Here is a 72,089-nt window from a genome sequence, read left to right as displayed (position 1 = left end):
TTTACAACTGAATACTGGAAAGAATGAAGGAGAAGATAATGGTAAACACTGTTTGTATGTATTGCAAGTACAGGCAATGTTATAGCTTGAATCACATAACCAAAAGTGGTATGCTCTGTGTGTATGCATTCATTAGAGTGAAAACTGATATATTATTTAATAGTTAAAACACACTTGATACACACACACATAGCTACACACTACACACACACGCATGCCACACACACATAATTAAGTGACCCATGCATGTGTGTGATGTTATAAAGTTCCTTTTGATTCCTTTTGTAAGTTGGTGTTGTACATAAACTTTTATTAAATTTTATATGTATAATACACCACCAGGTGGCTCAGTTTACTACACTGAATTTTTGAATAAATAAGATAATGAAAGTAAAAAGAACTGACACTGAGCCTATGATGGATGCTCTAGGGATAGACATCAAGAAATTGGTACACACGGTAGACATACCTCGTAAAGCTGAAGTGTCCTCTATTAATGACCAGAATAAAGGAGTTCACCTCACCACAACTATAGTGAAAGAGTGACTGTGCTAATTATTGTAGCTCAGTTCAGTACTTATACAATAACAGATACTTCGACTTTCATGGGTGATCCAATGGTGGCAATTGCACCCGGTAAAAGTCAGTGCGCTAGTAAATTATACAGTGCTACTCCCAAATCTGTGTATCCTTTCAAAGGATATTATCACAACATCAACTTGCTAAGTATTATCAACCTGACATCATGATAATAGTATTATGATTCATTTAACACAAGGAGCCAGACACTTGACAATGGTAAATGGAGACTAATTGTAGCTGAACATGTAATTGAAGCATTTGCTCTACAAATGTCCATCAAATCTAGTCCATACTTCATCACACGTGATACCCCAGCACTATAGGTTAGCAGATGAGATGACTGTATTGTCATTTGGCGCTGGGGAGGAGTTTGGTGGATATGGACACAATGAACAAATAACTGTACATATCTTTCCAGTGATTACAATAAGAAAAAATGTATTCCCTAACACACAGTAAACTCTATTATTGTAAGATTAATAGTGTAAAAATAAGCAACATCTAAAATACATACAGCAAAACAATTCATCATGTAAATCTCATAGAAATATAAAACATAATCTTTGACATGGCATCTGTTTGTTTTGATAGATACATGAGTCTGTGAGCTTCTCAATATCACTCTAGCAAGGTTCTTATAACCAGCAACTCTTTAAGCTGAGGCTGTAGAAAAATAAATGAATGCATATACCTACAGAATATTATGTATTATAGCATCTTACTTTTCTATGGTATTATAGGTTGCTCTGTCTGCTACCAATAAACATATTGATGCTATAATAAAATTATACACCTACATACGTACATGCTGCCTTGTGTGTCAGAATTCTGTATATAGCTAGTTGAGGATAGACATTTTGTAATCACTCTACATCAGAATTAATATCACCAAATCACTTAGTGGCACTTCTCATCACTTTTCACCATTGACTTCTCAATATTGTACATTATAGCAAGGGCACGTTACTGATGTGTGGTGATTGTTTAGTTACAGTATAGACACCTTGTGGTTGCTTCACATCATCACTGATGATGCATGTGGTACATCAACATCACATTCTGAACTGTACATGTGCTGGAAACAACACTATTATGGACATCCAGTGCTAACTCAGTTTGTGGCAAGTAGGTGGCTTGCAGGTGCTTCAAACCTTGTGTTAATTGTGTAGCTACCTGGACTGTGCCATCCATATTATACAGGGAACCGCTTGTATGTAGATATACAAGGTGATATTGTGAATACTCCATATCAGGCTATTTTCATCTGGGATTTCCCATCCTTTACTACCACATAATTGATTTCTGCTGAAGATAGAGTTGGGAGACATCCTTGCTATTGTTTTACAGTAGGCTACATGTCCCTTAACATTAGGATACAACTTCTCAAACTTCTATACTTAATCAGTGTTGTAATAAAAGTAATAATGGTTCAATTATGTGACATCATCAGACATCCATTAGCTTACAGGAAATCAGCTCAATCGTAATGGATGGTTGGATGTTTATTTAATGGATCCAGCTTGCTGAGATAATCCATTGTTCACATATGAAATCTACAGTAGTAGCATTATAACTCTATACATGCAAGCATATGCAATAATTACACATTTCAATCCAAGCAATCCATTAATATCCATTATTTTATTTTATTTTAATAAGGCTTTACAGCACAAGTGATGAAGGTCTGTAGGATGCCTGGTCCTACAGCCTGTTTAAAGTTGTTACATAAAGTACGTTTGAAAAGGTAGAGAAAGGAGAAAAAAATCCATGACTGGACCTGGGCAGCCTCAAACCTGCAGCCATCCGATTAACACTTGAACACTTACAGGAGGTTTATCCTTATCAGTTTCAAGTATATGTATCCATAGGAACTCTAGAGAGTGATTAACACTCCATTATGATGCACAAGTGGTTTCCATTTATATCAGGATACAACTTCACAAACTTCTACTGAATCTGTGTTGTAATAAAAGTAATAATGGATCAATTATGTGACATCATCAGACATTCATTAGCTTTCAGGAAATCAACCAATCATAATAGATGGATGTTTATTCAACAGATCTACATTATTTGACTTGCTGAGATAATCCACTGTTGATTGTTCACATATGAAATCTACAGTAGTATACGCAAGCAGCATAATTATGCAATAATTACATCATTACCCATGATTTCAATCCAAACAATCCATTAACACTCATTATGATGCACAAGTGGTTTCCTGCATGTCTACTATAATAATGTAACAGCTACGTTATATAAAAATTAATTGAACAATGTTTTTTAAATAACAAGTTTGATCAATACTGTTTAATACATTGTCTAGTAGTATGCTCAGCTGCATCAGATCTTACTAGAGCTTGTATACTGAAACATTACCAAAAAAAATTATATTCATTTAAATGACAGAAGAAATAGGAAGAGAGTTACCTACAGTGTACCATTTTCTTCTGGACACTGAATGCTGTAACACATCTTAATAATAAACATGCATAATGTTTGCATAATGAGAAAAGTAAAAAAAAACGATCTAACTGCCCACATGTACACATTAAATGCACTATGCGAGGTTCTCCTTTGATCAAGTTTGCATTTCTGCTATCATAATATAGAGTAATAACAATAAAACTGTTGATTATTGCTGTTATAGTGAAGCTGTGTTCTTAGTAGAGGTATGGTGTTACTTTACACAGTATGTTTCAGATAATACACATCTATGAATCAAGCAAACTGATGCATGCTTGACATGCATAGTGACAGCGGTTTCAGTACTTATTGCAAATGTGTAAGGATTGCATTATCGTGCTAATGAATGTAAGTAAAGGTAAATAAAATTTCTGCTTCTTGCTTAAAGTGCACACATCATTTCCAGTTAGAAAATTTTGTGACAAATTGTAATTTCATCCAAAATTAAATCAATGCCATTCATTATGGTTATTATTTGGCTTCCTGCATTAATGATTGCATATAACGTCACATAATTAACTCAGCAATATTATTTTAACAACATTGCATATACGCACCTATAACATGCATGTAACCAATACGGATGAGGAATGTCTACCGTGTTCTATAATTTCAGGTTAAAATGGTTCCTTACCAATCAAAGATCACAGGCAGCTAAAACTTTTCAGCGGGCAGAGGCACTGCAGGATGGGATGTCAAAAATGTGAAAGCTAACATTGTCAATTTATCTACTTTAATTTCCCAACGGTGTTTTAAAACCTATTTTTAACAGGGGGAAGTACCCCACCCACTTAAAATTCCCTATTATGGTGGTGGGTGCAGATGCATGATATATACTAGAATTGCACTGCTTATACATTTAGAGTATTTGTGGCTTAGTTAGTTGTATTATAAATTATAATCATAAGCACTTTAGGCTTTATACCATTATGAATCACACACAGCATTGGTAACAAACAGAACAGTTCGCAAATCCTCAATACAGCAAGCAGTACGTATAGTGTATATGTACACTTTCAACAACTTGTATTATGGTACGGTATTATGCTACAGTACATTGTACTACCACATGTTCCATTTGGCCTTAGCTCCATTAGCATCAACAGGTGGTTCCTGTCTACTGTAATGATGTTGCCTGGTTAAAAGTACTTAATTATTAGATCATAATAATATTATATCACTTTGTCGTCATAGCAAATATTTAAGATGAAATCTGCACTTAAAAGATTTAAGATTGTCTTATGTAACAAAATAAATACACAAAGTGTACACACAGCATCTGTACCATTTCCAATAGGGCCTGCTATGGTATACCCAGCAGAAACATTGTACTAATATAAACTAAATTTCAGGGGATCTGGGGGTGCAACCCCCAGAATTCGCAGGATTTTTTCAATTTGAAGGCTTGAAAACAGTCTGCAAATTCATGCTAAAATCATGACAATAATAATGTCAATCTATGTGCTGCAACATTTTCCCCAAGGTATTCAAAACTTATTTCAGCAGGTAGGCCATGCCCCCTGGTTGAATCACCTATGGTTCCATCAACATTAGAGGATAAGTTGCCAGTCTCTGCCCTTTAGGTCACATTAAATGAGTTGTTAGTTCTCATCCCCACCCACATCACCATTTTACTTACCTCATCAAGGATATTTTGCACTCCTGGAGGCTTAGTGTAGTCATCCAGCACCTTTTAAAGTTGGTATCTTGCTAGAGCAGAAAACTGCATTCTGGGTCATTTAAGCTAGCTAATTCAGCTATCTAGTTAGTAAAAATCCGCCCTCCCGCACTGATATTTTGAGTGCAGGATAAGAAACTAATAATTAAGTTTTTGTGGACTTAATTGCCATAATTATTATGTGAAGAAATAACCCTCATGTAATCTCGATAATAAGTTGTAGCCAACTTAATGTATTTGTTTCATAATGAGTTCAAATTGCACTCTTTGTGGAAGAAATAATGCAGGGTGCAGAATGTGAAGTACACATTATATCAGTGGCAATTCAAGAGTTGACATAAATTTAGGGGTGCAAGCGTGAACGTTTTGCATGGCCTTATAGTATAAAGCAGAATTTAAGGTGCAATGACCAGAAGTTATAGGATTTTTGAAATTTATAAATGGGTTAAAAATTGATGTTTATACATAAAAAAAAGTTAAAACTAGCATTGCCAGTCTGTATACTGCAACTTTTCCCATGATTTTTCAAAATCTAATTATCAATGGGGGTGATGCTGCACCCCACCCCTTAACTCACCTATTTGTTATATAAATGTGGTTACTATGCTTGTGGTTGTATGTACATGACATATAGAAAAGGATTGCTCTGCTAAGTCTGCTTTTACAGTTAGAGTATTTGGGGCTTGGCTGTTGTACATATGTATCATAAAATAATTCAAGCCAAACGCCAAGAAGTACTTTTGTCAACCATTAGGCTTTATAACATAATTATTATTACAGATCTAGACAGCATTGTAACACACTGAACAGTTGGCAATCCTTAATATACCATGTACATACATGCTTGCTGATAATTTATCTATATACAGTTTCAATAACTGGCAACAAAATCGGATATAGTAGCTACACTGGACTAGCCGAACAAGCCAAATGATTCATTTATCCTTTGATCTATTAGAATGAACAGATGGTTTCCTGCATGCTGTAATGATGTTGCCTGGTTAAAAGTATATTATCACTTTGTCATACCAAAAATGATGAAATCACAATTAACAGATTTTAGAATGTCTAAAATACATAAAGTATACACATGACAATGGATTGTTCAAGGGTGTACGATGGTGATCATTGGTTTATTATATACAAAGCTGTTTGTAGTTTACAATGTTTCTGCTGGCTAAACCAATTGAAAATCCATGCGGTGGAATAGCCATTATAACAAAAATTTTGTGGCACTTCTATAAAGGCATGAGGGCGGAATCGGGAAACCAGCGATCAACTTCGCCTGGCCTTATACTGTAAGTACTAGAATGACTATAAAATTGTAATTAATTTTTACTCTCATCTCTAATTATTAAGTTTATAATTACTGGTTTGACTGAATGGTATTAACAGAAAAATTAATAAAATCACACTTTTCATGCATCATCACTACAACCACATTCCATTAAAATGTGATGTAATATGACACCACAGGAAGTTTCAAACAGGATATTGATGATGGTTAATGGGTGTGTCTATTTCCTATAAAAGAGTAGTCACTTGCAGTGAACTCAACAGTAGCCAATAGTATCTAGTATATATCTATGATGATCAGAGCAGTTGGCGTAGTCTTGTTGCTGTGTCTCCTGAGGAGCAGTTTACAACAGAGTACTGGACAGAGTGATAGTAAAGACAAAGGACAAGATAATGGTAACTAAACTATTTGTGTGCATTGCAGATGTAGACAGTACACAAAACTTTGTGAATTATGAAATAATAATAAAAGAGCTCCTGCAGTAGAATTTGATAATATGTAATAGAATTTAATAGGAAAATAAAACGGAACATACATGTTTGTAATCATAAGCAATATGGCCATACATGTAACCCTAAATGAAACACAATAATACATGTTGTGCAAGTAGTGGTTTAGTGCAGAGGAAATCTCAGATCATGTGGCTTCTGAGGTACTTGTTAAATAGACTGCAAGTTATCTGTGGACTAAACTACCCCACCATGGGTAGGATAATTTCTGTAATCTCAGCACTAAATCTTAGGGTTAATAAGTCTCTGACTATTGCTTAACAGGATTTCAGCAGCCTTTTGCAGCTATGCACCCAATTAGATAAATTAAATACTTATTGCTTTATAACCATCAGCACCGTATTTTCAGAAAGCTCAGTTCACTACTTTGGATTCTTCAGTAATACTGATGATGGTGATTCTGATCTGAAGCTGATTCTATTAAACACTGACACTGAATCAGTATCATTTACGATGGTTGCTCCAGGGATAGACTATGCCCAGACTGGTACTATATCAGCCAATGAACAGAAGATAGTGGATATACCCAGTGAAGCTGAAGTGACATCGATTGATGACCAGGCTAAAGGAATTCACCTTACTGTCACCAGTGATGCGGTGACTGTGATTGGCCAAAGTATTAATGGAAACAATACTGACACTTTCACCCTTTTACCAGTTGCTAACTTGAATACTGACAAATACACTTATTACAGCATCTCCACCTCACAAGTGTCCAGTTATGACTACTACAACACTATTTTAGTGGTGGGCACAGAAGACAACACCATGTTGGAGTTGACAGCTACACAGGGTGTTCAGGTCAAGATTGGTGACAATGTTGACAACCTTGTTCCTGGCAAAATGTATTCCTTTGCAATCATCAGATTACAAACTGTGTACATTGCAGCAAAAGAAGATTTGAGTGGAACTAAAATTGTAACTGACAAACTAGTATCTGTGTTTAGTGGTCATCAGAATGGTGACATTGAAGGTTGGCCAGTACGAGGCTATTTAGCTGAACAGATTCCACCAACTGCATATTGGGACAAATTGTACTATTTTGCATCTACTGGATTCAATGTGATTATTAAAATACTGGCAGCAGAAGATGGCACTAATGTTGACATACACTGTAATGGAATCAAAGAGTCACACAATATCAATGAGGGTAAAAGTGTTGAAAAATTTTTGGAATCATTAGAGACTGCATATTGTGCAGTCCATTCAGACAAGCCAGTTCTTGTTGCTGAGATGGGAGCTATTGTGTATAATCAACCAAATTTTATCGGAATGCCAATGATGGCAACAGTACTTGGGACAAATCAATTTAGTAATAATTTAGACAGTTCTACTCTCAATCCCAAGGATTCTTCTAAAGAATATTATCACTACATCAACCTTATAGTACTAGATGAGTATTATCAACCTGACATGATCCATTTAACACAAGGAGGAGAGACCCATACACTAAATACTGGCAACTGGAGACCAATTGCAGCTGATAATGTTGTTGAAGCATATGGTCTACAAATTTCCATCAAATCTGGTCCATACACCATCACACATGATAACCCGGTTGCTAAGATGACTGTAATGTCATTTGGTACTGGGGAACAGTATGGTGGATATGGACACAGTGGACAATTCAGAGTGGTACAAGGTATGGTATATGTTGTAATTCTTTGTTTGCACTGAGAGTAGACAAATACATAATGTACACAAAGTGTGTCAGCAATAGTGTAATAGTCATGTTTGAAAAGCATAATAAGGTCTCTAACATCACAAAGAAACCTCCTGATAATTTATTCAGATTTCAAGCACATTCACTGTATAGTATTTAGCGAAAATGTACTAAAATATGTGACCCAGTCTGAGAAAAACAGTCTTATCGTCCATGTCAGCAGATTTGATTTTTCATCCAGGACACGAAGCTACATGAATAAACTGTCTAATTCCACAATAAAAATTAATTCCCCCGTAAAAATCAGCTAGACTTGGGTGGTCTGGTTTTGCTGGCTGCTTTTCTCAAGCCCAGTGGCAATCTGTACATGCAGCTTGGGGCTTTAATGGAGCTCTGGTCAGCCTGGGGATGACCGTATGTGACTGAGTGTACAGCTCTGTGGTGTTGAATGAGTACCTCTGCTTTCCTTTCATTTTAGCCAATTTTGAAACCTCAATGGCCCAAAACTTGGCCTATTTCATCCCTACACCTTCCTTTTCAATAATAGTTTTGATACTATCTTGCCCACCTTCCAGGGCCCTCGCCTCCCACCCATTTTGCAGCTCGCCTGATACAGTCAACCTCGGTTTAAAACTATCTAAAATGGCGGGAAACTTAGCTGTTGGCTACTTGCACAGTGGATGCTCTCAGTCTGGAAGGTAAGGAATTGGTGTAAAACGTGTGAAAATTTGGTACACATAGCTTCAACCATTGGCGAGCTACAACACACTAAATACTTAAAACCGGCGTTTCCCGATACTTTTAAATAGGCGATAAGCCCGGTTTTCCCAGACTGGGTCACATATAGCCCAGTTAATACCAAACCATGCTATAAGCTGGTTAGGAGCTACACCCTTGGATTATTTTAGAAACCTTATCCTTGCCACGGTTTCTAAAACCACATAAAGAGCCTTGTAGTTGGGATGGGTTCCTAATCTATGCTAAAAACTGTAGGAGATGTAATTAGCCTTGAATCAAAATGATGCAACAACATCTGCTGATTTCAGTTAAAGTTAGGTCATTAGTGATCACTTAAGAATAAACACAACAATGACCACTAAATGTTAAAAATCCAGATAAGCAATAGTAAATTGTGCTATGATAGTAATCAATTACCTGTACAATTATAGTTTTGTATTTAATTGTAAAACTACAGCATGATTATTAACACTTTTCAGTGACCAGCACTGAAGGTATGACAGCAACATGTGCTGCAGCCTTAGAAGTAACCTAATTTCAAGGCCTTATAGACTTAATGACTTATAGCTAGGGTGTAACAGAAATATACACATGCAGGAATGACATGTGCATATAATTCAATACTCATATAGTTTTACCACTGTGCCAACCACTGGATGACATTAATGATGGAAGGGTTGAGTGTTCACTAGGTGATGATGGGGTTCCTACTGAAGGAGATACTTGTATCTATGTGTGTAATGAAGGGTTTGTTGTGACTGGTAGCAGTATTACTAGAGAATGCCAGAGTGATGGCAGCTGGAGTGGAAGTGAACCAACTTGTGAGAGAGGTGAGTATTAAACCATCACAGCTACTGTAGTGCTGACATCAGCTTATAGCCAAATTTGAGCAATATCAGTATGGTAATATCATTATTAGCTGATTATCTAGCTGATTCACCTTGATGCCAGTGTTTTCATAAAAATACTGTAAGACAAAAATAAAGTATAAATATGGTAATTTTACAAAATGCATGAGACATGTTGGTAATAACAAACATCAAATCAGTTATCGGTATCAGCCATTATAAATTTCAATAATAATGTCTGATAATTTGATAGTTGGCACAATCTCTTATATATCATTGCGTCACTAGTCATTAGTCACAAGATTGACACAGGAAGGACTAAACAATTTTCCTAATTGGATCCAGCTGATGATTCAGGGTGTATTCGAATGTGCATACTGTACCATAACAGAGACACAGAATCTTTTAGCATGAAGGCTTTCTTGGACATGCACTGAAGCACATAAAAATTTTCCTTGTAATAAGTTCTGTGTTACTTGTAGTACTGTGCTATCAACTGAAAGTTCCTGATAATGGAAAGATGGAGTGTACTGGTCATCAGTATGAAGATATGTGTAACTTCTCATGTGATGATGGTTATGAGTTGACTGGCAGTGATACTAGGACCTGTCAGAGTGATGCTAACTGGAGTGGTAGTGAGGTTGAGTGTATACCAGGTACGTATGTCTGAGTGTCCTGATATAATATTGCTGTTGTGGAATTATGTGCTTTGTGCTTGTGTGCTAGCTATCATATTGAAAAGATCCTAACAATTTACAATACTTCTTTGAAGCATTTCATTGATGGAAAAAAACAATAACTCCCCTTTTTGCAGACTGGTCACAAATTAAGGGTTTCACACATTCAGTTTACATAATGTATTCGATAATTTAATTCTTCTGTACAAACTGTACACTGCACAATTTTAACACAACACATAATTTACTATACAGGCATATTAAATTACAATAACATGTAGAGCACATAATACCTTGCTTGTTGGTACTTGACTAGGTTCACGTCAAGATAGAAAACGCAAACAGAAGAATTCTGGAAAACACAAAGATCGTGATCAGAAACAAGAACTATGATGGATTGGACACATTGATAAACATTACATTACATACTATTAACATTTAAACATTTTTTTGCTTTATTTGCTTTATTAGGTGTCTCTTTTTCCCTTGCTCATACATTACATATTAACTACAACTTGTAGTAGCACATAATTTAGTAGCCATTGTTGTATAGTAGAGTAGTTTTCTTAAAACTTAATATCGCTGAAGAGTTAGAGATGATAACATACAGTACTATACAATACAGGAAGGGAATTGATTAATATCAACACAGTTATGCTATGTTTCTGAAAATATTGACTTTGTGAATGGTATCTAAGCTTGTATAATTATCCTCACCTTATAATATTATTATGGTTGTTAAATAACTTACCCCATACTTAATTGTGACTGAAACCAGTCTTACAGCCTGAAAATACATACAGTGGAACCTCAGATATCCGAACCCCTTGTGACTAGGGGTGGTCCATAAGTCTGAACAGTCTGTACCTCTGAAGCTATGTATAAAATAACATGAATATTTTATGTTGCTTTCTAAACCACATATACATACTAGTGTTGTTCCAGTTCTTAGTACTGGAACTAAAACAATTCCAGTTAACATGCTGATTGGTGTGAAAACACCCCGGGGCAGTGTGCACTCGGCATATTCAAGCAGTGCACACACCCACCAGGGTACAATCACCACTTACCATGTATTTAGTATGTGATTTTACTTTCCTCAGAACTAGAACTAGAAAGAAATTTTATCAAGTACTGGAACCAGTATTGGAACTGGAATTGGTTGTTACTATACAGCTTTTGCCAATGAGATTTTATGTTTTTACAAGACCAGAATTTATCTGCTGACAAAACCACAATGTTGTATATAACTTCCTAAAAGCTGTATGTATTACAACTATGTATGCATCAGTAAGCTGTATGTATTACAACCATGTATGCATCAGTGTGCTAAAACACTGCTTGAAACAACTGATTAGTTATAGTATTAGAAGAGAGAGATAAGGCTTGAAATAAGACCAAAATTTCATGATAGTGGTACAGTACACTGGTGTACAGGTGTACACATAAAGGGTTGTGGTATGCATTTGACACGGTAAAGAGGAGTCTGTTTTACAGTTCACTGTTGTACATGGGTGTACCTAGGTATAGAAATGTGTACATCAGTGTGGGTGTACAGCAGTGTACTTCAGTGTACATCGGTATACAGCAGTGTACATGGGTGTACAGCAGTGTACAGTGGTGTACAACAGTGTACAGTGGTGTACATGGGTGTACCGCAGTGTACAGCGGTGTACTTCAGTGTACATGGGTGTACTTCAGTGTACATTGGTGTACAGCAGTGTACATCAGTGTACATCGGTGTACTTCAGTGTACTTCAGTGTACATGGGTGTACATGGGTGTACTTCAGTGTACATGGGTGTACAGCAGTGTACATGTGCGTACTTCAGTGTACATGGGTGTACAGCGGTGTACTTCAGTGTACGTGGGTGTACAGCAGTGTACATGGGTGTACAGCAGTGTACATGGGTGTACAGTGGTGTACATGGGGGTACTTCAGTGTACATGGGTGTACTTCAGTGTACATGGGTGTACAGCGGTGTACTTCAGTGTACGTGGGTGTACAGCAGTGTACATGGGTGTACAGTGGTGTACAATGGTATACAGTGGTGTACATGGGGGTACTTCAGTGTACAAGGGTGTACAGCAGTGTACATTGGTGTACTTCAGTGTACATGGGTGTACAGCGGTGTACATGGGTGTACAGTGGTGTACATGGGTGTACAGTGATGTACATGGGTGTACATGGGTGTACTTCAGTGTACATGGGTGTACAGCAGTGTACTTCAGTGTACAGTAGTGTACATGGGTGTACAGCAGTGTACATGGGTGTACTTCAGTGTACATTGGTGTACTTCAGTGTACATGGGTGTACAGCGGTGTACATGGGTGTACAGTGGTGTACATGGGTGTACAGTGATGTACATGGGTGTACAGTGGTGTACATGGGTGTACTTCAGTGTACATGGGTGTACAGCAGTGTACTTCAGTGTACAGTAGTGTACATGGGTGTACAGCAGTGTACATTGGTGTACTTCAGTGTACATGGGTGTACTTCAGTGTACATGGGTGTACAGCGGTGTACTTGGGTGTACAGCAGTGTACATGGGTGTACAGTGGTGTACAACGGTATACAGTGGTGTGCATGGGAGTACTTCAGTGTACATGGGTGTACAGCAGTGTACATTGGTGTACTTCAGTGTACGTGGGTGTACAGCGGTGTACAGTGATGTACATGGGTGTACTTCAGTGTACAGTGGTGTACATGGGTGTACAGCAGTGTACATTGGTGTACTTCAGTGTACATGGGTGTACAGTGGTGTACATCGGTGTACTTCAGTGTACATGGGTGTACAGCAGTGTACTTCAGTGTACAGTAGTGTACATGGGTGTACTTCAGTGTACATGGGTGTACAGTGGTGTACATCGGTGTACTTCAGTGTACATGGGTGTACAGCAGTGTACTTCAGTGTACAGTAGTGTACATGGGTGTACAGCAGTGTACATGGGTGTACAGTGGTGTACATGGGTGTACTTCAGTGTACATGGGTGTACAGCGGTGTACATGAGTGTACAGCGGTGTACATGAGTGTACAGCGGTGTACTTCAGTGTACGTGGGTGTACAGCAGTGTACTTCAGTGTACATGGGTGTACAGCAGTGTACATGGGTGTACAGCGGTGTACAGCAGTGTACATGGGTGTACTTCAGTGTACATGGGTGTACAGAGGTGTACTTCAGTGTACATGGGTGTACAGCAGTGTACTTCAGTGTACATGGGTGTACAGCAGTGTACATGGGTGTACAGCAGTGTACATGGGTGTACAGCAGTGTACATGGGTGTACAGCAGTGTACAGTGGTGTACTTCAGTGTACATGGGTGTACTTCAGTGTACATGGGTGTACAGCAGTGTACAGTGGTGTACTTCAGTGTACATGGGTGTACTTCAGTGTACATGGGTGTACTTCAGTGTACATGGGTGTACTTCAGTGTACATGGGTGTACTTCAGTGTACATGGGTGTACTTCAGTGTACATGGGTGTACTTCAGTGTACATGGGTGTACAGCAGTGTACTTCAGTGTACATGGGTGTACAGCAGTGTAGATGGGTGTACAGCAGTGTACATGGGTGTACATGACTGTAAACCGGTGTACATGAGTGTAAATCAGTGTTTAATGTTGCTTGTCAGTTTAACCCGGTCAGCAGGTCTTACCCTGTTGTGAGCGGGTTGCCACCATCAACAGATGGTGGTTGTTTTGGTAGGTGTGCAGGGTTCCATGGATTCTCCTATTAATTCTCAAATAGGCCCCTTTTCAACAATTTTACATGATGTATACAGCATGTTTTACTACAAAGGCTTGGAGGTAGGAATGCTTGGGGATTCTAACATTCTCTGAAGCCACAAGAATTTCCACATGCCACAATGTTCCTAATAGAAACCCTGCACTGTCACACCCTGAGCAAGCCTCAAGATGGAAAAGACAATGGGAAAAAAGGGGGGGGGGGGGGGGGGGGGATTTTTTAAGCTCCCTGCTGGGACTGTCTGTGGTGCATGTTTCACCTCTCCACACCCCGTTATTAATTTTATTCTATTTATTTATTTTTGGGCAATACATTACATTAAATCCCACCGAACAATCCCCTTGTGATTATCATCTTCTAAAAATACTAATATGAGATAGTTGGTAGAGGGGAGTGGTATGAGTGGGACAAGATTCACTATGCCATGTAGTACCATGTGTTCTAACACCTCTATACGCGCCTTTTTTCTTGTAACGCATGCGCAATGTTATTCTCCAATTATTGCCAACCCTTCTCACGTGTGTGCCTGCCCAATCTTCCCCCTAGTCAAGGTAGAGCTTTGGGTTAGTCACTATCATAATACACTCACGCATGCTTGACTGCAACATTAACCTAGTTTAACTAGTTAAACTCCATACATTGATGTACATGGGTGTACAACTTGTTCAAAATAATATTAGCTATGCACTAATTGTTGTGGTTATTTTGTAATTATAAATTGACAATAAATAAAATAATTGGCCGGACTGCTCTTCATCATAATTAGAATGACATGAAACATGTTAACTCGCTATCCACAGGGTTGTTTTTAAACTGTTCATACAGTGATGGTGATGGTTGATTGAGTTGGGATTATAAAATTACCTGTCTGCTGTAAGACATATCTAATCTAAAACAGCCAAGCTGTAAAAAAGGAGTGCAACCCTCAAAAAGGCTGTGGTGAAAAAAGATGTGAAATCCAAGGTGACAGCCAAGTAATGGCTGTGATGGTAGGTTAATGGTAAAAAATTTAATAACGAAAATTCATGTGAATTTGTGTTTCGGCACCAAATTCACTTGAATTGTCATTGTTAAATTTTTTACCATTAACCTACCATCACAGCCATTTCTTGGCTGCCACTTGGATTTCACATCTTTTTTCACCATAGCCTTTTTGAGGGCCGCACTCCCTTTTTACAGCTTGACTGTTTTGGATTAGATTTCACTTCTTTTTGTATTTGTATACCCCAAAGCCGGCCTATGGCTGGATTTGGGGCTTTTTAACCTATCTTTCTTTCTTTACCACAGGAAGAAGAAAAAGATGAAGCAGATTTTATAAATACTTTGATTAATTCAGATTTTATCAGTAAATGTTCAAATTATATAATACATATATTTTTTATTACATGTCAATTAATCCCTACAGGATAACTTTTTTTTGCAGCTGATCTCTCTACTGGGTGACTTGAAATGTAGCTGAACTAATAATCAGTGCTCAGCCGGGTATGCGACTATTGGATTGAGATGGTGATTTTTATAAAATTATTTGTATAATGTAAAACGTTCGTCATGAACGGTATAACTAGCTGAAGAATTCAAGCAAGGAGCAATCTAGCCTTGTATAACCGAGAATCGTTAAAAAAGTTCGCATCTGGATTGCTGGTGTGAGCCAATATTTCATTGTCAATGGTTTTATGTGTAATGTTAAACCCCTTACTTTGTACCATGAAAAAGGCGGTATTAAGCTGTTACATTTTACGTGAAAGTAGATGTCATGCTGGCCACTCCTGCTAGAACCGGGGAAAGGTTTAAAAGTTGTCTGACACTCCATGACAGAGCCTTGAAAACCTGCTTCCAGTGTAGACGCGTGTATCTTGTGAACAAAAAAAAACATTTTTTAGAAGTCGCTTAATTATTGGATATGGCAATGCAACAATTTCCTAATTAGTTGCTGCTTTTATCTTTAAAGTCTGTCACAGCTTGGCTGATCTGTCACAGCTTGGCTATTTTGTACTGATCTCATCACATAGTACTTTACATGTGCTCTATTCAAGGTTCAACAGGACAGCAAGTCAAGCTGATATCAAAATAGAACTTATACAGTTTACTTATGCCTAATAAGCCATTTAGTTAGTGAGATTGCATCAATTTAAATACTGTATACGGTTTTACTTAATCATTAAGCATAAAAGTAATAGTAAACCTGTTCATTCCAGTAACCTTTGGGCCTGCCTATTAAGGAAGTAGCTGCATTAAACATGTTAACATCATTGTGTACAAAAATGACATTTAAATAGGGAGACTATTACAATGGCCAGTTTAAATGAGGTGACCTGTGATCCTATTAACAGATTTTATTGTATAGTTGAATATTACAAGTATTGTGAAATCACAAATACAATATAATTCCTACAGTAAATCAAACAGCCATAACACGGAACGTGATAAAAGGAATCAAATGAAACTTAGTGTATGACATTGTCACATGATAGCTACATGCACTTCTATTATTTTAATTTCTCTGAAAAATTAACATGGAATAACCAAAATACTATAGAATTTCCTGAATTAATATCCCATGCTCCAGCAGGTAGTTTTGAGTCAGTAGTCCATAGTATGACAAAATATTTTGTGACATATTAACTGTAGACCATATTGCAAGGTTCAACGGATTTCGGGAGGTCAAGGGGGCTCTTGACCCCCTCAATATTTTTCTAGCTTATCAAGATTGAGATTCCCTAATATAGCAGTACAACAGCCAAAAGACAGTGATGAACTCATGCTGAAATCACTAAATCCCATCTCAGAGGGTTTAATTTTCAAACTTTTTCTGGGGAGGGGGAGCATGACCCCAGAGCCCCTATAGGTTGGCATACTCTGCAAAGCTATATCTCAATCTGGAGTCCCATTACATTTTGACCCCCCTTGGATCTGCTCTGAATCCTTATAAGTTACAAGATTCAGTAAGGCACAGCTACTCCCTGCAGTTCCATGCAATAAATACATTTTGAGATGTTGTGATGCAAATCTTTGAGGCACCGTCTAAAATTTCTCTCTTGGTATTGGGTAAAAATTTTGCAATAAAATGAAAGTGTTCTTGACACAGAAAATTGTTGGTAATGTCCTAATTTCGAGGGTTTCATATATGTTAGAAACGTTCAGCCGATATAATTCTGCCAGAATTTGATGGTACTCTACTTCATTTTGCTTACAAGATCAAGCCTGTGAGAGGTGATGATTAGAATCTAATGGACATGTCAGTTCAAATGATGTTAAGCTAGAAGTGATGGCGTTGTGAATTACAATATCTATAGTCTACATGGTGTTACCACTGCATTAGCAGGGATTGTAGCTCACTGGCTCGCAAGTTGGGTAGGTCTAGCATAGATTGACAAAATGTCTTTAAAGCTGGTGACTAAACAATGGAATACCAACTTTTCCGCATACAAAAGTTGACCAAATTTTAAACATTGAAGAAACTAAAAGTTGCTGTTATGGAGAGAGCTTTTAATGCAGAAAGTACAAATTTAATAAGTTTAGCTAAATAATTGAATTTTTGAGCACTGCAGTGTATGATAGCTATGATAGGAAAATGAAAACGATAAAAGGCTGATGTCTGATTGTGTGCAAAGCTTACGTAAAGTGTAACCCATAGCTACTGGAGCATTCAAAGTATTATAGCTAGGTGTATACCCATGTACACTGCTGTACACTCATGTACATCCATGTAAACCACTGTACATCCATGTACACTCTATACACTCAAGTTAACATGCTGTAGCCTTTTATGTGTACACCAGTACACTGCACTAACACCATGAAGTTTTAGCTCACATGCACAAATGTGTACTCGTGTTAATGATTAGTGTTCGTTGCGCTATAAACTGCAATCCATGTACACCATGTACATTGGTGTACTGTAACGGTTACAAAGAATTATGGTCTTATAATAAGCCTCATATGAGAAGAGAATGCCAAATGTAATGCTGGCTTCACATTGTTATGTCTGGTTCAGTGTTTGATAATTACATAGCTACAGGTCTTTTAGTACCACTTTATACAGTGTTATGGTTGTTTGTGTATAATGTTGATAACTACAGTATTAGCTACATACATGAAACAATCAAACCTGGAAAGACTAGCATATATAACTTAATAGTGAGTGTCCATAATTCATTATGGGCTTTTGGTAATACTTAAGTTAAAATACTAGAAATTGAAGAATAATTCTAAATCTCATGGTTCCAGAAATGGAACTAGAACTGCAATTCTAAAGGTTATGGTTCCAGAACTGGAACTAGAACTGCAATTCTAAAGGTTATGGTTCTAGAGCTGGAATTAGAACTGCAATTCTAAAGGTTATGGTTCCAGAAATGGAACTAGAACTGCAATTCTAAAGGTTATGGTTCTAGAGCTGGAACTAGAACTGTAATTCTAAAGTTTATGGTTCCAGAACTAGAACTGGAACTGTAATTGTAAAGATTATAGTTCCAAAACTGGAACTAGAACTGTAATAACTAGCTGATACTAAAACAACACTAGTTTGTAGTACACATCCATTCAGTTCTATGTGGTTTAACTTCTGACAGGTGATGGCATCATTCACTCCCTCCGCATACCCGAGATACTCACACAAACACATACTGGTGTGCAGCTGCAGGCGCGGCTACTAGTTCATTTAATTTAACAAACACTACATACACTAATTACAAAACTTAAAATAATGTTATAAACACTAACTATACATATTAACTTAAAAAACTCCCTACTTGTGCCTAACCAGGGTGGGGGCCTACGCAGTGCAATTAATTTGAGACCCACTGTGCCCAAGTGAGCCTAAGGGAAAAAACCGATAGGGGCTTTTTTTTATTTTATTTTGGCTGCCCCTAACCAGAAAAAACCAAGCGTATCCACCCTATTAAATACAATGCGTGCTGTGTGCGAAAAGTCCAGAGTTAGCAGTAAAATCTTCACCATTATCTAAATCTGTTAAGGATATACACCAGACACAACTGGGAGGGGGGGTGGGCCAGCCAACACTGTCGTACCTGTCAGCCTAGAATGAACATGCGTTCACACTTTAGCTATATAAATACTCACACATGAATCACGTGCACTAACACACATGCGCAATGTATTATGGCGGGAAATTATTTTCTGTCTAATTCGCAAGCTCAACCGACATAAAATACATCTCCCTCCTCATACCCGAGATACTCACACAAACACATACTGGTGTGCAGCTGCAGGCGCGGCTACTAGTTCATTTAATTTAACAAACAATTAGAGTAACAAAGAAGGCCTAGTGTTGGTTCACACTCTGCAGCTAAGCACCATATGTTACCCCTCCATAAACACCACCACAGGTATCCCATTAATAAAGATACTGTTATATCCCTATACTCTTGGACACTGTCAGGCGGTTCTCCACAGAGTCCTCAATGTAGCCATCTTTAGCTGTCTCTGATCTCCACCTTCCATGCTGGCGGAACAATCTGTCTGGGACCCCTGCCTGGGCTGCAGCGGAAGCACCACCTGCCCTGAGACTGTGCAGACCATATCCTGAAACAGGGTAGCCCAGTTCCAACATCTTGCCCCTAAACTGCTCTCTCACGGTTGTATAACTGAGCAGACCTGTACCTCTTAGTCTCTCACCACCACTGGTTCTGGTAATCCCTCTAAACAGGAAGAGCTCACTTGTGGTGTCCAACCCGACCTTAGCCATGTACCGCTCCAACATTCCTACCGGGCAGGTCGGCATCCCTGTCCTGGCAATTAATACTTCACTTCCTTGCCTGAGTTGGTCAGTCTTGCTACGTGGGATCTGAAGTTTGGCCATTCCCTCAGCAATAGTGACATCACTAGCCCTAATGTGAATGACCTCATCAAACCTGAGGAAACCTGCGAAAGCCAGCAGGCTCAGGGTAGTGATCCTCATGTTTGCCAGAGTTGGATGAGAGCTCATGTTCTCAACCATGTCAGCCAGCATGTCTACAGTCACAGGCTTCTTCTTCCGCACAGGCTTGCAACACGATCTCCTTATTCCTTGCAGTGTAGCTTGTACAAATGTTGCATTCGCTGGAGATTCTAGCCCTGCTAGTGTGTGAGCCCAGTTGATCGCATTGACAGCTTCTTCTGCAGCTGATTTGGATTCAAGGCGGTTGGCAATACTCTGCAGATACAAGGCAATGTGCTGCTCCTTAGCTGGAAATACTGGCAGGTTATGAGTTGAAGCCCAATAGCGCCACCGTTGAAAGGCTCCTAAGTATTTCTTGGCGGATGAGTCTGCTCTGCTCTTGAGCACTGTGGATGGTAGCTGCGAAGCAAGCCTAGCCAGCTCAGGGTCCTCAAGGTCCTTCAGCGTGAGCCAGGTCCCTGTCGTCTGGACATCTGTGGTAATAACACAACATGTGATACAATATCTCCATGCATAGGTGACCTTGAATCCCATTGCACTTATCATTCATGCTTACTAAGAGTCTGATAACTGTGTTTCCGTAAATATAAAGTATAACATTCTATGTACAACTAGCAGCTAAGCTAGCACATTAAACATTAAAACACTTGACTACCCCAGCACCTGGGCTGGTCCATTAAACATTAAAACACCTGACTACCCCAGTATACATTAAACCTTAAATTACTTGACTACCCCAGCACCTAGACTGGTACATTAAACATTAAAAACACTTGACTACCCCAGCACCTGGGCTGGTACACTAAAACACTTGACTACCCCAGCACCTAGACTGGTACATTAACACACTTGACTACCCCAGCACCTGGGCTGGTACATTAAAACACTTGACTACCCCAGCACCTGGGCTGGTACACTAAAACACTTGACTACCCCAGCACCTAGGTTGGTACATTAAAAACACTTGACTACCCCAGCACCTGGGCTGGTACATTAAAACACTTGACTACCCCAGCACCTAGACTGGTACATTAAACAGTAGGAACACTTGACTACCCCAGCACCTGGGCTGGTACACTAAAACACTTGACTACCCCAGCACCTAGGTTGGTACATTAAAAACACTTGACTACCCCAGCACCTAGGCTGGTACATTAAAAACACTTGACTACCCCAGCACCTGGGCTGGTACATTAAAACACTTGACTACCCCAGCACCTAGACTGGTACATTAAACATTAGGAACACTTGACTACCCCAGCACCTGGGCTGGTACACTAAAACACTTGACTACCCCAGCACCTAGGTTGGTACATTAAAAACACTTGACTACCCCAGCACCTGGGCTGGTACATTAAAACACTTGACTACCCCAGCCCTAGACTGGTACATTAAACATTAGAAACACTTGACTACCCCAGCACCTGGGCTGGTACACTAAAACACTTGACTACCCCAGCACCTAGGCTGGTACATTAACACACTTGACTACCCCAGCACCTGGGTGGGTACATTAAACATTAAAAACACTTGACTACCCCAGTACCTAGGCTGGTACACCACATTAAGCATTAAAACACTTGACCTCCCCTACATCTGGGCTGAAATCTTTTTATTTATTTAAATTAAATTTTTTTTCTACCTCCAAAACTGATAATAGCACATGCATAGTTTACATAAATATGTCCCTATTACATTTATCATACCTTAACAGTCTACAATGGCTGGCTAGCAAATCCTAGCTGTACAGTTACTGACCCACCACTATGGTATGCGCAGTGCCAACAAGTTAGTGTTGGGGTAACCTACAAACAAGCTGGAGCCTCTTCTTCCAGGAATTATAGTGAAGGTAGCTGGTGTCAGGGTACGGGTTTCTGCAATGAAGCTGGCTGGTTTGCCTCCTTCTGGGAATAACATAGGCCAGAACGGCGCTGATGGCCATTCTGGCAATATCAGAGTTGCTGCTGCCTTGCACTTCAACAGGTGCCTGATAACACGTGGCACCAAGTTTACAGGCAGACAAAGCCAGTTGTTGTCCATTTGCCAGTCGCAAGTGAAAGCATCCACATCCTCTGTGCCTGGGTTCCAAAACCTAGAATTAAAACGTGGCAGCTGTGTATTGTAATAGCTTGCAAAGCGATCAACTGTGTGAGGGCCCCACACTCTGTCCAATTCCATGAAGGAAACATGATCCAGGCTCCAATCATCATAGTCAACAAGCCGACTGAGGTAATCAGCGACCTCGTTATCCCGCCTTGGTATCCACTCTGGCTCAACGTGGACGCAGTGTGCTAGCGAAGTCGAAAATATAGCAAGAGCTTCATTCAGCAGGTCAGGTTTCTTACTCCCTACTGACAGTATACGTACTACATTCTGATTATCAGTGAACCACCTAACCCGCTCATTAGCCAACTTAGCTGCAAGGGCTTCCAGCACTAGTCTAACTGCTCTTAGCTCACGCCATGTGGAGCTCCTTTTGGATTCATCTGGCAGCCATGTACCCTGTGCTATGTGACACCCGTGTTGCACTGTGTAACCTGCATAACCAGAGTCACTAGCATCAGTGAACACAACCCTTACTGCTGAGGGCCCCATCCATATATTATGCCCATTGAACTTTCAATTTCGTTATACCAGAACCCGAGTTCCCCTCTTACATGGTCGGATAGTGGCAGGTACTGTAGCCATGACATGCATGTGTTCAATAAGGTGTACAGTCCCCTGGTCATTAACCTGGTCACTGGACCCAACCCTGGGGACATAGAAATTATCTTACCTGTAATACTAGCTAGGGCCTTAGCAGGGAGGGAGCACTTGCCTATTGCATCTTTAAGTAAGGCTCGCAGTGCATTAATTTTTGCCTGTGGGACTGTTATCTTGCCTTGCTCCAGGTCCAGCTCAAAGCCAAGCCAGGCGCACTGTTGGGATGGTGTCCAATTACACTTTGTATGGTTTGTGACAAAACCTGCTCTACTAAGGTCCTCCTGGACTAGTACACTAGCAATCTGTGCCTCCTTTTTTCCACTTACTGCCACTATCCCATCATCTAAATAGACAACTGCCCGCAAGCCTTGGGCCCTCCAGTGCCGAACCAGAGGTCTCAACAATTTGGTGAATAGGTAGCATGCAGTGGCTAATCCAAAAGGTAACACACAAAAGACATAAAATTGCTGTTTCCTGCCCTGACCCCAGGAAAACCCCAGAAATTTCCAGTGTTGCCTATGGATATCTACGTGGTGGTACCCCGATTTGAAGTCAAAAGAAAACATATAGTCCCCTTGTTGAAACATTGACATAGCCACCCTTAGATCTTCGTACTTAAATTTAGCCTTCAGCAGAAATTGGTTAAGATAACGCAGGTTCAGGACTAGTCTCAACTTACCAGAGCTGTTGGACACTACTGAAAGTGGGCTACATATGTGAGGTTTCTGTGTGACTGTTTGGATGCAGCGGTTCCGTAGCAATTCTGCAACTGCCTCAGTGACAAAGCTTGGGTTATTGGTAGCCGACTTCTGGTTCTTAGCTATGAATGGCGGTGGCAGAGAAAGGAGAGGGAGCTTATACCCCTCCTCAATGCACTCAATCACTGGATTGGAGGCATTCAACACTGTTCTCCAGAATTCTATCGAGCCTTTAAGCCTACCTTGCACATCGACTATTTGTTCCGAGTTCTGTTCTAGCTCCCAAAAACGTGTGGGGCCCACCATGTCACCTTCTGTGACCTCCACCATGGTATTGCTCTTTCGTAAACCCTCGTCACCATCATGAGTGTCATTACTTAGGGAACCCACCTGCATCCTGGGCCCACCTGGCTGGACTATGGGCTGTGATACTACACTCACTCTGAACTCATCATCCACAGTTTCCAAAGTGTGGGCACAATCAGTAGCAGATTGGTTACAGCTAACCTTGTATACATCCCCCTTACCCTTAAAAACAGTATTGAGGCCATTGGTATTACCTACTACACTAACAGCATAAGCACTATTAGCATTGCATACATTATCAACACCATTAGCATTATCCACTGTAGTTACTGCATAAGCACTATTAGCATTGCATACATCATCAACACCCTTAGTATGACCCACCTTACTCACAACAAAATTACTATTAGCATTGCATACATTATCAACACCATTAGCATTATCTACTGTACTTACTACATAAGCACTATTAGCATTGCATACATCCTCAACACCCTTAGTGTGACCCACCTTACTCACAACAAAAGCACTCTTAGCATTGCATACATTATTGACACCCTCACAATGACCCACTGTCTGACTTGTATGTAGTACAATGCTCACACCATAAGGTGTACCCCACTGACATTCAGCATAACAATCATTACTATTCACCAAAGGATACGGTCTACCACCCCTGAACCTGGCTGGACATTGAGCCCTCAGGTGTCCCATCTGTAGGCAGTGGAAACATGGACCTGGCGCTCTTGTTGGTGGTCCTGGTGGCCCAGTTGGCTTCATGAACATGGGAAGCTGGGGGTGCGGTGGCGGCCCAAATACAGGGGGTGGTGGCATACCACAGGCAGGGCCTGTGCCTACTACTGGAAAGGGGCCAGCAAAACCCTGACTCACAGGCTGAGGCGGCGACTCCCTCTCACTAACTGTCCTCTTTAGTCGCCGTCTCTGCTCCATTGTACGCTTCTCTGCGTCAGACCATTTCTTGGCATCCTTCTCGTCGGTGGCAATCTCTTCCTTTAAGTACTCTTCCACCGCACCCCAGCCGCAGTCTGAGCTATCCGCAAGGCGAATAAGCTTTTGCTGTGCCGCAATGGCGTGCACACCTTCTTGTAGCTGCTCCCTTGCGTTCTTAAGAACGGACGCTGCCTGGGGTTGCTCTGGCTTCAGCTTGTCCAACATCGAGGCAGCTGACTTGATGGCGTTGTTCACCGACTGATTGAAGGCGAACTGACGCTCATTCCCTTTTCGACGAAAGGTCGGTTCGGGCTCCTTCTGCTGGATCTTCCGGACGGTAAGGTGGGCTGTCTCCTCTTGGCCGTCCGCTACCTCCTTCTCAAGGCGCTCAAACTTGGCATTCATATCCTGCTGGATCTGCGCGTGGGCCGCCTTCATATCGTCCTGGATCTGGGTGTGGGCCGCCTTCATCGAGTCCACGGACTTAAGAAGTAAATCCAGCTTCTGGGAGTCATCCATCCTTCGGAGGTAACTATTGTGGCTCGTGAATAGCCGCCTAGTAAATTAACAACTTATATACTTATTACTAGAACAGGTACTAGCAGCCAACACTGTCGCACCTGTCAGCCTAGAATGAACATGCGTTCACACTTTAGCTATATAAAAACTCACACATGAATCACGTGCACTAACACACATGCGCAATGTATTACGGCGGGAGATTATTTTCTGTCTAATTCGCAAGCTCAACCGACATAAAATACATTACTCCACTATATAGAAAAGCTTCTAAATATGTTTGGACAATTATTTCATAATTTGTTGTTGTACTTGAAATGCTTCACGTGTCTGTAATTCTGGTTGGCTACTCAAAATATTAACATTTGTTTATAAACTCTGAAAACTTTCTAGTGTTAGTTTGTTTGATTGGCTATTTATTATAATTATCACTTCTTGTAAAAGCTTCTGTCATTCTATTATTATATTAACTACTTTACAGTGTAATTACAGAGACAAACAGGGATTAATTACACTCCTACAGGACTAAAGTATGGCAAACTAATTCACTATCTGATGGATGAAGAAGTAGTTTCTTTGTTGGAACAGTTTTCTTATTTGTCCACATGGACAAGTACAGTGAAACAATGGAATTGCACTACCATTTTGGTTGTCTTCATCAAACAAAAATAAAAATTATCATTCATTTCTGTAACTACTTTATTATGGTTAGTGTCCTGAATATAAAGGTGTCCTGATTATCAAGGTGTTCTGATTTTCCAGGTTAGTTAATGTACTAATGTAACACTTTCACACCTCAGATCAAAGGAGCCGCCCTAGCTACATTTCGTATATAGCCATACTAGCTGGACTACAACTGGGCAGTGTTTATTATAGATGTTGAAGCCAAAATCGATTGTGGGGATTGATTAATACTCACGTGATTAGGATGCAAGATTGGATTTCGCCATGAAAACCACTCAGACTAAGAGCATTTTGTTATCCTACAAGCTGAAAAACTAAGGTGAGAACTAGTGTTATAGCTTATTCACCGATTGTTTCTGCACATTTTTGAATACGGACACCCCCCATCACAAAGCTACCACTTACCACTCTGCACGGAGTAACCACTCTAGCTACAAGCAAGCTTTGTACCTAGGCCTTTAGTGAACTCCGTACTTTTCCATAAACGATTCAATAGCACTGATTAAAACATTAAACTTGCGTAACTGAAATTCTCCGTGATATCTCTAGGATATGTCAGTAAAAATACTCTCCATTGATGAAGGCACACCAATATACCCATTTTATGTATATCAATGCAGTTTTGATAACTGGTGCAAATATTGTCAAAAGTCCATAATAGAGATTGTAAACCATAATTATATTGGGAAGGTTTGGTGGTAAATTATTTTATGGTACTGTAAGTTTGCTAAGGAAAAGTTAGACAAATTGTGAAACTTCTCCATTTAATTTGTTGGAAGGTTTTAGTTTTTATTTATTTACTTCGTCAAACAACTCCCTTGCCTGTCCAGTGGAAAATTCGGGATGTGTCTTCTTCACTTGACCAAAAATTGCTTCAAAAGCACTTTTGCATGCCATTGCATCTAGTTTGTTCATTCTTACTCTGGCTACAATAGCCCCTGCATCATAATATGCATACGTTATTCCGTATAGCGTCTTTGACATGTATAATTTGTTTTGTAAGATCTGTATGCAAAGTTTTTTGACATAACAGCTACATTAAATATTTTCACAAAATCATAAGAAAATGACAGTGCTAAGAAAACTCCAGAGGGGAATAGTGCACTGTTCCAAAATTTGGTTTTTTTTTGTTTTTTTTTGTAAAACTCAGTAATAGAATGTGCTATGACCATGAAATTTGAAGTAGTTACACACAATTGGACACTGATAATGTAAACCAATTTTTTCTTGAATTTTTGTAAGTTGAGTATGAGGTGTAAACTACTGACCTACAACTCCTAATTTTTCATGAAAATGCATCAAGTCTAGGGGCGGATCCAGGATTTTTCAAGAGGGGGGGTCTCTGAGTTGGGTAGAGGCTAACCCCCTAAAGTTCAAATAATTATTCAACTCAGCACATCAGGCCTATGGCTGTAAATAGCATTCATACATCAATGTGTCCTTAGGCAAACTGTAACAAGCACTATGTGTGTATCTAGCTATAACTAGCTGGAAACCTACACTGCAGTTTGTGCAGCTTATTGCTATACTATGCTATTGTAGACTTATACAGCTTACTACATACACAACTTTCTGGCACACAGTAGTCATGATGAATGATGGAGCACTTGTGCATCACACTATAGATTTTAAATCACACTTCTTGCTTGCCGTCACACTCGCAAAAGTGGCACCAAAAGTGAACCTTGTGCAAGTGAAGTTGGTCTTCCTGACCAAGTTGAAGAACTACTGAAGTAGCTAACTCATGTGTCACTTTGTAATTCATACCGTCAAGTACGGGGACCAGCATTCTGTGTCTTCTGGGTGAGGTCTTAAGAACAGCCAAGTGATATCATGTGTCCATATTGACCACAGGTGTATTACAACAAAAGAAAAGTAACGGCAGTAAAACACTCTTTATATACAAATCAGGCGTACCTTTACAACAATATCAGTGATTACAAAAGCCATTTCTCCCTTGCAGCTTCCAGCTCTTCTACACACAGTAAGCATGTGCCTTCTGCCATTTGCTGAACTTTAAACAATCCATATCACCTGAGCCATCATTCATGTGATGCTATATCAAATAGTCCGGGCTGCTCTATTAGAGTATATCGATCTATCGCCTTCTGTTGCTTTCCTCCGTGCACTTCCTGTCTTATATTTCCTGTTCAAGGTCCAACCTGAAGGGGGGTTTAGAGACCCCAAAGACCCCTCCCACCTGGATCCACCCCTGAAGTCAGTGCCAGTTTAAGATATCCTAAAGCACACTTATATCGTTTGCCTATGGTATAGCAAAAAACATTTACAGGGCGTTTTTGATTATTGCTTTAGAATTAGTTATGCAAGCACTTATTTGAAAAGCTAAATACGTATCAACTACTACATACTTGCATATGGATCCAACTTCTTTTCACTGTATAATTTTATCAATTTTAAAAACATATATGCATATGTTAATCTAAGCTATGTTTCATAAGTAGCCTAAATTTCATTCATTAGTCCATGAAAAGCAACACAAACAGTGTGTGAAGTGGTAGGGATTTGTTGAAAATATAGTTAAGTATTCTAGTACATCAGTGCATGGATTCCATTCATTGCTGGACATATATAGTACCACCATCGGTGGTGTACAGTCAATAAGGATAAATCAAAATACACTGTCTGATGGTGAACTACTACAAGTATGTCCAGCAATGAATATAACCCACTGATACTCAAAGTTTCAGACAATGAAAATATTCTTTTACAAATTTATCCTTTGGTTTTGAAATATGCAACGATGTTTTTGTCTGTGTCGATGACCAAATATGAAGTTTTCCAGTGGTGCAGCTTCTAAGTGTTACTGGTGCAATACATTTTTGAAAATTTATGCCGATGTACAGAGTAAATACATAGAGGTCTTGATTGCACAGACAGTCTATATTCTACCACTTAAACTGCTATAGTATCTCTGATGACAAGGCAGTGCTATTATGCTAATTTCTGTGTTGTTCCTCATCTGGAGTTTTCCTTGTGACTTTATGAAATATAGTTGTTACATCAAAAATGTTACATACAGATCCTGCAAAAGAAATTATGCATCAGACAAGCACTATACAGTTCTATAATTGAATTTAAAAGTCTGTATTGATAAACATAGTAGTGTTCATAGTTATACAGTCTATAAATGTGACTGGGACTGCAAAAATAGGGCATGTGGGCACATGATTTTGGCCTGTTTTTTCATGCTTTCATCACTCTTACCTTTTTGTGCCATTATGCTATGGCAAAGCAATTTTCATCTCTTAGACAACAGTTAATTGGCTTTATGATGCAGGCATTAGCAGAAATGCGGTGACTACTCTATTAGGGAGTTTTGTCGTAATTCAACTTGCATCTCCAGTATAGTTGTAGATCTAACTTCAGTATACAGTGGATCCTTGCGTGGTGGTTCATTATGGTATGTCTGCTTAATTAAATCCTTAGAAATGCTAAGCGTGTTCATATGGCTTCCGGCGACATTCATGGTCATGTGTGGTAAATACCTATCGCCAAAACTTTTCTTAACATGATTCATACCACCGATGAATTTATTACCACTTATGGTGCATTTTGTAGTCTTCTAATGGATCGTGGTATAGTAAGCTACTGTAGCATGATCGTTTACCTTCAATTAACTGAAATCCACAAAATTACTATAATAAAACTCTCTAATAGAGCGTTCAAGTTTGACCAAATTTCTGCTAATGGGTTACAGAATGCGAATATTCTGTTCCAGGACTGAGATATAACCTGTACAGTGATGGGGTGTAGTTTGTGCCCACATGCCCTATTTTTGCAGGCCTGGTCACAAATTGCATATTAAATTTAGTACTAATTAGGCAGCTTAATTTCTCTTTGATGCAGTAGTGTCAACTTCCTAAACAGTTTAATTAGCCCAACTGTACATAATTAGGTCACCACATTATTATGTGTATAATATGATGTGTATAATATGATATGATGTGTATAATATGATGTGTATACACATCATATTTGTGACCAAATTTTGGAAAATCACCCATATGGGTGCATTTGACACCTAAAATATTTAATGTTCAATTCACAAACTTTATAGCACAAATCTACTTGTTGACGGTTAAAGTACATTAAATTGCAAGAAAATTCTTGAAATATTTTCAATATTATGCCCTACTCTTATTAGCAACCCACTAAACATGAAGATTCTAATTGTTTCATGCGCACCCATAAGAATGATTTTTCAAAATTCAGTCACAATTGTTGAATGGCTTCATACCATTGGTAAAAGGAATATGATAAATAGTCTGGCATTTCTTGTTTACTACAGTATTTTAACAGTACTGTATTATGATCAAAGGGATAACACAGCACTGTTGGAAACAAATACAATCAGCAAATTTGAAGTATGCTGCCAAGTATACGAAAGTGTTATGGATGTGCCAGAAATATCTGCACTGACACCAGCACTATTCCAGACCCTCCATATGATTTAGTGGTACGGTATAAGGAACGAAGGTACTACAGAGGCACTGCCACCCAGTCTATGAAGTTAACAAAACATGAAGAAAGCACTTACTACCATCCAATGCAAAGATGTATACAAATGAAGCATCCATCTTTCAATACCAACATGCTAAACATTCCAGCTGAGCTAGCACGTGATCTCTTACCTATTCACAAATCACACATATTTGATAACTTAGGCATTTTTTTTTAGGTTTACAAAGTAATGCAAACTATTTGACTGATGCATTTGTAGCTGTGTTGTATGAATGATCATTTTTGCTGTGTTATTTAATTTTTAGCTATGTTGAGTTAGATTTTTTTTGCAAGTATGATCATTAACACTGCAATGTTCAATGATTTGAATTATTCTAATTAATGCCAATTTTAGTACACTACAAACCAGCCTTACGTAGCTAATAGGTGAAATAACATGCAATAATAAAAGAAACTAACTATTATATTATCTGAAATAACCGTTGCCAGTTTACCAGCCATGATTAAGTTACATTGGAGAGATTCGCGATGTAACATGATGGGCACTAATTATAATTGTGCGTGATTAGCCACTCCTGAGTTGAAGGCTTTTTTTGCCAAAGTGAGTGCGTGTGTGTGGTAGTAGTATTATCTCCCAGTATAATGAATCAACAATTACGGCTCTGAACACGATTAGTAAGTGAGTGCCCGCCCCTCTTCATTCTGTTCCGGCTTTCATCAGTACCCAGATATCATGGAAAAATAGAGTTTTTGCTAATCCCTGGAAATTTACAAGTGTTTTAATGCTATCAAGTTACATGTTTTGGCAATTAAATTCATCCAATTGAATTTGTTGCGTTGGCACAAGCATTAGTCATAATTACATTGTCTTCAAGAAAGAAACTGCTCATCACGAAGCGAATCATGGAGCAACTGCTACATCTTTTTTGTGCTTTCTCCAGCTACCAATCTTGTTAAGGATAAATTCTAATGCCAAAGTGACAAATTCAATTGCCAAAACCTGCATTTAAAGACTAATACAGCATATATGTACTATAAAAGGCTAAAGGGGTAAGCTTCATTGTAGCATAGCTAACTTGTCTTACCTGTAATGTGGGTGTGATCTGTATTTAAAAACATGCCAAAACACTTGTGTATGCACAATAAAACTAGTTTTTATAATGTTTCCCAACCTGTAGAATGGCAAGGATACTGAAATACCTTCATCTGAGTGGTTCTTGTGGTCAAGCTACAACTCATGATAATAGTAACGTGAACATTAACTTATTCCAACAACCAATTTCAATCTAAGAATTTTTATAGAACAAAATGGATGGTATCTCTACTTCATGAGTTAAGGCATTATAAAATAATGCCTTATCCACAGGGCATTATACAGATAATGTCCTGACACTGTATGATACCCTGATATATGTGTGCCAAAAAAATTCCTTTGATCTGTCCACGTAAAGTGTTACATATTGATTAATTGTTTATGGAAGGCACAAACCATTTGGAATTGTCTCATTTTAATACAATGACACTAGCTTTTATTATATGTCTTTAAAGACATGATAACACTTACACTCTACAAGTCTGTAGTATTGATCAATTAGTATAAAACACCACTCCTAATATGGTAGTAGTTAATAATGATAGTGTTTAATAGTTGATGAATAGCTTGAATAGCTTGTAATCTTCACTATCAAACACAAGATACAACATGTTATCAGACAGTATTGTATGTTATAGTTATATCCCATTATGAGTGTAATAACAATATATTAAAAATTATGAATTTAAAAATGAAGTAGGGATCCAAGCGATAAAAAGTAGTGAAACTAGAGATGAACAATGGTAGTTATTACAGCATAGCTCAGTAGGTAATCCCTACTTTGGCAATGAACACAAAATAATTGTTATACCATGCCAAAGTAGGGATTTCCCACTGAGCTATGCTGTAATAACTACCATTGTTCATCTCTTGTTTCACTACTTTTTATCGCTTGGATCCCTACTTCATTTTTAAATTTTTATATACTAGTTTGTTTAGTTTTTTTGTTAAAGCATACAGCTAGCTATAAATGTGTGACTGTTCTATTAGGATGACTGCTGTATTAGAGTATCTCGAGTCAGCTTGCAAAAGATGTGTGTTTGCCAAAAAGGGCTCAAAAAAGGGTGTGCTTATCGTGGTTTTGATCGATTATTAGACTAGAGTATCTCGAATCAGCCTATTAACTTGAAGGTGTGTGGTCACAAATACAGCTAGCATAAAAGGGGCGTGGTCTCAATCCATAGATCGATCTACGTAGAATAAAGAATGGGCGTGACCTTGTGACCTATCGTGGAATACCGGTACCTCCGTAGCTACAGTAACGTACTCTAAGCACCTTAAATAATTTTGTGGCATCTATAGTATTATGCTGCTTAAAGAAAGTGTTGATATGGAAACTTAATGCCTCGATATGGTTTCGTTGGATGAAGAAGAAGACAAGCAGCCTGATTGAAGATAAAAGAAAAGACAAGGCGCACAGGGCATACACTCGTCGGAACCCCAAAAGGCACATCCCACCAGTGAGCTTGTTGTTGTAGCGTAAAATGGTGACCGTGTGCTACTTCGTTTGGGCTCTAGGCTTGCGACCGTGGTCAGTGAGTGAGGCATTGAGGCAGTTGTACTAAGTTTGGAGATTTTGGCGATTTTTTTAAATTTTATATCCGGCCACCTGTAAGTGTTTTGTTGTATTTAATGTTGTTTTATGTATTATATGGACTAGTACTATTCCATAAAGGTGGTTTTCGCCACCGCATACAATGTTTGTAGGATGATTTTTAAAGGCGGAATTTTGGGCGGCGCGCGAAACATTCACCACGATCCCTACTTAAATGGTACAACCGTACCGTTTGATGTTATCATCCGAGTATATGGGATATAACTATTTTATAACCAAGTGTGCGGGAGTGCATAAAAGTTTCCGGATAATAAATTAAGTTCCGGTTTGAGTTCCTGTCACTGTGCTAGGAAATTTGTATGAATTGTGTGGAGATTCAACTTCGCGCTACAACAGAGACCCTGCATACTGTCTACAAACTTTAGTAGAGGCAATGTTACGAAGTAACAGTTCCAGGTACAATTCGCCTTCATCAAATGCTGGTATGGTGGTGTTGTGTGGCATGCAAGAGAAAAAAAAGACCGACAAATGGCTACCGCAGTCCGAGATAGAATGATGAAGCTAGAGGTTTTCAAAAGAAGTTAGTTCTTCACCAGTGACCATTGGGACTAATTGCTAGAGCAAAAATCGGCACAGACTGTTCTTGACATTTGTTAAACTATTGTATTGGTAACTTGTAGTGTTACTGTGTAAAGGATTAACTGTTTTCTTGTAAGATTTAGGAGGTTTAAGTGCTGTATTGGTGTTTTGTGTCAATATTTCCTTATTTGGCTCTTTGTTCCATTAGTAAACAATACCATTCACAGTTATTATTATATCATGAGACCGAGTGGCTCCAGCAACAGGGTGATAAGTTAGTTATCACTGGGTGATAACTAATATATCGTACAGTAGCAGCACTGCTCTGTCTAGCTGTATGGTAGTTATAACCCAGTGCAGCACTTTGACACTCCCACACACTGTACATACATGAAATTTATTAGGTTATCACCTGGAGTTTAAACAAGTGTGGATGAAGTTCCTTGAGACTAAAGTAGGAATAAAATGTCTACTTCAGATGTCTCTTGTTTTACTATATCTTAATTTGTCTTCACACTTGTATCCAAGGCTCTCCATTATTAGAGAGGCCTTCACAAAAATTATGATGAAATAGTCTCCCACAAGAGCACGCACATTACTCTTGATCAAACTTTAGTGTCCTCTTATATACAACTACTTGTCAGAAGTAATTGTGGGTTTTAATTTCACTACACTATACATCACTTAGTTTACCGTACATCACTACAACACTTATAAGACATCAAGTAATGTTGTGGACGCTTTTGGGTTGATATCTCTAAATGTGTGAATAAGATAAAAAGTACTGCACTGTGATGTGTAACTTATATACCACGCTTTGTGGTTATGATTACCGTATATGGAGTAACATCACCATATATGGTGTAACTTCACACATTCTATGAAATCCTTATCTAAAAGGTAAACAAGTCTCTAATAGCAAATGCCTAAATCAACCACCAGCTATTCACCTTAGCTACTGTAACAATTCAACTTTTGTCTCCTTCGTGGATAATTTAGTAATTGTGACTAGGTGGGTATGGCAACGCTAAAGACTCTAACATGTCTGATCCATCAAGAATTTCTACTGATGTCGATCTCCAACATGTGCTGTTTCACTATAACTTACTATCTATAATCGTTTCACAACTGGGGTGTAGAATACGTATAACAGTTATTAAATGATTACTATTGATATGACAAAAATATAGGCACTCACGCGGGCCCTCGTGCTCATGCATACACTTTTGTCATATAACACTTATCATTCATTTTATAACTGAACTGCATATGCAATGTTTCGCTTATGGTTAGTGTAGGATTATCAAGGTGTCCTGATTATCAAGGTGTCCTGATCATCAAGCTGTCCTGATTATCAAGGTTTCCTGATTATCAAGATGTCCTGATTATCAAGGTGTCCCGATTATCAATATGTCCTGATTATCAAGGTTCCCTGATTATCAAGATGTCCTGATTACCAAGGTGTCCCAATTATCAATATGTCCTGATTATCAAGATGTCCTGATTATCAAGGTGTCCCAATTATCAATATGTCCTGATTATCACGGTTTCATAATTTTTCAGGTCAATTAATGTACTAATAGACCACTACCAAGTGTCCACAACATGTATGTGTCCTCAAGTGTCCACATTAACAGGTTCCAGTTTATTGTCCACACATAATATGTGACCGGGCCTGCGAAAATAGGGCATGTGGGCACATGATTTTTGCCTACTTTTTCAAACTTCCATCGCTCATAACTTTTTATACCATTATGCTATTGCGGTCCAATTTTCAGCTCTTGGTTAGCATTTAATTGGGATTATGATGCAAGTTACAGAATGCAGATATTCTGTACCAGTACTGAGATATGACCTGTAGAGTGACGGGGTGTAGTTTGTGCCCACATGCCCTGTTTTCGCAGGCCCGGTCACATATTTACATTCACTTGTTATGTACTCATGAAGAGATGGTAGAATATTCATTCATACAAAATACATATCATCATTTTACAACTAAACAGATTCAATAATAACTTGTTATTGTCAATGATTAAATACATGTAGTAGTTTTGTTTGGACATCATGTCTTGTTATTTTATTGTGATTATTAAGTAAATAGTGAGGCTACAACTACTCACCCCAGTAGTTGGTCTCTTCTTCTTCTCAGTCATCACAATGTTGTCACTTCACCAGTTAGTATAACAGTTACTCCATAAATTGTGTGGGGTCTAAGAGATCACCTGACCTACAGGATATTAAACTATGTAGTACAATGATCACACACAACACAGTACAATAGTACAATGGTGAACACACAGAAAGTGAAATATCTTATAACAAACTATGTGAATCAAGGACATCATTGAAAAAGAAAACATCCATTATAAGATCTTGATACCAACAGGTCTGGTCAATACAATTTAACAGAAAAAACAACTTCTTTATTGTAGTACAACTTCTTTATTAATAAACCAAACCTTCATAGTCACCCTTAAAGAGGTTCCAGTGTTTACAATGAAACTATACAATATGGACTTTTGGTTGTGAAGGTATCTTTATTATCCTAAGCAGTTGGGACCTTAACTAAGTATCTGGATTATGTACATAGGTGTCCTCAAGTGACGATGTTAACAGGTTCCAGTGCAATGTAAATACCTTTGGCCAATCAAGGTTTCCTCATGTTCCAGGTCAGTTTATGCACCAGGGGCTAATCCAGGAGCTGGCAAGGGGAAAGGCACAAAAAAAATTAAGGTTCACAGGCACTTAGCATGCACAAAGGTGCTGAGTGACAGTTTGTCAGGTAAATGTGTAGTAAAAAGAGGTGATATGTCTGCTTTTTAAGCTAAAAAAGTATTTTATTCTTGAGTAATAAACTGATATTGCGTATCAAAGTGATATAGCTATAATAATTCCTAAAAGGAAGTGTAAGGAGAGGAGGCATTTGCCCCAAATGCCCCATTCTGAATATGCTATTGTGTACTAAGGTATACTTCGAGACCTTCTAGCATCCTCAAGTGCTAGACTTCAGTGTATACTAGTCCCAATTTGTCTCAAAGTCTCTGTATCCCTGCCTTCAAAGATCCACATGTTTACTGTGATACACTGGTGATATGCGGTGTTTACTTTAGGCATAGATATTATATAGTACATACCCGGGATTGCGTACCGACTTTGTTAACACTTATCAATACATCACTCCTCTTTGTGCTTCAATATATGGTATTCTGTTATTAATTGTAAATGTTTCCCATAAAACTGGCCACATCCTGGTAGGCACCGGCCGATTATGCCGGCATAATTTATAGCATAATAGGTGACCAAAAGCATCAAGCATAATGCCAGCATAATAGGGACGATGTTTGAAAAATTAATTAAATGCGCAATACGCGTGCCTGAAAGAAAGCAAATATTCACTGCCAATAGTATTATTAGTGCATTCCATGTTTAAAAACATGTAATATAACTTATTAAACCGTTTCTTTGTTGGTTATTCACACTTTGCAGAAATAAGATCGAGATACTCTAATAGAGCAGTCACTTACTCTAATAGAGCAGTCAGGAAAGGCTGATATACTCTAATGAAACAATCAGTTCTAGAGCATAATCTTGATTTTGAAAGCATAATTTTGAGCATAATAGGCTTAATTTTTGGGCAATGCTCAAAAGCATAATAGGTAAAATTTTGGGCATAATAGGCCGGTGCCTACCTACTGGTGATTTTAGTAATATGAAGATTTAACCTCTTCAACATCTATTAGACAGTAAAAGGATGCACTAGAACACCTCTCAATAGACTGAATTACCAGGAAAATGCTTGAAATACAGCATAAGCATCGTGAAAGTGATATTGCAAACCTCAAACTTGCTACCATATTTCATCTAAATAATAACAACTCAAAAAACCAGACTACAATCGTCATGCCTAACTTAAACCATTTGTCTGTGCCCACTCAACCAACAGCATCATAGTAAGTGACATATTTAGCCATTTAACAAGAGCTGAGATCCCCAAACACCTTCCAACAACACGAAGCGGATATCACTGTTTTAACACTAAGCTTGTGCCGCTTTTCTGGCTTTAACACTTAGCCGATCAGGATCTGTCCTCTAGCCATTGGAACTGTAGAGGACAGCAGATATGATGCTGTTGAGCTCCAGTACTATGCTGACTAGTACAACACTTGCACGGTACACTATAAAGGAAAAGTGTTAATGAGTGCAATGTGGATCATTCCTTTGAAAACGGGCGGTACGCAATCCCGGGTATGTAGTATACAATATCTATGCTTTAGAGGAATTAACAAGTTTTTCATCACAAAAATGTGCCACAATTTGCAAAAGAAAGTTGTGTTGGTGTACCAGATGAGTATTCTCATAATTACCTAGTCAAATTAACCAATACGAGCGAGGCTCAATAGATCACTTTACCTGCAAGTAAAAGCAAAGCCATATAGTTATCTAGCTAGCAATGTTATAGTATTGCTTTTCATGTCATGGTATCACAGAACATTTTCTACGAAGCTAATCTAATAAATTCATAAATTCCTGATATTCTAAAACTTGGGATGAAGTACCTTGAGAATTAACATCTATATAGTAATATATCTTCAGGTGTTGTGACCTTCTTGTTTTAGTTACTACATTTTTATCTACTTTTTCCTTCCACTTGTATTTAATTCAAGGCTCTCTATAATTTTAGAGAGACCTTCACAAAAATTATGAACTACTTTTTTAGCTTATATAAAACACTTATTAGTTGAACTTTAAAGTCCTCTTATATACAGTTACTTGTCAGAAGTAATTGTGGGTTTTAATTTCACTACACTATACGTCACTTACTCTACTGTACATCACTACAACACTTATAAGACATCAAGTAATGTTGTGGTGGATGATTTTGGATGGATATCTCTAAATATTAATGTTTTATGCTATGGAAATGCTATAGACTGGTTGCCCTTCTGGGATTCCTTCAAGGCCGCCGAACATGAAAACCCAGTATTTCCATGGTTGATAAAATAATTCAATTACCTCTCCTCTCTTCTAGGTGGACTAACTAGCAAGGTGGTGCAAGGACTAACACTGACTGAAACAAATTACAATGCTACAGTGACTGTGTTGCAAGAAAGGTTTGGTGACCAACAAGCGATTATATCCACTAATATGAATGAGTTATTGAAGCTTAAAGACAGCACTGTGGATCGCTTTTCCTCCTTAAGAAACCTCAATGATTGTGTCACAAATCATGGTAGAGTATTACATAATAGTTATACGGGAATTATGTGGACTCTATGAAATTTGTAAACCTGAAGGCCTGGGCTGTAGTGCACAAGCGAAGCGAGGGCGCTACTAAATAAGGGCCTGTGGGTTTATAACTTTCATAGACTCCACATTGTGCCTGTGTAACTGCTTTAGACCTATTTCACATTACACTCAGATTACTTACCTCGTCCACGGCTGTTTCTGCTATAGACTCGGCAAAAGTGGCTGGTTTTCTTGCAATAATACTAACACCATGGCAACTATGCATGCTCACTTCAAGTTGGAAGTGAACACTGGAGAAGCCACACATATTCTCAACATCATCTCACAAAATTAATGCCCCTCGGCATCCCTTAAATCCCATAGCCAGTTCTTTATATGGCAGCAGTGAATTGCCGAAGTGTGTGTATTGTGGAGGTGATCACTACCGCTCCATGTGTACTACCATCCCGGGAGTGAAGGGCTGTTGTGATTTCCTACTCAAAGCAGGACGTTGCTTTACACCGTCTGAAACATTGTAATCAATCAAGAAGTGTAAACACTGTGGAAGGAAACATCATTAGTCAATTTGCAACAGGACTACTAGTGACAAGACACTGCCACCATCTGATCCAACCACTTCCTCTGAAACTACTGCAAATTATAGCATTATAGCAATTATTGGAATTATAGCATAGCACTAAACAGTAAGAAGAACAAAATCGATTTATACAGCAGCTATACTAACAATAAACTACCAGCACTTACATTTTACAGCCATAGTTTCCAGTCTACAACATTGCCATTTGGCCTAAATTGTTCACCAACGATTAGCAAATCAGCCATGGTATAGTGTTAGCCCTGTAGTTACTTACTTATGTGTATGGGTATGAAGGTAGTTTGGTTGAAGAAATAGTTTGCTTACGTTTACCGCATCATAAACAAACGCACATGTCATGCATACCGCTGCGGCTACAAAAACAAAACAAAGATTTTCAAACTCTCCATGAGCAAGAAAAAAGATGGTATATAGTTTCAATCAATTTAAGTCTCTATACCTTGAGTAATGGTCTGATAAACTCTTGTGTATTGTTTCTATGTAGTATACAATATTTCACAAATTTATTTATTTATCTAATTTTCTCAATACGCATGCTTATGCGAACAAATTGGGTTTTTGCTGAGACGGTCACATACACATTATAACTAACATCAGTGAGAGAGTAATAGCAGTAGAAAATAACAGTGTAGTAAACTAGTTAATACTCCAATGACATTGATCACTTCAATGAAATTGATTAAGCGAAATACAACAATTACTAACCTAACTTATAACATCTAACTTATTTAGATTACAACTTGTTATTGTACCTTGAGTTGACAGCTGCTTGTAAACAAGAAATGTATTGTTAATTGCTAGAAATAAAATAAATTAAGCCCTCTGTACCTCTCTATGCGACTGGACCTCAGCATGGCTGTTGCTACCCAGTTAAACACCCATGCATTTTGCTAATGTAAAAGGAACATACTATATTTCAAACTACTCATTGTTATTGTTATTGTTGTTGTTGTTGTTCCTTGACAGTTGCTTGTAAACAAGAAATGTAATGTTGATTAGTACAAACAAGGACATTACAACTCCCTCTAATTCAGTACAGCTGTTACTAGCCATTTAAATGCTCATTCATTGCCAATGTTACAGGCGCAAAATTATCGTGTTTCATAGTGTGGTCTCTATTGGACATGAGTGAGGCACTAGAGGATTTAGAGACCACATTTTCAGCCAATCAAATTTCAGTATCAAACTTGTTTTATTCTTCACAAAAACAACTTAACTGTGAAAAAGGTGCAGCCACCAAAAAGCCAGCAAGAAAAAAAGATGTGAAATCCAAGGTGGCGGCCAAGAAATGGCTGTGATGGTAGGTTAATGGCAAAAATTTTAATAACGACAATTCAGGTGAATTTGGTATCAAATCCTAATGAAACTTACAGAAGGCAACACAAATTCACCTGAAATGCTGTTATTAATATTTGTGATCGATATTGTTTTACCTACCATCACAGCCATTTCTTGGCTGCCACCTTGGATTTCACATCTTTTTTCAAGCTGGCTTTTTGGGGTTACACCCTTTGTCACAGCTTGGCTGATTTTGTAAAAATAAAATTAATTCTGATGAACTTTGAGACATTGTGAAACTAAAATGACTACAGTTTCATATCCCTAGCTGCCAGATATTCTATGCTCTTTGGGTCGCCCCCTTCCTCACCCCTAACATCAACTAATTCCACCACCACTGACATGTTATAAGATGTCTTGCCTTAACTACTGCTTTATACCAATCAAATTGATTTTTTCTGTACTTGTAATGTTTACATCCAAGGCTCTCTATTATTAGAGAGACCTTCACAAAAATTATGAACACCTTACGTCAGCTATTTTCCGAATACACATTGATAAAACAGTAGTGTCCACTTATATACGGCTGCTTGTCAGAAGTAATTGTGGGTTTTAATTTCACTACACTATACATCATTTAGTTTACTATACATCATTTAGTTTACTATACATCATTTAGTTTACTATACATCATTTAGTTTACTATACATCATTTAGTTTACTATACATCATTTAGTTTACTCTACATCACTACAACACTTATAAGACATCAAGTACTGTTGTGGTGGATGATTTTGGTAGGATATCTCTAAATATAAACTTTCCATAATGTTGTATCTACCGTTTGGTTGTCTTCATCACATAAAAATTATCATTCATCTGACTGCACTGTATCTATGTCATATGTACTTACCATGTTCATGCCTCAGATCAAAGGAATTCCAGAGGATACATTTTTGCCATGAACAAGCAATTTTGAGTTACTATTAACATTTAAGTGGCTATATAATACAAGTTACAGAATGCAAATATTCTATTCCCAGTATTGAGACATGACATGCTGTATAACAGGGTGTAGTTATTGCCCACATGCCCTTAGGCCAGTCACATTCTCCATGTGTACCTCTTCACAGGGATGTGACTAAATGTGACCAGATTCGCAAAAACACAGCACAATCACAAATAATTTTTGAATTTCTGTTTAATAAATATTTATAATCTATTTAGGAAAGTGCATGTTCTGGCAAAGTTTCAGCCTCATATGCCAATAACTTTTGGAATTACAGCCCTACAAAGTAGCAGTAACAAATAGATCAATTTATACACCAAGTACAGGGAAGGACACTTGCTAAAAACAATTGTAGAATGTAGTGTTGGGCGATTAATTGATTATTCAATTAATCTAAATTATTGTCACAAATCGATTTTACATCTTGTCATGCAGCAAACATCAATTTTTTTAATTTGTGCAGCTGGGGCGCCAACAACTAATTTTGTCTACAAGGGGTTTTCAAATTGTTTCAATTAATGCGCGTTGTGTTGTGTCTGTGTGGCAGGTGTAATGGCTGGTAGTCAGCATGTGGCAGGTGTAAAGGTCAGGAACAAGGGAGCATGGCAGCTGAAATAACAGCAGTAAATTTGTGGCAGGTGAACTGGCCAGTAGTGAAAACGAGCGTGACGGAGACAGTGCTACCAGGTCTGAATAATGCTGTTATTTTAAAGCCAGAGAACACTACATTACCTGTCTGGTATTAATTTGGTTTAGTTCCTAGTAGTGGCAGTATGCCCAAGGATCTACAGAAGCCTGAGAATGTTTATTTAGTGTTTCAGGAAACATTGTTACCAATAAACGATCCTTTGCTAAACTCTGAAAAGGTCAACATGCTAGCCTTTTAGCTACTTATTTACCATGCTACAACTATCACTTACACAATGTTACAAATATCGAGATTAAATCGAAAATCTAGATTATTTGGCTTCAAATATCTAGATTACTGAAAATGCAATATCGCCCAACACTAGTAGAATGACATGAAGTTAGAGTTTACACAATCGTGTTCACCATGAGTAGTGGAATTGATGACCAGATAGTTGTTGCCTTGTATTACTTTTCTTCACTACATTCAAAGGCAAAATTGACAAAGAAAACTTGATTGCATACTACAACTATATTGTTTTGACTGCATGACATGATGTAAACAAGCTCACATAACTTCTGTATCCTTGAGACTATTGCAACAAAACAATGGTTTTCAAGTATCTCTAGATGATATTCAAGTTTATTGTGTTATTAGCTACGTATGATCAAAGCATCCAAAAATTTAAGGATTTAATAGGCATTTGTCAAATTCATCAATTGTATTCAATTCTTTATAGTGTTTGCATGATTGTGTCAGGTTTTAGCAGATCTGGTCACAAATGTACACACCAGAGTACACTGAGATATGAACCACTTTATCATGGGCGTTCAAAGGTACCTCTTGGGGTTTAACTCATATATTCACTGGGCAATATCTATTGCATAATATCATGGGAATGAGGGTTGCTCATGGCTTTGATGCCCAAACAGTTGAAAGATACAAAACACTTTGACTCATTTTATTGAGTGACACAGAGTTTTTATTAGCTTACACATTAGGCAAGGCTCAGTGTAGTTGCTAAGTTTACAGTAACTAAACTACATTCTATCTGCAAAACAATTGTTCAATGCATATGTCTACCCACTGTATGGGGGGCACGTCAACCACTGATCAGACCAGAATATGACAACTAAAGGAGTAGCTTATTGTTTTAATAAATTCTATTGTGAGTTAAAACACTCTTTTACACCTTAAAAATAATCCCACAATTGAAAGTTCATGGAATGCATTGAAACATAATGACAAAGGAGTAACATTCTGAGAGCTATTTACCCATGCAATTGAAATCAGAATTGATCATCAGATGGTAGTGTATAAACAAATGGTGTGCGTGTTCTGTAGTTCTTTCACCTATCAAGTGAGTGTGATGTATATCACATGTACCACTTTCACACCTCAGATCAAAGGAGCCGCCTGGGCTACATTTCGTATGCAGCCAAGCTAACCACGGTACATACGAAATGTAGCTGGGCTACAACTGGGCAGTGATTATATAGACGTTGAGGCCGAAATCGATCATGGGGATTGATTAATACTTATGTGATTAGGATACACGACTTCGATTTCGCCATGAAAACCACTCATGACAGAGAGCATTTTTTTTATCCTCACCAACCTACAAGTTGAAAAACGTAGGGCTAAGGTGAGAACTAGTGCTATAGCTTATTCACCAATTGTTCCCGCACGTTTTTGAATACTGACACATCCCCATCACAAAGTTGCCACTCTGCACGAAGCAACCACTCTACAAGCTAGCTCACTTATCTAGGCCTTTAGTGAACTCCACACTTTTCCATTAATGATTCAAAAGCACTGATTAAAACATTAAACTCACGTAACTGCAATTCTCTGTGATATCTCTAGGATATGTCCGCTGCATACGAAATGTAGCCCAGGCGGCTCCTTTGATCTGAGGTGTGAAAGTGGTACGTGTGATATACATCACTCAGGGTGCACTCACCTGATAGGTGAAAGAACTACAGAACACGCACACCATTTGTTTATACACTACCATCTGATGATCAATTGATATCTCTAGGACAGAACGTACTATGTAGCTGCTGACCCATAACTAAAAATGGTACGTATGAATATATATATTATAATACAGCCAGTGGCTGCACTTTTATTGGCTTGGGTGATTGATCGCCCTGTACAGGCTATCCGCCTGATAAGTGTTATATATTAGTTGTAACAGGGGGTATTTGGGTTTTTCCTGATATGGATCTCCTCTGCCCAAGAGCCACAGGCCCTCGGGCAGTCGGCCATACATATCAGGCAAGGCCCTCAGGCCCGTGTTACAACTATTAGTTATACCTAGAGTTGGGCGATTTATCGGTATAAGCGAGAATACAGCTGCTTCTTGTTGCAACTACAACACTTATACATGTTAACCACACCATAAGTTATTGTACTTGTATATCAGTATTTCAGCCTCCTTGTGCTTGCAAACAAGACTAAGTGCTACTACTCGAAGCAACACACTAATTATTAGAATACACACGAGGCACGTGTACGCAGCACTACTGTGATTGTGGGATAAAACGTCTGGCCTCACATTAGTAAGCCTCACTAAATTATCTGCCAGCTATACATGGGATCTATGCCTCCTTCAAGATTTATACACATTCCATGACATCTGCATGAGTTAGGCTGCTTTATCCATACTCCTTGTGGCTGTGGTAGTAAATTTACCTGTTTCACCCATGCAAATATAATATGTGACCCAGTCTGGGATAACCAGGCTTATCGCCTATGTAGAAGTATCGAGAAATGCCGGTTTTAAGTATTTAGTGTGTTGTAGTTCGCCTATGGTTGAGAAGCTATGTGTACCAAAATTTCACATGTTTTACACCAATTCCTTACCTTCCAGAGTATCCACTGTGCAAGTAGCCAACAACTAAGTTTCCCGACATTTTAAAGCTGAGGCTGACTGTATCAGGCAAGCTGCAAATTGGGTGGGAGGCTGGGCCCTGGAAGGCAGGCAAGATGGTGTTCAAAAATTGAAACGGAAGGTGTAGGGAAGGAGTTTTGAACCATTGAGGTCTCAAAACTGGCTAAAATGAAAGGAAATTCACATCAGATGTATTTAATCAACACCACAGAGCTGTACAGCCACATAAAGTCATCCCCAGGTTGACCAGAGCTCCCACACCGCATGTACGGATCGTCGCTGGGCTTGGGAAAAGCAGCCAGCAAAACCAGACCACTCAAGTCTAGTTGATTTTTACTGTGGAATTAGATAGTTTATTTATGTAGCTTCATGTCCTGGGTGAAAAATCGAATCTGCTGACATGGGAAATAAGACCGGTTTTCTCAGACTGGATCACAAATGTTTTTGAGTGTACTTGCTATAGTTCATTTTGTAGCCAGGTACTTGACAAGGACACAAACCACCATTTGAACTTGCCACACCACCCACAAAAGATGTTGATTAAAATCATCCTTGAGTAGTTTGAGTAATGCTGAGTGTCAAATCCTGTAGACTGATAGTCTAGCTATCCATTGGTGGGATTAGTTTGATTTTGTCTGATACATGAATTGGATCTGCTTTGTAAAATCTGGTCACATATGATCAGTATTCCATTATAACTTTGTTTGGGAAGAGTATATAGCTAGTTATCTAAATCTCAGTATGTTCAGGAGTTCCTAGTTCACCACAATATGATAACTCACTCCCTATGTAGCACAATATGTGAACATCCATCATATTTAGTAAAATCAAAATGAAATAAAGAAATACTACAATTACAGTAATGGTACATGATGTACAGTAAACACCACAATAGTTATCCCAACCCTGGGGGGGGGGGGGGGGACCACAACTGATAAACTTTCACAACTCTGTAAAGTTGTGTGTGTTCAGTTGATATAATCATAAACACATCCAAAATAATGTACTAATAATTATAGATAACAACAACTACACCAAACAGTCACAAAACAATCAAATACTCTAATAGAACAATCACCTTGATATTCTAATATCATATTATCAAGACACACTGTAGACTGTCACACAGCCAAGAAAGCCAGCATGCTACACGAAGAAAATAGCTATTTCATGCATGCATATAGCTGCATGGTCCAATCACACTATATTTGCATTATAACGTATGAACATGTAGCTGTCCGCCAGTTAAGACAGGCCACATGGAAAATTTGATTAAATTCGTAATTTGCAAGATATGGACATTCAAAGTTTCCAATTATTTTGTTCATATTCCTTTTTTCTTCTTATGCTGTATGGATGCTAAAAGGCTTTAAATTCTTTTCACACACTTTGCAAATATTGCTATAAAACGTAAGAGTGTACTTCAATTTCCTCGATTCATGGCACAAACGAAGAACAAATAAAGGTACACCAAGTTTGCTGTGAATCTGATAAATATCCAAGGAGTGATGAGCATTTATTCACACAAAAATATCAAACTTTTGTTACTGCTACAGGTTAAACTGAGTATGGGAGTAACTTGAGAATAATTGTATGTACAGCTGTACATAGGCTGATCACCATAGCAGTGCCTTTTGGTAGTTTGAATAGCTTTACAGCTACAGCCACAAAGTTATAAAGCAAACACCAAACAAGTACAAAATCATGGGATCAAATAGAGCAGTCACTGCAGGGTAAAAAAGGTGTACAAAAATGTTGAAATATTTAACCAGACTTCAAACCAGATACCTCCATATGCAATATCTACATTCTTAACCACTAAACCACTGCTATCTTGGCTGATTATCTAGTTTAATTTCTGCTTTACCATTAAAAATTCTGCTTATAAACAAATATTTGTTTTTCATATAGGTTACCTTCTTGTTTAAGTTGTTTTAGATACCAACTTTTCCTTTTATAATCCTTAAACTTCTAAACTGCTTTTTTTACTGGTAACGATAACATTCAAGGCTCTCTATTGCTAAAAATACCTTCAAAAACATCATGTAGTTTTTTTACCAAATAAACTAATCAGCATTGATTTAACTTTTGTTCCCTAATATATACAGCTACTTGTCAGAAGTAATTGTGGGTTTTAATTTCACTACACTATACATCACTTAGTTTACTGTACATCACTACAACACTTATAAGACATCAAGTAATGTTGTGGTGGATGATTTTGGGTGGATATCTCTAAATATGAACTTCCATAATGTTGTGTCTACTGTTTGGCTGTCTTCACATAAAATATTACCAAAAACTGTTGTGTGGCTACGTATATGGTAACTATTACTTACAAAGCTGTTATTAACTAACTACAGTACATAAGCTACACAAACACCAGTTAACTACCATGATAGAAATAATGGTCAGATATTAGAAAAATGTAGTGAATGTCAGAATATGTTCTATTCGGTGGACATACAGGTAGTATATACACAATAAGTAATGTCCACACTATCGAGGTGTTCTCAATATTATAGTGACATTCATACCGACACACAGACACATCAGTTTTGACAAAATTTCAGAGGGGTGGTATATTTAGTGGAATGGCGGAAACAGCGTAATTGGTGGAAACAGCAGAATCATAATTTACAGATTATGGACAGTCTTAGTATACCCACTACCAGTTAGCTATTCACTGTTACATACCACGGTTGAGGCTCGTGGTCTTTGTAGCGACGATTTCTGTCTTCTTGCAGCTTACCATCATCTGTGGCAATCAAATCTTAGACTGTAGTCTTATCTTGAGCCTCATTTAATAATTTAATGATTTATTAATCATCACCTTCCAATTAACACACTATATTTAAAGCACATATTACTAGAAGTGCCTTATAGCTAGGTACCAAACATGTGATAAGAGCATTCTAGAATGTTCTTTAACTTATGTATTACCACATTTTGAATTGCAGAACAATTGGTAATGAATATTAAAGCTTACTCTTGGGTAACCATACTCCATTTTCTTGGGGTGGCATTTACAGATTTTCAATTATAAGAGCCCCCCTTGAAGGCACTTCTAGTGCTTCAAAATACGGAGTGTGAGGGTTGACACATGAGTACAATCTAAGAATTGATTGCCACAGACTGCCATTTCCGCCGATTCCGCCGTTTCCGCCATTCTACTAAATACATGTATAATATCCCAAATTTCAGGGAACCAAGCATTTACTTACAGACATTTTGTGTTCCACTGTAGATATGTTTGTGTTCCAACCATACACTGACTACTGGTAAAAAATTCACTCAGATAAAATTTACATGTATCAATATTTTATGGTGATTCAACTATGTACATGTGAGAAGAGTTCATAAAATAATGAGAGAATTATACAGTATAGTAACACTGTTTACTAGGTATCAATGGAGCACTGAATTTTCTGGCCAAACCTTTCACCAAAAACCTGCTCTAGAATACTATCCTGGTGCCATGACAGTATTGCTTAGGTATAAGCGAGGTGTATGCCAACTGTAAATAGTCTGTTTCAAATACTTTTGACTAATAAAAGTTCAAATGCAATAAAATTAATTCTGATGAACTTTGAGACATTGTGAAAGCTAAAATGGCTACAGTTCCAGACCCCCTGCTAACAGTTATTCTATATTCTGGTCAACCCCCTCCCCCCCTCCCCCACATCAACTATTTCCTCTGCCAAAGGTTTTCCGGTGTAGGCAACATTCATATTTTAACTACTGCTTTATATCTACAGTGGAATCTCGACTAGGACACTGGGTCAATGACAAATCCTAGAATGGTTCATGTGACTTAATGTAAAATGAATTTAAATGGCATTGGAACAAAAGCACTAAATGTTAACACTGCAAGAAAAGCTGCTGATTGTTAAGTTTGTTGAAAAAGGCAGTTCCTATCAAAGTGTGGCAGCTCGTTTCAAGATACGTAGGGAAGTCTACTTTGTCAAATGCGTAGAAGGTGCAAGAACATGTGTATCAGTTTAGGTCACTGCCATTCTAAAAGCGCACAGAAACTATACATTATTCAAAGATCAAACTATGAACACGTAGACAAAGTGCTGCACTTGTGGTTCTTACAACAAAGAGCAGTTGGAAAGCGTCAGCAAAGGCACAAATGGTCTATTCACAGTTTCATCCCAACGACAACAAATTCAAGGCCAGCAAAGGGTATCTCCAAAGGTTTAAAGATTGATGTGGTATTAGAAAACTGATATTTCAAGGAGAAAGTCTGCTAGAACTGAAGAGGTGCAGCCATTTAAGGATTATTTCAATGAGTATAAATCAGATAATGGATTAGCTGAGGATATGGTGGATCAAACAGGGATAAACTGGAAATTGCTTCAAAGCTCAAACTTGGCTCCTCAAAAAAATATTTTAAGTAGCAAAAGACTGTTTAACTGTGCTTGTCTGTGCAAATACTACAGGCAAACGTAAAATCCCTCTAGCACTCATTCAGATACAGTATATTTTAAGCCAAGATGCTTAAAGTATACAGATTTTGATACCTACTTTACCTGTCAATTACTCACAATGAAATGCATAGATGGACTGCAGAGCAGTGATTTGCTGATAAATTATGCACTACCGTGAAACGTTACTTAGTCTGCCAAAAAAGCTTTACTCTTTGTAGACAATGCAGCCTGTCACACAGATTGTTCTCTAGCAACTGCTGACAACAATATTGTAGTCAAACTTCTTCCATCAAATACCACTAGTATTCTTCAACTGATGGACCAAGGTGTGTGTGAGCAGCTGAAACACTGCTATTGGCAATTGACGCTGGAGAAGATGTTATTGTCAGATTTATTAGAGACTCCGTACTACTTAGACAATGTCCAGAGTATCACATTTACTTTATTGCAGAGACATGGGATAAGATTCCCCAATTAACCTTGCTCAATTAAGGTATGGAATAAAGTGCACTCAGATAGACCCTACTCCAATGAGACTCCAGTAGTTCCACTGAAATGATGAGTGTCCACCAGCTCAGAAACCACAAATTCCTGCGGCTGTTTTATCGGAGTAGGAGGCATCAGATGTAAATGATCCAGGGTATTAGCAGCTAACTGATGAGCTCACTGTTCAATATGTCAGTGGCAAAGTAGTCCAGAGGAAGAAGAGGAGGGTCCAGATGACAATCAAGAACAAAGGATATCACATTTAGCAGCTTCTAAAGCATTTCAGGTTTGTATCGATTGGCTCCACCAGCTATCTGAAGGTGATCAAAGTCAAATTCTACTTCTGCAAAGACCACAATAAACTGCCCATTATAAATATTCTAAAACTCAAATAACTGACTTTAGGAATTAAGTGAACAGTATACTTTATGAATATTAAACAATAATACTTTATTACAAGCAATTATTGCATTCAAAAATCCTATTTATTGAGAATATCCAAAGATACAGACTATGCTTGCTCCCACGGCCTCTTAATAAACTAGGTCCATTCGATTTTCCTGTAAAGTTTACATTCAAAGCTCTCTTATTAGAGAGCCCTTCACAAAATTATGAAGAAGAATAAAGGTGATCACTGTTTATCAAACTTAGGGTCCTCTTATATTATATAGTTACAGAAGTAATTGTGGGTTTTAATTTCACTACACTATACATCATTAAGTTTACTCTACATCACTACAACACTTATAAGACATCAAGTAATGTTGTGATGGATGATTTTTCTAAATAGAGTTTAGGAAACAAGTACACAGAAAAATTTGGAATTTTCAACTAGAGTAGGGACCATAGCACATTGATAAAAAGTGCTGAAACAAGCTGGAGTATTGCACAATATTAAAACAATAAGAAGTGTTATATCCCCACTGTGCTCAAGATACCATATTGGAAATGCACAGTAGGGATATAACACTTCTTATTGTTTTACTGTGATTTAATGTCGTGCACTACTCCAGCTTGTTTCAGTACTTTCTATCGATGTGCTATGGTCCCTACTCTAGTTGAAAATTCCAATTTTTTCTGTGAACTAGTTTGTTAACTTTTTTGTAAATAGCTAATATTATAATCGGTGAACCCACACATACCACATATGAACTGGCACCTTGCCCCCAACTATATCAATTATCGTCTGAAAAGTGAAGTATCCATTACGCTTCGTTGTCAGCTATGTTCACCTCGTTAAACAGCAATTCGGATCTAGAACTGTTCAAAAAGGACATCTGCAAACAAACAGCCACTATGATAAATATGGACGATTTCCATTGTGAAGGCAAGCCATCATGTGCTATCCCCAAATTGACATTTTTCACTGTTAGCAAAGATGAATGGGACACAAAGGAGGACAGTAGTAAGTCCATGAAGAATGGATTATACGTACTGCAGTATGCCAAAAGGCACCTCTCAGGCCAAAACGACATTAAACAGTGAAAAAATCAAGCCCATAGCCTTAAGCGTTATCGAGTAATGCTTGTCTGAAGGCATCAGTCAGTCAGTCAGTCAGTCAGTCAGTCAGTCAGTCAGTCAGTCAGTCAGTCAGTCAGTCAGTCAGTCAGTCAGTCAGTCAGTCAGTCAGTCAGTCAGTCAGTCAGTCAGTCAGTCAGTCAGTCAGTCAGTCAGTCAGTCAGTCAGTCAGTCAGTCAGTCAGTCAGTCAGTCAGTCAGTCAGTCAGTCAGTCAGTCAGTCAGTCAGTCAGTCAGTCAGTCAGTCAGTCAGTCAGTCAGTCAGTCAGTCAGTCAGTCAGTCAGTCAGTCAGTCAGTCAGTCAGTCAGTCAGTCAGTCAGTCAGTCAGTCAGTCAGTCAGTCAGTCAGTCAGTCAGTCAGTCAGTCAGTCAGTCAGTCAGTCAGTCAGTCAGTCAAGCCATCAATCAGCAGAAAATTCTATTAAATAATTAAAATTCCATAGCAACTTGTTGAAAGCATTTTGGGTCAATCCGAAAGCTTGGTTTTACCTAACCAAAACTGCCTCATCGTCATCAGAGAAAATTGAGGCTGGTTTTTGGGATATGTTATTTTGTGGACCATGTCTACTCCTTTGTGGTCCCTACTATACAGTACTATCGTAAAAAAAAAAAAATTAATAAAAGCTTAATTATAAGAGCTTCAGACAGAATATGAGTACTTATCAGCTATTATTACTATTAGTAATCTCCAGTATTTTCTCTATACCAGTGGATTATCCATGCTGCATGAGTGTGGTTATGCTATTTGAACTGCCAATAGCGACATTCAATGGCCAACTACTTGTCCCTCAGTTGAGTCCTGGTTTAAATCGCAACATTAAGTCTGTGACTATGTTATAGAGTGGCTAGATATCATATTGTACAAGTGAGAGTATATTTAATGTATTGGTAGCTATGGTATATAACGTACAGGTATGTGATAATGAAAACTTTATTGCCATAATGTATCTCATTATCACGATTATCACAATACTTGACTACACACATAAATACTAATTAGACACTGTAATGTCTCATAAATAAATTATCACAGTGTCACTTATTACGCAGTAGTGCTTGCTTTATAGCTACCTTTATATCTGGAAACCAGTATCATGACAACATCATGACAAAAAAATTAAAAGCATTCATTAGAATTATACCTGGAATTGTAAAACTCTTATCATTTCAGGTTGGCCACATTTAGTTTACAAAAGTATCCTATTATCACGATGATGCAATAATATTTTTTTTGGGCAATAACAATAATGACTTTTCACAATAATTGATTATTCATGATTATCGCACAGCACTAGTAGCACAGGGATGGATAAAACCCGGACAGGACTGGACCAAATTTCAACTCGCAAAGTAAGCTGATTCACACAATAAACTAACAATATACACTACTCACTTTGTAGCAACTCTGCCAAGAATGCTACCACAAAGGGGCTAGTCTTAATGGAATCTGCACAAAACAATATCAGCTCTTTTAAACAATGTAACTACACTACATTGCTTTAAAATACATTTCATTACACAGTCGCTACTAAAACAAGTGTTCTTCCTGCTATTCTTGCATAATATAATGAACTCCCTAACACAATCAACTGCTCGAATTTATTAGAATCGTGTAGCTAGTACTATAATTGTATTGACACGCTGAAGGTAGTACTGCGGTTCACTTTGGAATAAACTACAGTGATGGAATGACTAAGAAAGAGAAAGGTTAGCTACGCATAATTACCTTTTAATTCAAAAGACTACCATTAGCTTGTCTATACTACACGATTCTTCTAAATTTGAGCAGTCGATCGTATCAGGGAGTTCATTATATGGAAGAATAGCAGGAAGAACATTTGGTTTTGTAGCGACTGTGTAGTGAAATGTATTGAAAAGCAATGCAGCATAGTTACATTGTATAAAAGAGTTGATATTGTTTCATGAGGATTCCATTAAAGGCTAGCCCCTTCGTGATAGCATTCTTGGCAGAGTTGCTACAAGGCGAGTAGTATATATTGTTAGTTTATCGTGTGAATCAGCCTACTTTGAGAGTTGAAATTTGGTCCAGTCTGGTCTGAGTTCTATCCATCCCAGTGTAGTTAGTACCTGAGGATGACTACAGGGAACGCTGACAACCTAACTACCAATGTCATATACTTTATAACATGTATGAATTGTAATATGCAATTAATAGACTACATACACAACTTACAGAAAATAATATTTACACTCTTAAGCCTATATGAGATTAGTGCTTAGGAAGTTTAATTTCTCTCCGATGGGGTAGTGTCAACTTTCTAAACAATTATACTAAAACTGTTTGCAAGAACGACCTTCAGGTTAATTAGTCCAATTGTATTTAATTAGGTCACCACATTGTTATGTGTATAATATGATGTGTATGATAGGTCATAGTTGTGAAATATGACAAATTGTGTGGCATTTGTGGTCAATTTGTTTACTCTTTCAACAGTCCTTTATTAGAGCTGAGCGATAGTTGTGATCTATAGATTGTTTTGATAGTGAGTAACAATCACCATTATGATCATATTATCGTGATAAATTATGCATATCTGTGATAAGTCAAAAAAAAGCAAACATGTTAGTATTAAAACAATGGTAAGAAAAAATTAAGAATTTTCCATATGAGTAGGGACTGCAGCAATAAAAAGCACTGAAACAAACTGCTGAGACAAAACACAACATTTTAATCTGTACTTTAACCATACATCATAGCATGTTAAAGTAGGGATTAAAATGAAATCATTCAGTTGTGATGAATGATTGCATTTTAATCCCTACTTTAACCATATATAGCAGGTTAAAGTAGGGATTAAAATGCAATCATTCAGTTGTGTTTTGTCTCAGCGGCTTGTTTCAGTGTTTTTTATTGCTGCAGTCCCTACTCATATGGAAAATTCCTAAGTTTTTCTTACACTTGTTTGTGTACTTTTTTTTGTAAACTTTATTGAATAACTGTATTAAGTAATTCATGAATAACCTGCAATTCCTGAAATACGTTCCTAAAGATGTGTATTTTTAACAAACAGTTTTAAACAACACATTATCCACAGAAGTATCTTTTCAACTGTTTTATAGTGTGTCTACAATATTATCCACTAATTCTCTCAACAAAGCCTCAGGGCTGCTCTTACTTTTAGTTCGCGTAAGTACGGGTCACGCCCACTTTCTAGACAATGAAATACACAAGCCTATGAGGCTTAGGTGTTTTTCAGTTGTAGTATGCCTGAAAAGTGCTCTGGGAAAGCTACCCATAAAGTCTGTATAGAGGCACTATATACACCCGGTTTTTAATAAACTCGGAAAAGAAACCACCTTCGAGGCAAAGTAAACACTCTAATCCTCACGCGTGTAGTTTCTCAACCGGCAATGTTGAACAGGCAGCAGCATATCCCAAGGTGTATCCCAACATTAAAATCACGTGCTCGCTACAATTATGCTACACGTTTATTCCAATACGTTGGGGCGCTGTGGTGTGTGTGCTTTGATGGAAGCCGTACCCATGAGAGATTGCCACGATAAAGAAGGATCAAAGATAAAACAGTAAGACAGTAGCGCATATATCACAGGTATTTAATATTGTGAGAAGTTTTTTTTGCCACAAAATTCGAAGCATTTCCACCAAAGAAGCAAGGCTGTAGCTGTAGCCAGTTTTCCGCTACGCTTTACTGACGCATCAGTGAGGCAGGCAGTGAGGCAGTAGAAAATTCACAATAATAATTTTTTAAATCAAATTTCATAGCACCTTGTCGGAAACATTTCGGGTCGTTCTGAAGACACATTTGGACTTGTTTATACCTGACCAATACTCCGTCTGTGAAGTAGCCGTGAAGGATTTCTGAAGATGATTTTCAGTAGATTTTTCTTCATGGACCACGCCCACACCTTCATTGTCACTATTATACAGTACTGTTGTACTGTATGATTAAGGTAACTGTGAAAGTTTAGAGCATGCACTCATAACAAAGATAACAACTACAATACATAAAGATTTTTACCAATGGAGTGTTAGAAAAGCAGATACATGCTGTGCAATTGAATTATTCATGTGAGGTTGAGTGTCTTTGATAACTAGTAGTAATTATATCGTGATATTATCGTGTTATTGTGATGTAAAAGTCACTATCAATTGTGAACAGTGATATTTGTACTATCGCTCCGCTCTATACTGTATAAGGATCAAACAGATAATATAACACAGTTAAAAACAAATACAGCACACCACCAGCAACTTTGAAGTTTGCTGCAAGGTGTACAATAAGGAAATAAAAATATATCAAATCTTTCTAATTTGTTTTTGTACACTTTACATTCAAGGCTCTCTATTACTTCAGGTGTAGGTGATCTCACCTTTTGCAGGATGAACTTATAATGTTTACATTCAAGGCTCCCTATTATTAGGGAGACCTTCACAAAAATTATGATCTACCAAATAAACAGAATTAGGATGCCTCTGTGGATCAAACTTGAGTGTCCTCTTATATACAGCTACTTATCAGAAGTAATTGTGGGTTTTAATTTCACTACACTAACATCACTTTATGTACTGTACATCACTACAACACTTATAAGACATCAAGTAATGTTGTGGTGGATGACTTTGGGTAGATATCTCTAAATATAATTTTCCATAATGTTGTATCTATCGTTTGATTGTCTTCGTCAAATAAAAATTATCCAGCTGAGCTATACCTATTGTTAAAACAATAGTTCATAACACTGTACTTAATATTATCAACTCTTGGTTAAACTTATTAGCTTTAACATCTTTGCAGCCATTTCTTGGCTACCATCTTTGATTTCACTCCCTTTTTCACCAGGCTACACCAGTTTTTCACAGTTTGGTTGTTTTAAGTATGGATTTCACCTCTTTTTATATCCAAAATAAGCCTTTGGATTTAAAGAGGCAATGCGTAGTGAATTGTTTATACATGAAGCCATTCAAGTTTATGATGTAATCATAAACAAACCACTTAATTGTTAAGGAGCACATGTGCCATTAAAGTTGAGGTCTTTGACCTTGTACAATGATTGTAAACCAGGTGAGCTTAGAATGGCTCCTGGGCTATCTAACATTGTAACAAAGGTGATACATTATAGTAGGAGGCATGACTATTTTGTTCAAGACGAAGTGCTTTGTTATGTTGCTGTTACTGGTTGGATACATGAACACAAGTTGTTGTGTAGTGTGCTAGCTATGTAATTCCCTGGTTCAAACACTGGTAAGTGCTTTATTTTGTGTACCTTTTTACCACACAGTGACTGCTCTATTAGAGAGTATCTCAATCACATGATTTTACACTTATTTGGTTTATGCTTTAACTTTTTACCCAGTAGCTGTGATAGTAGTTTGTTGTTTTTTTTTAAACGTAATAACTCCTTGGATATTCATCAGATTCACAGCAAACTTGGTACATGAATCCACCTCTATAAGTTCTTCATTTGTGCCAACAGAATTATATGTTGACATTTTATGGCAGTTCTTGCAAAGCGTGTGAAAATAAATCAAAGTTCCCATAGCTCTCGCATGGCATAAAAGAAAAAAAATTTATAAAACAGTCTATCACTCACTCCTCCATTATTGTCCTGATAGTGATCACATGATCACCACATGTAGCTTGTCTCAACTTCCTCCTTTCATCCTAACATAAACAATTATTAATATCAAAGACACATATCCAATAGTTACAGGTACTTATACATACACAACAATCATCACTTATATCACAACAATAAACACAAGACCAATGTAGAACAAGGAAACGTTTACTGCTATATACTCCACTCTAGATTATGCCCAAATTCTATTAGTTTTAATATTGTAGTCTGGGAGGTACTGTAATTGGTTTATTGTACGAAAGTAGTGGTTGCAAAGAGTGGAGATCAGTGGCGGCGGAAGAGGGGGGGCTACAGAGGCTAAAGCCCCCTAACTTTCAAAAAACAGAGGAGCCAGGGCTCCCCCACCCTCCTCCCACCAAATGTGTTTTGTGACGTCATAAGACATATCACATGATCAAGACCATATACACTTGTCCAGATTCAATCACATAGCACTTATTTTTCAAAAATTTTATGGGGGGAGGGGGGGCATTCCCCCAGGCTCCCCTCGAGGGGGAGCACGCTCAATCTGGACAAGTGTATACGGTCTTGATCATGTGATATGTCTTATGTCGTCATAAAACACATTTGGTGGGAGGAGGGGGGGGGGGAGAGCCCTGGCTCCCCTGTTTTTTGAAAGTTGGGGGGCTTTAGCCTCTGTAGCCCCCCCTCTTCCGCCGCCACTGATCTCCACTCTTTGCAACCACTACTTTCGTACAATAAACCAATTACAGCACCTCCCAGACTGCAATATTAAAACTAATAGAATTCGGGCATAATCTAGAGTGGAGTATATAGCAGTAAACTTTGCCTTGTTCTACATTGGTCATGCTCTGCATGCTCTGAGTGTGCTTTGCGCACTGTGCATGTATACCCAGAATAGCTATACTCTCACCCCCCCCCCCAACTTTCATGCCTTCCTTCACCACTGGGCATGATGCCATGCAAGCCAGAAGGTAAGTACGTATCCGCTATTAATACTATTAGTAAGCTCCAGAATTTTCTCCATGCCAGTGGATTATCTTTACTGCATGAGTGTGGTGATGCTAGTTGAATGTCCAGCAACATTCAATTTTCAAATGCTTGTCCCTCAGTTTATTCCTGGCTTTAATCCCAAGCAGTACAGAATGATGCAATCAATCAATTGCAAATTGACGTGTCTGCAATCATGCACACTGTAGGTAAACACCAACTAATGGCTTAAAGGACGTTTTCCATGCATTGTCTATCACTTTATAAGGTGCTTTAAGCTGGGCTACAACTACAGTAGCTGCAATGGATTAAAAGTGGGTGTAGCACACAAAGATCGATTATGAAGAGACAGACATCACTCACACAAGATGAATAAGCAGCTGCAATAAAAGTAACAACTATAATTGTAATTCGTTTATAGGTGAGCACATTATGAAGCTTCAAAGGATACTTTTATAAATTGAAGTTTACTTAACCTTTGAACCCAGGAAACATTCAAAGCTTCATGCCAGCCCTAATGACATGTAATAAATTGTTAAAAGGCTTCAAAACATTGGTGAAAGGAATATGGTAAATTGTTTGGCATTTGTGGTCGATTTGTTCCCTGTTTCAACATGCTATGAATGAAAGTAACTTTTTCTTTGTACTGTTCACATACTGTATAGCCTAAATGTTTTGAGTGGAAAATTTTCTGCTGATTTTGTGGTTTTCAGGGTTACCAACAAACACTTTATCGTTGAAATACTTAGACCTCCATATGGTCTAAGTAATAGTTACTATAGAGATCAACCTACCACAAGGATCTTCATGATTTTAAAACTCGAGGCGAAGCCAAGGTTTTTAAAGCCACAAAGATCTGAGTGGGTGGTCTCTGACTGACTTAGACAATGGTGTGGGTGTGTTTATACTAGTACATAGATCGATTGATTGTGGGCTTAGTAAAACATCATCATGTCATCTTATCTTGCACTTCAATTGTGAGATCTGCAATGCTACTCAGCACATCTGTGATCATTAGTGAGGTGTGGTGACTCCCTAAGGAGGTCTCATTTTAGAGGAAGTCTAAGGGATTTTAAAGACCTCATTATATCCTAAAGATCAAAGGGTTTATGTATACCCATTTTTTAATACATTTTGGGAGTGTTTGCAACTCCACTAAAATTTTATTTTTAGCAACATTGCTCAACCCCAAAAACATTGTCCCTCAAAATATTTAGGTGATATGGTACAAGGTTCTCTATTATTGGAGAAACCTTCACAAAAATTATGATAAACAGATGATCACATTAAAATTCCTAATTTGTCTTTGTACTTGTATCCAAGGCTCTCTATTATTAGAGAGGCCTTCACAAAAATTATGAAGAAACAGTTCACAAATGGAATACATATTGGCATTGATCAAACTTTTGTGTTCTCTTATATAGAACTACTTGTCAGAAGTAATTGTGGGTTTTAATTTCCCTACACAATATTACATTCGTGTTGAGCTGAATCCTCAAAAACGATTAATGATTATGATTACTACATTGTATGGGCCTCCTGTATTGCTCGATACATACCGCTTCTCAATCCACTAAAAATCTATTAAAAGCGCTTCATTCAAATGTAAGACACTCCAGTTATGACACTATAAAGTTTTGCATTACATTTTCAATGGGGAAGCCTCTATCATGGCCCCTTGATGTTCATGTTTACTCATGTTTACACATGTTTGTGGCAAAGTCAGATATCACACACCCGCCCTCAACACGCATGATTTCACCATCCATTATGTAAGAAGCTGTAATACACGTTTACAAGAAAAATAAAAACAGTTTTTGTGTGTGTGTAAAACAGAGTTGCATAAGTAGAAGAGCTGGGGCCACTGTTGTACTGTATTTAGAAGATAAGTGGCCTACTTATATTCAGGGAAAAAACATCTTCAGCCTCAAAAGAGAAAAAACCAAATTATAACAGCTCAAAATCCGTTATGTAGCATTGGTGTTCCTGCAAATGAGCCAAACAACATGTATTTTACTTCACATTCACACAGATGCCTATCGTCTTCTGTTCCCATTTAGTCAATTTGTCATTTTAATCCTTTTCTCATCACTTTGCCACACATGTAAACGGCTTTTACAGCCAGCATTTTGTTTTTGAAGTTACATTCCCAAAAAACTTTAAAAGTTTCAACAAATGAAATAATACTGTTTGTATGAATTTGGACTGATAGTACCTGTAGTGACTTCCAAACACTCCTGCACTGATTTAATATACAAGGGATGGTATGTTCAACTTCTGCTAGCACAATAAAGCAATGATATATTTTTATTAAAGTGCACACACTTACACTTCATCTGTATTTTCATGTACTTCACAGAGTTTAATCCCAGCTACCTGATGACTCCTGGGGAACAGCGTCAAGTTGTAAGATCGATGCTGCAAATGTCAAATGATCTCACATCAGAAGAAGTAAGCCCAGAAGAAGACTTGGACCCGTTGCTGCTAGTGGAAGATTCATTAATACCAACATCGCCATCTTCACTATCACTGCCGATTTGGATGAGGAATTGCTCTAGAAGTTCATTACCGAAGTCCCGTCCAAATACACAACTGGTCTTCCTCCAGTTCTCGTTCGTCTTTAATATTTATGATGCTGATGGACTATGCAGGGCTACTCATAGCATACCCTGCATATACGTGTAGTGACATTAAAGCGCAAACAGTTTCAATGCTAACCTCTTGTCATTAATCGTCTTGTACTTTAATCCCATATCACTCAACACTCTTTAAAGCTATGTTCTCCCCACAGAAGTTTGGCCTAAGACGGAGTATGTGACAAAGTTCCAGGGTTCAAAATTTAACTTACCAAAATCTTTGAGAGCGATAGATTTCCTTCCTTCCGTACAATGAATGGATCTTGTCTGATAGCATCTGGGTCAAAACTGTCTGCATCAACATGGACTCGTGAACATTTGTACCTGACGATTACAATTGAGTGGGCTTGTGCAAAGTGCTTTTTGTACCTTTTTCTTGGCGTAGATAAACCGCCTTTCTTGCGGTGCTCCATTCTAACTCTTACAATAGATGTCCTTGAAATCCCTGCGTGGCGTAATGTATACCAAAACCCAGCAAAGAAGGCATTACATACAATACCGGTGGCCTTCGAGATTCTTTCCGTGATGTTGATAGAAATTCTACATTTCTTTGCTTTTTGCTTAACGTACTCCCAGTTTCATAAGTACATACTTCGTTTGGTTGCTTAACTTCTTTCCAAGAGGGTTTCGCTCTGCACTCGCTGACGGTGCACTGGACGCCATATTCTCAACAATTAAGTGCGCGCCCGTAACATGGGCTTACGAATAAATGCATCATGAACATTATGTTTAAATCCTTTGATCTTGTATGGCTTCTTAATCAACAACCCAGGATTTCAGCTCAACACGAACGTACTATACCAAGACGCAACTTTCACCATTGGATTCTACATTAACCATTGGATTCTACATTAACAAGCAAATCCATTTGCTGACTAGGTTTTGTCTTCCAGCTTTTTCCTACAAGCTAGGTGAAGACGAAAATGCAAGAAAAAAAAAAGACGAACTACTTGTTCAATGTAAGACAAACTAACACTCACATCTTCTCTCTCTTAAGGAGTACTAACAAGAAATAAAGATTTTCGAAATCCTCTTGTTTTGGGGATCATGATGCTATGCTACAACTGTTATGCAACACTTCCATACCCATGTCAATATGAGTACAATCACTTGCTTCATTTTATATAAATGCCTGAAAGATTTGACTATGGCTGGACAGCATGGTAACATTACAGTTATGTTTGTTATAATAAACGTATGGATCCTAAAGATATCATGGAAAAGTAGAGTTTTTACTAATCACAGGGAATTTACAAGTGTTTTAATGCTATAAAGTTATTTAAAGACAAACACTGCATATATGTAAAGTACTAAAGGGATAAGCTTTGTTGTAGCATACGTAACATGTGTAATGTGGGTGTGGTCTGTATTTAAAAACATGCTGAACACTTGTGTATGCACAATAAAACTAGTTTTCACCTTCAACTAATGTTTCCCAACCTGTAGAATGGCAAGGATACTGAAATACCTTCATCTGAGTGGTTCTTGTGGTCAAGCTACAACTCATGATAATAGTAATATGAACATTAACTTATTCCAACAACCAATTTCAGTCTAAGCATTTTTATAAAATAAAATGGACAATACCTCTACCTCATGAGTTAGGGCATAATAAAATGACCACAGGGCATAATACAGATAATTCCCTGGCCTATATGCACAAAAAATTCCTTGATCTGTCCACGTAAAGTGTTACATACCTGATTAATTGTTTATGGATGAAACATTTGGAATTGTCTCAATACAATGACACTAGTTTTTATTATGTCTTTACAGACATAACAAGGCTTACACTCTACAGGTCTGTAGTGTTGATCAATTAGTATAGTAAACACCACACCTAATATGGTAGTAGTTATTTAGTATAATGTTTAATAGTTGATGTACAGTTTGTAATCTTCACTATCAATCAAACACAGCATACAACATGTTTATCAGACAGTATCATATAGCATACGTATATATGATGACATTTATTAGGTTATCACCCTGGAGTTTGAACAGGTGTGTATCCTATACCTTGGGATGAAGTACTGGTAGGTGTCTCTTGTTATGATTTTAAAATGTGACCGGATTTCCAAAAACGGGTCTTCCACACACATCTAATTTACCAACTTTGACAACTCATAACTTAAGGTTATTGATTTGAAATTTGGTAAGTAGTAAGCACCAGAATAGCTTAGGAGATAGGGAAAAATCAGGTTAATATGTGACCGAATTTTGGAAAACCGTCGATATACGCACAATAGTACTTTTGTAATAAAACGCATTTAAAAACTATGGGTAAAAACTGCAAGCTCCAGAAAAAAAAACTACGCAAGTTTTTATAGCCTCACCGGTGGGCGAATTAAGCCTCCAATGGATAAATCCTGGGAATCATCGTGTTTGCCTGTTCATAGGGAGTACAAAAATCTTTGTTTCATCTCCATACTCGAAAGGATTTCAAAGTTACAGACGCTTGTTAACATTGCGGTGGCAAAAGAATTTACCGACAATCATTTTTCAGTGAATTTGCCTCCTTCTCCAACACAGAAGCATGCCTGGGAGAAAACTATACCTTGGTGGATGCACAAATTCATGGCAAACACAATGAGCCAAGATTTAATTCCGTATGTCGTTGTATCAGTAAGTTATGATGGTTTATGTAAGCGTCTGTAGATTCTTTTCTCGATAGCTTCTGTACATATCAATTTATTTGCTTGTCCAGCTGTCTAGTGCTGCATTTCCAACACTGCTTAACTTAGGAAGCTGAAACTTAGCTAGTCCATTCCTCTGTCCCTGTAGAAAACAAAGAAAAAATAAAATACATTGTGCGGATATCGACGGTTTTCTAAAATTAGGACACATATGTTTCTTGAATACTGAGTTATGGTCTTCCAAGTTTATAGAATTGGATGTGTGTGGAAGACCCCATTCGCAAATCCGGTCACCAATTGCTAGCTTGTTTTTGTACTTGTATTCAAGGCTCTCTATGATTAGAGAGGCCTTCACAAAAATTATGAAGAAGCTTTCAATAATGAGGATTGTTAATCAAAGTTTAGTGTTCACTTATATACAGCTACTTGTCAGAAGTAATTGTGGGTTTTAATTTCATTACACTAAACATCACAAAGAGTTCATAATATATATATATATATATATATATATATACTGAGGAGAGTATCCTACTCTCATATACCCCTGTAGAAGGGCGTATCGTGAAGTTATGACATAGAACTTCTGAGTTCCCCCATTTACAAAGAAAAATAATGATGTCATTAGTTGAACATGGTATCGATTGAACGCGTGCCTAACAACGTTGCTAGCAACCAAATTAACTCCAGCCCTAAGCGATTCTCACCGAACTACAATCACTCCTTCATGGGTTAAGACCGTTTCGTAGGCGTTTATTGCTAGGCCATTCACGAATACGGCTATCCTGAGCATCTCGAGTGCGAAATGGTGCTAATGATTTTAGCACTTTTACGGCGTCCCGTACGTAACATCTTGTCGTTACGTCATAACTTCACGATACGCCCTTCTACAGGGGTATATGAGAGTAGGATACTCTCCTCAGTATATATATTATGAACTCTTGACATCACTTAGTTTACTGCAGATCACTACAACACTTATAAGATTTTGGGTGAATATCTCTAAATATCAACTTTCCATCTACCGTTTGGTTGTCTTCATCAAATAAAAATTATAATTCATTTTATAACAGTACTGTATCTGTCATACAGTAATGTATGGATAATACAGTCTATCACTCACTCCTCAATTATTGTCTTGATAGTGATCACATGATCACCACATGTAGCTTGTCTCAACTCCTCCTTTCATCCTAACATAAACAATTATTAATATCAAAGACACATATCCAATAGTTACATGTACTTATACACACACAACAATCATCCCTTATATCACAACAATAAACAGATCACAAATATTTGATGACACTGGGGAAGAGAATTACATCTCGGAAGGCTCCATTTCTATATCACATAATTATACACTATTACAGCAATTCAAAATGTTCACATCACAAAATAAGTCACTTCTGGCTAGTTCTGGAATGTGGATTATATAATGTGTTCAGGCTTTATATATTGCTGTGACAACACTTCAATTATCATCTCCACACTCAAGTTAAATGGAGAAGACAACCGAAACGCTACAGCAAGATTTGTAACGGAAGGTGTCATCCCATTAACAGGAAGTTTCCAACCTAAAGAAGAACGACAACAAAAAGTACAACAGTTTTGCAAGAAGCCTTGCGATGGCGACGGTCTAGACAGTCAACTAATCAATCACAATGGCAACAACAATAATGACCACAATCACAGTAAGCGAAGTGATAGCAACCTAGAACCAGATTTAGAGGATTCCTGCCTGCCTCCTGACACAGGCACAACAGAAAGCTTCTTACTTTCTGAAGAGGCTGAAACACTCTTTGAAGCCATTTTCACCCAAAGGATGACGTTTTGCCGATATTCTAGTAACCAATATTTTGCATGTCTATTATTCAGTGAATTTCACCATAGTAGAGGAAGTGCTACAGCAATAGCTGACAGAACTTTTAAGTAGTAATAACATCATTGCAAAGCAGTTAACATGTTATCTATACATAGCTTGGTGTACATGAGCATGTATTTTTAATAGTACATATATCTGTATCAACAGCTTTTTCTGTCATGGTAACAATCCAATACCAATATACAAAATACTGCCGATACCATATAGAGGGAAATTTTGGTGAATAGCAAGCTAAATTGCACTTCACGAAATAAACTTTGGCGAATACAAGCTCAATCTATAGCTATATAAATGCTATTTTCAAGTGCTACAAGTAATTGGCAGATTAAACTTTGGCAAATTTGTAGCGAATCGCCAAATTCGCCTAAGTTTTCCCCTGCCAAAGTTTCCCTCTATACGGTATATGGCTTTTCTGATAACCGATCCAGGATTATTAGTGCGACACAAGCAGCTAGTCCATTGGCAGCCATCCTAGGAACCAGCAAAGGCAACTCATATCATCATACAATGCCAATCAGTCTCAATAAGAGATCATCAGCTTCAACAAAAGCAATTTGGCAGCTTCCTTGCATTCCAGGGTCCTACAGACTTTGATAAATTCTGTGAACAGGGAGGATCAATCCCTGGTAAACAAAGTATTTAGGTCCAATGTCAACTCACTACACAAGCCATGAGGGACTTGCAATGTGGATAGCCTTGGACAGAGGCTACGTGATGGTCTTGGCCCAGCTACCTAGAACCCCAGACTTTATTATCGAGTTCAATGCTTACAACATAGGTTGGGGAGCTCATCAAGGAGAGATTTGGGCAGGGGACAGTAATCAAGGACAGAGTCCTCAAACCATATTACTAACTTAGGAGCTTTCTTTACAGTTCAATGTGTTGTAAAGGAGAAGCCCAACATTACCATAGAGCTGAAGTTGGACAACATAACGGCAGAATCCTACATAAACAGCCTCATTCCTGAGGGGTCAGCAACAACGTGAATTGTTCTCCAAACAACAAGTGGCTAAACTGATCATGACAACTTCACTTTGGAGGATTCAGCTATGGTTTCCAACCATTCTGGAGGTACTGAAGGACTATCCTCACCTATTAATCTCTCAGTAGGACCTGATAATGCTCCCAGCAGATCAGGAGTCTAGCATTATCTGCAGTGCCAGGTTAGTAGTTTTGGAATTATAGTGTTAGACAATAGGAAGAGTAAGACACGTGATTTGTACAGCCGCTATACTGAATATAAACTACAGCTCACTACCATAACTTCTATTAGCATTAGTCTACCACATTGCAATCAGCTTAAAATGTTAACCATGGAATGGCAGTCACTTGCATATAAGGATATGAAGGCAGTTTAGTAAACGAAATGACAATTTTTTTTTACATTTACTGCATCGTAAACAAACTCATGCGATTCGTATACTGTTGGGGCTAGAGAAATAAAACAAAGATTTTCAAACTCTCCATGAGCAGGTGAATAAAATGGTGTATAGGTAATTAATTCACCCTTTTACCGACGAATTTCCTGGCGTACTTTACAAGGCACGCCAAATATGTTGTACAAGCACTAAACCATTTGGTTACTACATCTACCTCTATGTAAACATTGTACACTAACAATCTTGTCTAGGTTGCTTTTGTATTTCTTCATATAAAAGCCCCAGAATTTTATTTCCTTCCCAGCATTTTTGACCTGACCTGTAAATGAATAGGGTCTATATTTGAGACCGGGTGTTTATTTTAGATTAGCCCGACCGACACCCGGTGTTTAATCGAATTAGGGTGGTGGTAGAATGAGATTACTGCATAGAAAACAGTGATAAAGTGTGTTAAGAAGTGTAGTCAAAAGCTTTAAAAGGTTGGAAAATAGTTGATTCATACATATTTGCATGCACTCAAGGCTTGCTCGGACTACTCACATGAATACTCGGTAGTACTGTCATCCCTCAGAAGGCTCTAAACTCAAGCAGCAACAACAAGGGAAGCAATTAAAGCCATTAACACTAGACTCAGGTAATAGCCCGGACATCTATTTGAGACCAGGCATTTATTTACAAAAGATGCTGGAAACCCGCAACTTACAATCGAGACAAACATTTAATTAATTGAACGTGGCTTTTATACAAGGAAATATGGTAAACAAAACCACAAAGTAATTATAAGACAACAAATCTACAAAATACGCTAAAAGCAGTCTTAAGAAACAGACAGTCACAAATGAGCTATCTACAATTAGGTGTTACAATGTACAAAACTACTTATCATCTCCTTACTGAATCATCTTCTTGTTGACCAAATTTTATTACAAATCCACTGTCATATATGCACACGATTGAATCACGCCACATGTCTGCAAAACCATTAATACCCATTAGCTGGTTGTCTTAGCCTATCTATAACGATGCACCATTGTTCAAAACGTGACTATCAACTCAAATGCAAACAAAAATAGCCAGAGAAAAGTTTTACCGGGTTATGTAATAATCCCAAAATAGTGTGCAAACTATCTGGTTATCCCAGAAACCAAACCTCCGTGGTCATGCCCACTTCAGGATTAGTGCATTGTACTATGAAACTCACAACAGAATCACTAGCATGTTGGATTGCATAGCTATAAATTCAATGGTGCTTTCTAACAACACCTTTACACTCTAACAATTATTTCTGATCGCTGTTGTGACTGAAATTCAGCAAAGCACATGATAGATATCCATTGGAGTTTAAATACTTCAGTAACTTCAAAGCACACAATGCATGACATAGTCTAAATTTGTTAAATCCTAGGCTCTCTATTACTAGAAAGACCACAAAAATTATGTAAAAATATCTGTCATAGAAAGAAGGAATGATGTTAATCAAACTTTAGTGTCGTTTTATATACATCTACTTGTCAGAAGTAATTGTGGGTTTTAATTTCACTACACTATACATCACATAGTTTACTGTACATCACTACAACACTTATAAGACATTAAGTAATGTTGTGGCGGATGACTTTGGGTGGATATCTCTAAATATCAAAAACTTTCCATAATGTTGTATTTACTGTTTGGTTGTCTTCGTCAAATAAAAATTAGTCTATGTCAAGCTTAGTATACTTTAAAACCATTAATGAGGTATTTAAAATCCAATAGATAACCGTGGGCATGATAAAACTTTTTTGTCAAGTGTGTCACTTGCTTTGGTGGATACGAATTGACTAACTAATTATGCAACTAACCAACAAATTAACTAAATAACGCAATTATTTCAAGCCAACGACAACTCGACTATCATTTACCATACAGTTAATGGTCTTTACTGTCCGATTTTGTTTTGAGACGTGCCTTTCTGCCAACTGCAGCAGTTACAGTATAGTACACGAATCATCAACTTACCGAACCTTTGCTGTCCTTTGTGTCCAACTGTTTTTCTCAACTACCATGAACGTAGATGATGATTAGCAATAACATGTGATGGCTTGGGAACATACTTGGGCAAGGAAGGTGTTTGGTGGGTAGAGGCATTCCACACTCCAAATTCCTTCCTTTAGGCCAAACATGAGATGTCTGAAAATGTGTGATAACCATCCTAACTGAGATCCGGTACTATCACTTTCCCTCTATCAGGAATGGAGATACTGCAAATGCAGCTAGAGCCCTTTTAATTCTCTGTTTCACACAACATAGTCGCAGATGTGACGGCATGCTGGTATGCCCTCTGACATGTGTGGAGCTGACCCTTGTTCATGAAGAGCAATGTGCTAACACTCCGGTTTGAGAGACAGCACTGGAGAAGACAACATGTGGAAGCCTGGTCAAGAAAAGAATGACTTTAATACATAGTAATAAATAGCCATTACTAACAGTAATTTCATTCAGCCATTTCTTATCCACCTCTTTTGATTTCAAAACATTTATTTGCCCACGTTTTTGAAAGTTACACTGTTTTTCTACATCTTAGCTCTTTTGTGTGGATTTTACTGTTTACAGGTTTTTGCAATTGAATTCGTCACCTTTGCAATTGACTTTGTCCTGTTTGCAGTAGAATTCATCCCTTTTGCAATTGATTTAGTCGCTTTTGCATTAGAATTTGTCATGTTTGCACAAGGATTCATCCATAACAAGATTGGCAGCTGCAGTAAACACAAAAACAAGATGTAGCAGCTGCTCCATGATCTACAACTGTTGTAAACAACTCTTTATAAGGGGATAATTCTTCAGCTATGGCTTCTTCAACAACATTCGTAACTGTGCTTAGCCATTAGTGATGGGTGTAGTTACTCTCGAACAAGCTAATTAACTCTAATAGCTTCGCGTAAAACCAGCTCCAGTTACTTTGTAGTGTCTCAAGTGGTATTCTCCATGGCAAAAATGATTCACCTTGTGATGAGTGGCTGGTTTCTTGCAGCCAATGTAATTATGACAAATTCTTCTGCAAACACGACAAATTCTAATGCAAAAGCGAATAATTCAATTGCAAAAGGGACGAATTCTACTGCAAAGGCAACAAACTCTACTGCAAACGGTAATTGCAAAGACGTTGCAGTGCTGTAAATGAAAGTATACTTTGCTTTATACTGTTCACATACTGTATAGCCTAAATACTAAATATTTTGACAGGAAAAATTTTCGCTGATTTCGTGGCTTTGGGGGTTACCAAAGAAAGTATTATCCTTGACCTCTATATAGTCTAATTAATACTCAGATACCTAACTACGAGGAATTTTAAAAACCCAAGGCGAAGCCAAGGTTTTTTAAAGCCATGAAGATCTGAGTGGGCGGTCTCTAACTGATTTAGAAAATGGTGTGGGTGTACATATACTAGTAGACAGATTGATTGATTGTGGGCTTAGTAAAACATCATATCTATACTAGCAGATAGATTGATTGATTGTGGGTAGAGTAAAACATCATGTCATCATATCTATACTAGCAGATAGACTGATTGAATGTGGGTAGAGTAAAACATCATCATGTCATCATACCTAGCATCTCCAAAAAATTTGCCTCTCAAAATAATTTTGGCTATATGGTACAAGGCCCTCTATTATTAGAGAGACCTTCACAAAAATTATGAAGAACAAATAAAAGGACTGTCCAAAACTCTCTTGATCAAACTTTAGTGTCCTCTTATATACAGCTACTTATCAGAAGTAATTGTGGGTTTTAATTTCACTACACTATACATCACTTAGTTTACTGTACATCACTACACCACTTATAAGACATCAAGTAATGTTGTGGTGAATGAGTTTGGGTGGATATCTCTAAATGTAACACTTTGACACCTCATATACATTTGCCATGTATACCTCTTTACAGGTAGACATCTAAATGTACACTGGTGTACGTTGAAATATATCCTGGGAAAGTGGTTGTACTCCTAAAAAGAGCAAGCCGCTTTCATCAGGCAAGCATAGCCTGATGTGGATGAGGTAGTGGTACCACCCTGTTTGTTTTATACGAGCTCACACCGAAATCGATTATGGAAATAATTTGTGACCAGATCTGCAAAAACAGGACATAATCGCATATTTTTCGAATTCCTGTTTATTAAATACTTATAATCTACTTAGGCAAGTGTGCCCACTGGCAAAGTTTCAGCTTCATATGCCAATAACTTTGGGAGTTACAGTCCTACAAAGTAGCAACAACAGAAAAATCGATTTGTACAGGAAGTATAGGAAAAATAAACTACAGGTGCTTACAGAAACAGTTGTAACTTACCGACAGATTGAGGTACAGAGCTAAATTGTTCACCATCAGGTCCACCATGAACAATGGAATCAATTACTAGGTAAGTTTTTCCTTTACTCGCCCTTCTTCACTGCATACAAAGGCAAAATTCGTGAAGAAAAATCGATCACGTATGATTGCTTCGACATGACGTAAACAAATGCTCATAACTTATGTATCATTAGGGATACTGCAACGAAAGAAAGGTTTTCGAACTCCTCTTGAGTAGGCGAATAAGAGGATATCCAAGATTTTATTGTTAGTCCCTTCCTTCACTAAGAAAGAGAGATTTTAAAATTTTACGGAATTTTTTCAATAATACGCAAGTATTTCACCCAATGTATTCATGCTTTATACTGTAAATTTAGGCTTGTGCGATTATGTCCCTTTTTCGCAGGTCCGGTCAGATTTAATGCTCACATAATAATTACCACAAATTGAAGTATTACCACAAGAAGTACTCAAATGAAGGTGTTTAACTTGCTGTTCTACATGTTGGGAAATGTTACATAAAGGTGAAAGCTAGTCTTACAGTGCATTCACAATCGTTTCGGCATGATTTTGAATGTGGACACACCAACATTACAGATGATATGAGTTAACCAATCTATAATGAAGCTACCCATTAGACATCCATTGTTGTTAGTCTTTAAAGCATTAAAACACCTGCAAATTCCTCGTAATTTACCCTATTTGACTTTTCAGTGATATCTGTAGGACTCGTCCGTTTATTACAGGTTTTGTCAATTGAATTCGTCACTTTGGTTTGTCCACAATAAGGTTGGTAGCTGGAGAAAACACAAGATGTAGCAGCTGCTACAAGACCTTGTTCAGGTACACCCACATTAAACAACTCTTTGTAAGGTGATAATTCTTCCACTA

The 72,089-nt window shown here is 37.9% G+C and overlaps 1 protein-coding gene and 1 long non-coding RNA gene across 3 annotated transcripts; one reads left to right on the top strand and one right to left on the bottom strand.

Moving 5' to 3' along the window:
- The first annotated feature begins 6,276 nt into the window (after positions 1–6,276).
- On the top strand, positions 6,277–11,103 carry LOC136246463 (uncharacterized). The gene is made up of 5 exons (XM_066037938.1): positions 6,277–6,421; positions 6,885–8,177; positions 9,569–9,766; positions 10,267–10,440; positions 10,778–11,103. Exons 1-5 carry the CDS (start codon positions 6,316–6,318, stop codon positions 10,852–10,854), a joined length of 1,848 nt encoding a protein of 615 aa, XP_065894010.1. The 5' UTR covers positions 6,277–6,315; the 3' UTR covers positions 10,855–11,103.
- A 24,572-nt stretch (positions 11,104–35,675) lies between these two features.
- Positions 35,676–60,897, bottom strand: LOC136246454 (uncharacterized). Of its 2 annotated transcripts, XR_010696428.1 has the most exons (6): positions 60,775–60,897; positions 60,663–60,719; positions 60,549–60,610; positions 57,335–57,405; positions 46,403–46,470; positions 35,676–35,898 (listed from the first exon to the last, which is right to left on the bottom strand). It is a non-coding gene; the product is annotated as an uncharacterized lncRNA (long non-coding RNA). The 2 variants fall into 2 exon arrangements; XR_010696429.1 differs by lacking the exon at positions 46,403–46,470 and having other exon boundaries at positions 35,680–35,898.
- Between the last annotated feature and the right edge of the window lie 11,192 nt (positions 60,898–72,089).

Source organism: Dysidea avara, chromosome 2 (genome assembly GCF_963678975.1).
Source record: "Dysidea avara chromosome 2, odDysAvar1.4, whole genome shotgun sequence".
Lineage (NCBI taxonomy): Eukaryota > Metazoa > Porifera > Demospongiae > Dictyoceratida > Dysideidae > Dysidea > Dysidea avara.
Note: the sequence above shows the minus strand (reverse complement) of the source record. Positions and strands in the feature narration are given on the sequence as shown.

Excerpts from the sequence above, each read along its gene's own strand:
- LOC136246463 (XM_066037938.1), top strand. The coding sequence starts at position 6,316 with ATGATGATCAGAGCAGTTGGCGTAGTCTTGTTGCTGTGTCTCCTGAGG. Across the intron at positions 6,422-6,884 it reads AGACAAAGGACAAGATAATG|AAAGCTCAGTTCACTACTTT; the intron begins GTAACTAAACTA and ends CCGTATTTTCAG. Across the intron at positions 8,178-9,568 it reads ACAATTCAGAGTGGTACAAG|TTTTACCACTGTGCCAACCA; the intron begins GTATGGTATATG and ends ATACTCATATAG.